Source organism: Podarcis muralis, chromosome 10, assembly GCF_964188315.1.
Source record: "Podarcis muralis chromosome 10, rPodMur119.hap1.1, whole genome shotgun sequence".
In the NCBI taxonomy this organism is placed as follows: domain Eukaryota; kingdom Metazoa; phylum Chordata; class Lepidosauria; order Squamata; family Lacertidae; genus Podarcis; species Podarcis muralis.
The window spans coordinates 68,283,720-68,344,667 of NC_135664.1; the positions used below are offsets into that span (position 1 = coordinate 68,283,720).

At 48.3% G+C, this 60,948-nt stretch overlaps 2 protein-coding genes across 2 annotated transcripts in view; both read right to left on the reverse strand.

The window, feature by feature from the left end:
• LOC114605815 (TRPM8 channel-associated factor homolog) overlaps positions 1-12,992 on the reverse strand; it is a 24,150-nt gene extending 11,158 nt beyond the window's left edge. The window contains exons 1-4 of the mRNA XM_028747413.2: positions 12,264-12,992; positions 8,456-9,106; positions 5,671-6,321; positions 789-1,879 (exon numbers count right to left, since the gene is read on the reverse strand). Of these exons, the coding sequence (XP_028603246.2) occupies positions 789-1,879; positions 5,671-6,321; positions 8,456-9,081 (2,368 nt within the window). The 5' untranslated portion in view covers positions 9,082-9,106; positions 12,264-12,992. The remainder of the gene's footprint in view (positions 1-788; positions 1,880-5,670; positions 6,322-8,455; positions 9,107-12,263) is intronic.
• Positions 12,993-31,532: 18,540 nt separating this feature from the next.
• On the reverse strand, positions 31,533-60,429 carry LOC144324865 (endonuclease domain-containing 1 protein-like). Its single transcript, XM_077935353.1, has 3 exons — positions 59,967-60,429; positions 33,662-33,985; positions 31,533-32,292 (listed from the first exon to the last, which is right to left on the reverse strand). Exons 2-3 carry the CDS (start codon positions 33,941-33,943, stop codon positions 31,768-31,770), a joined length of 807 nt encoding a protein of 268 aa, XP_077791479.1. The 5' UTR covers positions 33,944-33,985; positions 59,967-60,429; the 3' UTR covers positions 31,533-31,767.
• Between the last annotated feature and the right edge of the window lie 519 nt (positions 60,430-60,948).

Below are 60,948 nucleotides of genomic sequence, written 5' to 3' on the forward strand. Positions count from 1 at the left end.
TAGCTAATGGGGCTCTTGCTGCCGCAGCACAATTTCTGTTCTCATCCTGAAGCAAGTTCTTAACCCGAGGTAATATTTCTGGGTTAGCGGAGTCTGTAACCTGAAGCGTATGTAATAAAGTACCACTGTAGTTTCCAGATGTATGTTACTTTTCTAAGCTATGTCTGTCTTCTGGGACCCGATTGTAAAAAAAAATGTGAGTAAACTCTTTATATTCTTAGAGAAGACTGTGTCGTGTCTTATCTTTTATAAGGGAATAAGGGGAAACTACCAGGACGGTTATTATAGAGGGTTTAGCGAGCCTGAGCAAACACATCCGCTGTGCAAGTTTAAAAAGGAGAATGTTACTCTGCTAAATTGTGAACTTGTTTACACAAGTTGGAAAGGCTATAATCAGATAATATATCCTCCCTTTCATCCCTGAACATTCCCATACCTTGCCCCCTCTCCCCTCCCACCTGGCCAGTGGAAAAGCTACTGCTGGGAGATGAGGAGGAGCAAGGTCGCCCCCTCCTCACTGGCTGCTCCTGGGAATGGCAGGGCGGGGAGGCCAACGTGTGCAACCGTGCCAGGGGCTCCTATGACACTGCAAGAACTGTTAATAAATGAGAGAGATGCTTTGTACTGCAACTTGGAGCATGACTGGAACTGAGAGAAATGAGTTCTGAGCCAAGTTCACAAAACGACCCATTTTCAGATGAGGAAATCAGACAAGCTGAAAGGATCAGATTTACCTGAGGGAGAAATACTGTGGTAACAAACTGGTTTAAAGCAACAAAATCTCTCACCCTCATTTATTCCATTAATCTGAATGACTTGAGGAGGTGCTGTGGGATAGCTTGGAAGGTTTTGAATTAGATGGGGCACTAGGTCTTGGAAATGTGGTAAATTGTTGTAGAGCAGGAATGCCATTTGAATTAAAATGGCTTCATCCGAGTTGCTTTTAATTGGGTTGCTTGCCCTGACACCAGAAATGCCACAGAGAAGTGCTATTTTTCTAGAAGAGGAGGTGCTGGAGCTCAACATGGATGCCTCCATTATTCTCTGAGTTCTGGTGAATTCCGGCTGAAAAAACTCGAGCTTGATCAGCTGCAGCATATCCTCATGGACCGAGGAAAGAGATGGAGAGTCGGTAGCTGGGATGCTCAGGAATGTGGCACAGTCTTTCCCTAGCTTCTTGAGCCATGAGGAATATGGAGGTTGCAGAGCTTGCTTGCTCCGAATGTGCTCCTTGAATTGGAAGAGCGCTTTGCGGAAGTGATAGCTCGAAGCAACAGCGCTGGCCTGTCTCGCTGGGTAGCTTTCACCCGGTAGGTTGATACACTCCCCGGTGATCCCAATTCCAAATTTCTTCAGTATCTTGTTTCCTGGATATTGTGCAATGGCGCAGGCGGTGGGATTTTGATAAGTCCAGTACCAAGCTTGTCCACCGATGAGGAGACCACCTCCCTCAGAGACGAATTTGTGGATTCTTTCCTTCTCTTTGTCACTGTAGGCGTTGCAGCAGTAGACGCTCAAGCCCGGCTTAAGATCGGTTAGCTCACAAGGGATCCCACCCTGATTTAACATGGAGTAAAGTTCCTTCAATTGGTCTCCGACGCCAACTTTCCCTCCCTTTCCAGCAGTAACCCAGTTGATGGCGTTGAGGAGGAAAGTTTTCATGGATGCTCTGTTGAGCATTCCTTCATGGGAGAAGACCACAACACGTCCCCTGCCGTAGTATGCGGCTCCAGCAAAGCACTGGAAAGAATCAGTTATGCCCACTGGAAATGCCAGATTCCCGTGGATAAGCAGTTCAGAAGGGATCATGACCTTAAAACAGAAGGTTGTCACGCCATTCAGAAGAGTCTTTAAGTCACCCTCAATGTCTAATCCATGCCTATTTAAAAAAAGAATAGATAATCCTTTAAGCGAGGTTATAACTTCCTGTGGGATCATTTGAATCATTATTGCCTAACTCGGTCCCTTCCTAATGTTTTGGATTCTATCAAGGCCTCTTAGTTTAGCCAATGATCTTGGGGGTCCCAACACTTGGAGGCTCATTGTATTGAAACCAAAGCCATTGCTTTGGCAATTCCATGTGCGGCTAATAATAATACAGTGGTGCCTCGCAAGACGAAAAGAATCCGTTCCGCGATTGTCTTCATCTAGTGGTTTTTTCGTTTTGCGAAGCAACCCCATTAGCATCTAAGCGGATTAGCGCTAGTAGCGATTTAGCGGCTTAGTGGCTATTAAAGGCTTAGCGGCTAAGCTGTTAAAAGGCTATTAACGGCTTAGCGCCTTTGAAAAGGGGGGGAAGCGGGGGGGAAATGGCGAGACTCGCAAGACGTTTTCGTCTTGCGAAGCGCCTCTGCAACGGAAAACCCTTTCGTCTTGCGGGTTTTCCGTCTTGCGAGGCATTCGTCTTGCGGGGCACCACAGTATTTTATTATTTATACCCTGTCCATCTGGCTCGGTTGCCCCAACCACTCTGGGCGGCTTCCAACACATATAAAAACATAATAAAACATCAAACCTTGATAGCCACAATCTGATTCAATATAAAAAAAGTCACTCTAATAGTAAAACAGCAAAATTAAGCATCTGTTCAGTGGGCTTTTGTTTTACTACCCTTCTTGTCTGCTAAGTTTTCTGAAGCTTTTTTTCCTGTAATGATGTAGGGGAACAGTTAGGATCACCCCAAAAACACTAAAACTCTTCGTGATTCCCCCCCCCCCCCAGCCATGCCTCGCCTCAAGCATTAAAAACTGCATTTCCTCTAAGGCAAAAGCATTATTAGCTAAGCATATTCCGCTTGCGGACATAAAAAAGATTGCAACAAAGGTAGAGAACAGTCCATTGTTTCTCAGGCCTTTCTCAGGCTTTTGGCCTTGCTAAAAAAACCCACATTGCAACTTGCTTTCTGTCTGGGAACCATGCCAAAGCACAAGAATGAAACAACACACTGAAACCCTTCCACCCCCTTTCTGGGAAAAGTCCAAAAATGGTCCCAAGACAGCTTTCTGTTCATGCTCAGAGGAACTCATGGGGCAGGACTCTGGAAGGAGGAGGAGAAAGGGGGAGGGAACTGGAAAGGGGTATATATGCTTGTGCACATGACTGTGAACTCGTGCATGCTTTTTGTGAGTTATCACACTTGCTCCTTCTACCAGTTCATGGATGGTAGAAATAAAAACTTTTTCTCTGAAACTATTCCTTGAGTGTCTGTTGACTCCCCCTTCCCTTTCCCGGGCGCAATATTTTTCCCACCTGAGGGCAAAGCCTCATAAGGCTACAATGAAGCTGGAAATCCTTAGTAAAAAGTTCTCTTTGCTAATGAACTTTTGGCTCTGCCTGATACATTGGAACCAGACGTGCCAGCTCCCAATAGGCTCCTGCAACTCTGCGGTCTAACAGGACAATGGAGCGCCTTGGAATTTATGGCCAAATCATGACAAATGCAGTGTTAAGATTAAACACTTCATACTAAGTTTAAATAGGACGCGGGTGGCGCTGTGGGTAAAAGCCTCAGCGCCTAGGGCTTGCCGATCGAAAGGTCGGGGGTTCGAATCCCCGCGGCGGGGTGCGCTCCCGTTGTTCGGTCCCAGCACCTGCCAACCTAGCAGTTCGAAAGCACCCCCGGGTGCAAGTAGATAAATAGGGACCGCTTACTAGCGGGAAGGTAAACGGCGTTTCTGTGTGCGGCTCTGACTCGGCAGAGCAGCGATGTCACGCTGGCCACGTGACCCGGAAGTGTCTCCGGACAGCGCTGGCTCCTGGCCTATAGAGTGAGATGGGCACACAACCCCAGAGTCTGGCAAGACTGGCCCATACGGGCAGGGGTACCTTTACCTTTACCTTTACTAAGTTTAAATACTCAATGTCTTGGGGGTGGTATTCTGTTCCTGGATCATGACAGCCTGACCACACTGGTCCGTGCATTGGAAACGTCAAGGCTTGATTACTGTAACACACTTTACATGGGGCTGCCCTTGTATCTGGTTCAGAAGCTATAGCTAGTGCAGAATTTAGCACCCAGATTGCTCTCAAAATCAGACTACTGGCAACATGTCACCTGGCTATTGCGAGAGCTGCCCTGGGTGGTGATTTGCTACCAGGCTGGGTTCAATTTTCTTGTAATTCACCAAAGCTCTAAACAACTAGGGCCCAATGTGCCATCTGAGACACTACACTCTGCCTTGATCGCTCAGATCTTCCAGTGCTTTACTTCTGGCGATCCCACACACCTCTGAGGTCCACGCGACATTAAAGGGTCTGAGCCTTTAAAGTGGCAGGCCCTGCCCTGTGGAACTCCCTGCCAGTAGACGTTTAGGAAGCATCCTCCTCCTTTCAGACATCTTCGGAAAACTATCCTGTTTAGACAGGCTTCACAATACGAATTTCACGTTTTAACCAAGCACTATCAACTGATGTCTTACTGGTGTTTTCAGTTACGTTTTACAGATACAGTGGTGCCTCGCAAGACGAAAAGAAGAAGAAGAAGAAGAGTTTGGATTTGATATCCCGCCTTTCACTCCCTTTAAGGAGTCTCAAAGCGGCTAACATTCTCCTTTCCCTTCCTCCCCCACAACAAACACTCTGTGAGGTGAGGGGGGCTGAGAGACCTCAGAGAAGTGTGTCTGGCCCAAGGTCACCCAGAGGAGCGGAGACGCGAACCCGGTTCCCCAGATTAGGAGTCTACCGCTCTTAACCACTACACCACACTGGCTCTCTTCGTCTTGCGATTCTCTTCGTCTTGCGGTTTTTTTCGTCTTGCGAAGCAAGCCCATTAGCGGATTAGCGCTATTAGCGGCTTAGCGGGCTTAGCGGATCAGCTGATAAGAGGCTTAGTGGCTTAGCGGATCAGCTGTTAAGCGGCTTAGCGATCAGCTGTTAAGCGGCTTAGCGGATCAGCTGATAAGCGGCTTAGCGGCTTGGGAAAAAGGGGGGGGAGGAAAAAACCCCTGCAGGAACTCGCAATACATTTTCGTCTTGCGAAGCAAGCCCATAGGAAATTCGTTTTGCGAAGCACCTCCAAAACGGAAAACCCTTTCGTCTAGCGGGTTTTCCGTCTTGCGAGGCATTCGTCTTGCGGGGCACCACTGTATTTATAGATGTTATTTTCTTACAGTTGTCTGCTTCACACCGCCTTGATTACATCCTATGAAAGTAAACTGACGGGAAAGAGCAGAAACCAGGAAGATCAAGTATTCCTAAAAGACTGGAGTAAATTTTTAATGTATATTTAAAAGACCTCTGTAAACAGTTAAAATAATGGGCAGGGATATAAAGACACTTGTAATGTGGAATTAACTACAGTAACTATAGATATATAATGGATGGAGAAGGGTAAAAGATGCAGAATACATTATTTTAAATATGGAACCGATGTAGGGAGGGAAAGAGGTCCGAAGGTTTGAATAAACCTTTTATTTTAATAATAATAATAATAAAAATCCTTCCAGTAGTGCCTTAGAGAACCAACTAAGTTTGTTTTGGTATGATCTTTCGTGCTACTGGAAGCAATTTATTATTATTATTATTTTGTTTTGACTACGGCAGACCAACACGGTCTTTTGTTTTAATGTTTAAAATGGTTAAAGTTAAAATGTGTAAAATTATATAAAACCAAGGGGGGAAAGTATGCATTAGACATATGTAAATAAAACAGACAATAAATAGTGTACTTACTGGGTGATCAAGGGAACCTTTGGCATTTTCTCTTGCACCGGGAAGATCCCATTCTCTCCCACGTTGGCAGTGAAGTACACCCCAGAAACACTGGTCACCCAGTTGCCAGGAAATTCAGCCAGCACTTTCTCCTTTCCATGTTGATAGGACCAGTACCAGGCCTGTCCGCCAATGAGCAGACCCCCGCCTCTCTTTACAAACTGCACAAGGCCATCGGCTTGCGTGGCATCGTAAGCGTCAATGCAGTAGACCCCAAGAGAGTCTCCAGGCCTTGCATCTGGGTGCACCTTGACACGGTTACTGAGGAGCAACTTGGAGAGGGCATCTAAACTTTTGTGGACACCGATCTGCGCCGTTGATGATGGCTTAAGCCACTCTAGGCTATTTCTAATGAATGGCAGGAACTGGGGCATTTTCAGCATGGATTCGTGTGCCGTCACCACCATCCGGCCTGCCCCATACCAGGATGCGGCTATTAGTACTTGCCCGTTGGTACTTACAAGGACAGGGAAAGCTTGGTCTCCTGTGAGAAGTAGCTCACAAGGATTGAACTCCCCAGTGACAGCCAAAGACTCAATACCTTTCACCAAAGATTCATAAGATTTTCTGGACTCCCTCTGGACTGTTTGGAATGCTGGTCTACAGGTGTATCTGAGAGGACAAAAGAGCATGAGCTTTGCACCTGCAATATCTGTTAAGTTGTGGGTGAACATATCAGACGACACGGCGATTCTTCAAACAGCTCTTGTTTATTCACAGGCCAGAACAGAACTGGACTGAAGGGTTCAGCCAGCCTGCTTATATAGAGCTCCACTACAACGCAACAGTAACCATTTTCTGTAACTATCCAATCACTGAATGTCACTTTCAACCCCTTATTTGCATATTTGGACCTGAGTGAAAACTATCTGCTGGCCCAGGGTGAGAACTTCAGTACATAACAATATCTATCTGTAATTCCCCATGAAACCTTACTAAAAATGTACAATCTTACCAGACTTCAGTCCCTTTGACTCTTCCCTGTACTGTTGTACCTTGGAAGTAAAACTGAATCCGTTCCGGAAGTCTGTTCAACTGTCAAAGCGTTTGAAAACCTAACTGCAGCTTCTGATTGGCTGCCGGAAGCTGCTGCAGCCAATCGGAAGCCACAGAAACCCCATCAGATGTTTAGGTTCCAAAAGAACATTCACATACTGGAACAATCACTTCCATGTTTGCAGCGTTTGGGAGCCAAAATGTCTGAGTTCCAGGGCGTTCAGGATCCAAGGTGCAACTGTATATACTTGTAAAGCTCTGCTTTATTAATATTCAGGCAGCAGTTAGCTTGAGAAAAAAATCAGTGGGGTAAAATGTAGCTTGCCCAGCCTTTGGTCTTTGGACTATCCCTCCTGTCTCCCTGCTGCCGCCATAACAACTAATGGAGCTATTCCGTCCTATTTCGTGTGTCCTTAATAGATTAGTAAGCCCACTGAGTGACCTGATTGATTCGGACAAAACCAGCATTTAGAATTAGCCAGGAGGCTGAGGATTGTCAGAATGCAAAGGCTTCAAGAAGTCTTGTCGCCATGTATGGTGACTCAGACTTAAGAATAAAATTGGTGCTGAGAAATGCCTCCCTGCCCGACTCGATAGTAAGAAAGTGCCTCTTTTCTCATCGCAGCACGAGTCACCCTTGTAAGAAGGACAAAATGGCGGCTAGACATTCCAGGAGCCATGCGACAAATAGCTTTTCTACCCTATTTTTTAAACACTGGGCAAAACGCCTACTTTTTTTGAAGGGCAGTCACTGCAGAGGGAGCTCAGGTTGAAATAACTTGGGTGATTTCATAATTTATCCCAAGAGAGCATTGGGATGCTCGTCCTTCACTATTTCCCACAAAAACTTTGGAGTGAAACCTGTGTCTCTTAATAAGGGGTGCAAAAGCCTCAAAAACACCCTACTTACAGAGCTGGGATTTCTACTGGTGCTTAGAAGCCAATTTTATTTGGGGCATCGTCCTGAGGATCAGTGCTGTTTCTTTATGCAAAGAGGGGCCGGAACTCGCCATGAATGCCTCCGTTGTTCTCTTATAATGGCAACGGAGCCCACCTGAGAGCTGCTGGAACTGAGTTCCGGCTGGGAAAAAAAGCCCTGCCGAGGGCTATAACCTGTTTATGTGGTAGGTAGGTCACCCCCCCCCCCATTTATACTTAGGCTAGATTTATGCTGTAAAAGAATATCTATGCTCTCTATATGCATTCTATCCTCTCACACACAAAATGGGTGTGTATGTTGTCATTATTTTGGCATTGCTTAAGGGCCCAGAATGCATCTGACAACTAGGATAGGTTTTCGCTTTTCTGATTATTTGGGGCAGGCAGATTCATTATGGTTTTCTTCCTCTCCATATACACAAACGGGGGGGGGGGGATTTCCCCATAATGAATCTTGCTGGGTCTATCTGTTGGTCATCCCAAATTGGGACATGCTATCAGGAACAGAATACAAACAAATTTTCACTCAAACCTCGTTTGTCGAACGTAATCAGTTCTGGAAGACTGTTCGACTTCCGAAACGTTTGACAACTGAAAGTAGAAGCCTCAATACAATAGGGAAACTCAAAACGGAAGCCGTGTAGCATGTTTGGCTTTTGAAAATCGTTCGAAAACCGGAGCAGTTACTTCCGAGTTTTTTGCGTTCGGGAGCCGAAATGTTCGAAAATGGAGCCATTCGAGAACCAAAGTTTGGCTGTAGCATTGTTTCTTTTTCCAAGAAGAATAAATGGAGATAAAGAGGTATACTTACTCAGGGCTTGGGGGAACCTCTGGTATATCCTGCTGCACAGGAAAGACCCCATTGTCTCCCACATCAGCGGTAAAGTACACTCCAGCCATGCCAGTCACCCGATTGCCAGGAAATTCAGCCAGCACCTTCTCTCTTCCATGTTGATAGGACCAATGCCAGGCCTGCCCTCCAATGAGTAGACCCCCGCCTCTCTCTACAAACTGAGCAAGGCTGCCAGCTTGTGTGTCGTCATAGGCATTGATACAGTAGACCCCAAAGGAGTCTCCAAGCCGGGCGTTCGGATGCACCTGAACAGAATTCTTGAGGAGCAGATCAGAGAGAGTGGCCATGTTCTGGTGGACACCCACTTTTGCTGTTGGGGACGGCTTGAGCCACTCCAGGCTATTTCTAATGAACGGCAGGAACTGGGGCATTTGCAACATGGCTTCATGCGCCGTCACCACCATCCGGCCTGCCCCGTACCAGGATGCGGCTATTAGTACGTTGCCCTTCGTGCTCACCAGCACAGGGAAAGCTTGGTCTCCGGTGAGAAGGAGTTTGCAAGGGTTGAAGCCCCCGGTGACATCAAAATACTGAATACCTTTCACCAGTGACGAATAAGAATTTCTGGAGTGCATCTGGGACATTGAGACTGCTGGACCGATTACAGAACTGGAACATCAGGAAATACACACACACACACACATCCAAAGAAAACACATTAAAAATTTCCTGTCCACCTGCAAGGTCCATATATATTTCCCATGTGAAAGCTACATAAAGTACACAACCTAGCCATCTCGTGTGTGTGATCATTCTCCTAAATTTGTTGTAACACATTTATACAAGAAGCAACAGTGTGCAGTCGTACCTTGGATCCCGAACGCCTTGCAAGTTGAATGTTTGGGCTCTGGAACGCTGCAAACCCAGAAGTGATTGTTTTGGTTTCCGAACTATTTTTGGAAGCCGAACATCCAATGGGGCTTCTGCGGCTTCCAATTGGCTTTGGTTTCCGAATGTTTTGGAAGTCAGATGGACTTCCGGAATGGATTCCGTTCAACTTCCAAGGTATAACTGTATATTGAACCACATCCCACCCCACCCCACAAAAGCACATTTCTATTTAATTACCGTATTTTTCCGTGTATAAGACTATGGTTCTTTTAACAAAACAAAACAAAAAAAGGTTTAAAATTGGGGCTCGTCTTATACACGGATAGTGCTGAGGGGGTGTTTTCTTAATTTGGAGTTCCCCAAAATGGGCGTCATACATGGGGACGTTTTATACACGGAAAAATACGGTACATCTAACATTCCAGTCAAAAGTATCATTCCACAAGCTGCCATTGCATCGTCGGAGGCCTGTCCCCATATTAAAGGTAAAGGACCCCTGACAGTTAAGTCCAGTCGTGGATGATTCTGGGGTTGCAGTGCTCATCTCACTTTACTGGCTGAGGGAGCCGGTGTTTGTCTGCAGACAGTTTTTCCGGGTCATGTGGCCAGCATGACTAAGCCGCTTCTGGCGAAACCAGAGCAGTGCACAGAAACGCCGTGTACCTTCCTGTCGGAGCGGTACCTATTTATCTACTTGTACTTTGACGTGCTTTCAAACTGATAGGTTGGCAGGAGCTGGGACCGAACAACGGGAGGTCACCTCATTGCGGGGATTCGAACCGCTGACCTTCTGATCAGCAAACCCAAGGCTCAATGGTTTACACCACAGCGCCACCCGTGTCCCTGTCCCCATATTGCATTGATGTAATAAAGTGATGTCAGGTTGATTGTAAATTAGCGCTTTTCCTGTCTGCTCAACTCTCCTGGGCATAAGTTTGTCAGGGTTAATTCCCAGAGTTGCAAGACTCAGATCTCAAACAGGTTTGCATTTAGAGCCTTGCAATGTTTTGCAATGGTACTCCCTGTTTACTTGCTAGACTTCATGCTTTTAGCTTGCCCCAGGCAGCAAATGTTTGTGTGTGTGGGGGGGTGTGTGCCCTAGCAGTGCCGGATTTACGTATTAGGATAAACAAGCTATAGCTTAGGGCCCCACTCTCTTGGGGGGTCCCCAATTTTTTTAAAGAAAAACAACTGGATGTACATTTCCAAAATACAAGATAAAAACAAATAAGATAAACCCTACACACAGCAACAGTGTTTGTTTTGTGTAGCTTCCTATGATGCAAGTCAGACATTCCCAAACTCGGCCCTCCAGATGTTTTGGGACTACAATCCCCATCATCCCTGGCCACTGGTCCTGTTAGCTAGGGATGATGGGAGTTGTAGTCCCAAGTTTGGGGGTGCCTGGTGTAAGTAATGGGCCCCGCCTGCTAGCCTACTTCTTAATTGTATTTCAGTTCAACAATTACTTTGATAGAATACATATTTTGTTATGTGCAAATGGCTTTAGATACCTATGAGGCCCATAAATGACCATATAGCATATAAGCAACACACACAAAAACCCAGCAACACTTTGTTGTTGACCAAGGACAGCTGGACATATAAAGGGCCCCATTACCTTCAGTAGCGTAGGGCCTCGTCAAACCTAAATTCGGCTCTGCACCCTAGCACACCTCTTAGGCTTCTTCCTTAACTTTCACACTCTCAGTTGGGTTTGGGCCATGCCTTTGGACCCCTGGGTAAGGTGTCAGGGCCGTCTTCTGGCGCCATGGTGCAAAGATCCCTCCGCCCCCCCTTTCCCAGAGTTGCTGACCTTTTTACAGCACTTCCAGCAGCTTTGTGGGGCTGGAGGAGGCAGGCAGCGGCTGAGGGCGACCCCTCCAGCGGGGAAGAGGCGGAGAAGAGGAAGAAGAGCTTGGATTTGATATCCCGCTTTATCACTACCCGAAAGAGTCTCAAAGCGGCGCACATTCTCCTTTCCCTTCCTCCCCCACAACAAACACTCTGTGAGGTGAGTGGGGCTGAGAGACTTCAGAGAAGTGTGACTGGCCCAAGGTCACCCAGCAGCTGCATGTGGAGGAGCGGAGACTCGAACCCGGTTCCCCAGAATGCGAGTCCACCGCTCTTAACCACTACACCACACTGGCTCAGGGCGCAGCGCTGCTTCAGCAAGGGTGGCGAGCTGATGGCTGGGGGGTGCCACGCCACACCCAGCCTCCACCTCTTCCCTGGCCTCTTCCCTGGCCCCCATGCCGCGGTGGCCATGGCAGGCGGAGGCTCCGGGCGCGGCGCTGCTTCGGCATGGAATGGCAGAGGCAGGCGAGGGCAGAGAGCTGATGCCGGCAGGCCCCGAGCCAGCCTCCGCCTCTTCCCTGGCGCCCCATGCCACTTGCCTCTATGGGCAAGATGCCCTTGTAAGGTGTCCAATCACAGGGTGGTCAGATCAGATTTGCTTTGTGACACAGCAATGCTGTAGGGGGAGCTGGCTTCAGGCAGCAGGTTTGTTCAGCTTCGTATAAGAATCTGGATGTAAAGGGTAAAGGGACCCCTGACTGTCAGGTCCAGTCGTGGATGACTCTGGGGTTGCGGTGCTCATCTCTCTTCACTGTCCAAGGGAGCCGGCGTACAGCTTCCGGGTCGTGGCCAGCATGACTAAGCCGCTTCTGGCAAAACCAGAGCAGTGCATGGAAACACCGTTTACCTTCCCGCCGGAGTGGTACCTATTTATCTACTTGCACTTTGACGTGCTTTTGAACTGCTAGGTTGGCAGGAGCAGGGACCAAGCAACGGGAGCTCACCCCATCATGGGGATTCGAACCGCTGACCTTCTGATCAGCAAGTCCTAGGCTCTGTGATTTAACCCACAGTGCCACCTGCATCCCTTAATCTGGATCTACAAGGCTGTTTAAGGAGGAGTGGATTAATGGCTTACCGCTTCCAGAAGATTCCTCAAAATTTGCAACTGAAAAGCAGTGGCGACAGAGCTTTCCCTCTTCTGCTTTCGCGGAGAGCTGTGTCTGGTGCTGAGTCGCTCCTTCAAATGGGCAGGTTGCTCAGAACTGCTTTGAATTGTAAGGCTTTTGCAGGAATCTGAAATGCAGAGTGCGAGGAGCTAGTACGGTCTGTTTGCTTATATATGACCGTGAAAAGTGAAAGTGAAAGATTAAACTGGTCTAAATTTGTACTTTGCATGTCAACGACCTGGAATAAAAAGCATGACACACACAAAAAGTTACATTGATTACTTTCTCTTTTAATTAAAGACACTCCTTTTTCTTCTTTGTAGATGAAACTCATCCACAGTTTATTAGTCGCCTTCAGAATGTAAGAAATAGCTTAAAGCCGCCTTGTAATGAGCAAGTGTTGCCATATTTTCACAGGCAGTGGAAAGTTTTCTTGCTGAGCCTGTCCTTTGTAGCTGAAGAAAGACAATCTTCAGTCAGTTTGTTCAGAGGCAAGTCTCACTTATCACAATGGAAACTTACTCCCTTGCAAATGTGTTTATTATTGCAGCCTCAAATTGCCCTTGTCTTTTGCCGTGGTTGCTGATTGCTCTTTGCTATAAGAAAACAAACAAGGCAATTTGCATGCGCTAGTTGCTCCCTTTCTAATACAGTGGTACCTCAGGTTACATACGCTTCAGGTTACACACTCCGCTAACCCAGAAATAGTACCTCGGGTTAAGAACTTTGCTGCAGCATGAGAACAGAAATCGGGCTTCAGCAGCATGGCGGCAGCAGGAGGCCCCATTAGCTAAAGTGGTGCTTCAGGTTAAGAACAGTTTCAGGTTAAGCACAGACCTCCGGAACAAATTAAGTACTTAACCCGAGGTACCACTGTACTAGGATTCTGTACTAGCCAGCACTGTTGCACACCTGCTTCTCTGTTTCACATACCTGGCAAGAGGCACACAGGAAGTTTTCCTTTTGATGCCTTCCTCGGAACTGTCAGGTGAGTAGAACTGGCGTGTCACTTTACAGTGCAATTCTTTCTGCAATTTGGCTGTCTCAGTTTGGCCCTGTACCTTAAGGCAGAATTAAATGTCGTGTTCCAGAGTCGTGTTTTCTTGCCAGCGTGTCCGAGAAGTAGTTCCGGGAACTTCTGGGCAAGTGGCCAAAATAATCTCCAATAGTTTAATGTTATTTATTTAAGCAGATTTCTGCCGCAGCCGCGGTACTCAGGATGGCAGACTGCAAAAGCCCGTTCGTAAAACTAAGAAAACAATAGGAATAGGAAATGGGAACATGAACCCAGAGGTCTTGTGTTGCAAACTCATCTGCTTGGCAAGTCATATGTCAGCTGGAGTAAAAATAACTGCATTGGGCAGCAAGGAGCCAAGGGAGGGGCTACGAATTCCTTATTTGGATGTGGTCATAGAGATGATAATACAGTGGTACCTCAGGTTAAGTACTTAATTTGTTCTGGAGGTCCGTACTTAACCTGAAACTGTTCTTAACCTGAGGCTCCACTTTAGCTAATGGGGCCTCCTGCTGCCGCCGCGCCACTGGAGCACAATTTCTGTTCTCATCCTGAAGCAAAGTTCTTAACCTGAAGCACTATTTCTGGGTTAGTGGAGTCTGTAACCTGAAGCGTATGTAACCTGAAGTACCACTGTAGTAGTAGTAGTAGTAGTAGTAGTAATAATAATAATAATAATAATAATAATAATAATAATAATAATAAATTTATATGCCACCCATTGGACTGGGTTGCCCCAGCCGCTCTGGGCGGTTTCTAACAAATTGAAAACATTAAGCACAGTAAAACATCAAACATTAAAAACTTCCCTGTACAGAGCTGCATTTAGGTGTCTTCTAAAATTCAGATAGTTATCTGCTTGATATCTGACAGGAGGGTATCTCACAGGGCAGGCACCACTACTGAGAAGGCCCCCTACCTGATTCCCTGTAGCTTCACATCTTGCAGGGAGCGAACCGTCAGAAGACCCTCCAAGCTGGACCTCAGTGTCTGGGTGGAGATGTTCCTTCAGGTATACTGGGCGGAGGCTGTTTAGGGCTTTAAAGGTCAGAACAAGCACTTTTATTATTTAATTTTATTTATTTTTTTCATTTGCATTTTCAAAAACAGGAACAGAGAGCATACTTAACCCCCCCTCCCCCATCCCACTTACAACTTCATACCAAATTCAGCATGTGTATATATTGTTATAGGGGGATTTTTCACTGGTGGCAGATGAACAGAGACTGACTCCACGAGACCGGTGTAAAACCAAGTTACATAAGGACTTTATTTCAAAACAACAAACAGCAACGCTTTTGGGTGTTTCTCCTGCAGGCAGAGTTCAAACTGCAGCTTTTCTCCTTTTGGCCAGTTGCACCCAATCAGCCCAGAGCTTACAGAAACTGCTCTTAAGGTACAAACATGTTTCTGTACAGAATGATTCCCAATAACCCCTCTCATTCAAACAGAAACAGAAACAACAGTACTTTTTTGTTGTTTAGTCGTTTAGTTGTGTCTGACTCTTCATGACCCCATGGACCAGAGCATGCCAGGCACTCCTGTCTTCCACTGCCTCCTGCAGTTTGGTCAAACTCATGCTGGTAGCTTTGAGAACACTGTCCAATCATCTTGTCCTCTGTCGTCCCCTTCTCCTTGTGCCCTCCATCTTTCCCAACATCAGGGTCTTTTCCAGGGAGTCTTCTCTTCTCATGAGGTGGCCAAAGTATTGGAGCCTCAGCTTCAGGATCTGTCCTTCCAGTGAGCACTCAGGGCTGATTTCCTTCAGAATGGATAGGTTTGATCTTCTTGCGGTCCATGGGACTCTCAAGAGTCTCCTCCAGCACCAGAATTCAAAAGCATCAATCAGCCTTCTTGATGGTCCAGCTCTCACTTCCATACATCACCACTGGGAAAACCATAGCTTTTACTATACGGATCTTTGTTGGCAAGGTAATGTCTCTACTTTTTAAGATGCTGTCCAGGTTTGTAATTGCTTTTCTCCCAAGAAGCAGGCGTCTTTTAATTTTGTGACTGCTGTCACCATCTGCAGTGATCATGGAGCCCAAGAAAGTAAAATCTCTCACTGCCTCCATTTCTTCCCCTTCTATTTGCCAGGAGGTGATGGGCCCAGTGGCCATGATCTTCGTTTTTTTGATGTTGAGCTTCAGACCATATTTTGCGCTCTCCTCTTTCACCCGCAATGAAATGTTCTTTAATTCCTCCTCACTTTCTGCCATCAAGGTTGTGTCATCTGCATATCTGAGGTTGTTGATATTTCTTTCGGCAATCTTAATTCCGGCTTGGGATTCATCCAGCCCAGCCTTTCGCATGATGAATTCTGCATATAAGTTAAATAAGCAGGGAGACAATATACAGCCTTGTTGTACTCCTTTCCCAATTTTGAACCAATCAGTTGTTCCATATCCAATTCTAACTGTAGCTTCTTGTCCCATGTAGAGATTTCTCAGGAGACAGATGAGGTGATCAGGCACTCCCATTTCTTTAAGAACTTGCCATAGTTTGCTGTGGTCGACACAGCCAAAGGCTTTTGCATAGTCAATGAAGCAGAAGTAGATGTCTTTCTGGAACTCTCTAGCTTTCTCCATAATCCAGCGCATGTTTGCAATTTGGTCTCTGGTTCCTCTGCCTCTTCTGAATCCAGCTTGCATTTCTGGGAGTTCTCGGTCCACATACTGCTTGAGCCTTCCTTGTAGAATTTTAAGCATAACCTTGCTAGCGTGTGAAATGAGTGCAATTGTGCGGTAGTTGGAGCATTCTTTGGCACTGCCCTTCTTTGGAATTGGGATGTAGACTGATCATCTCCAATCCTCTGGCCACTGCTGAACTTTCCAAACTTGCTGGCATATTGAGTGTAGCACCTTAACAGCAGCATCTTTTAAAATTTTAAATAGTTCAGCTGGAATACCATCACTTCCACTGGCCTTGTTATTTGCAGTGCTTTCTAAGGCCCATTTGACTTCACTCTCCAGGATGTCTGGCTCAAGGTCAGCAACCACCCTACCTGGGGTGTACGAGGCATCCATTTCTTTCTGGTATAATTCCTCTGTGTATTCTTGCCACCTCTTCTAGATGTCTTCTGCTTCTGTTAGGTCCTTACCACTTTTGTCCTTTATTATGGTAATCATTGTACGAAATGTTCCTTTCATTTCTCCGATTTTCTTGAACAGATCTCTGGTTCTTCCCATTCTGTTGTTTTCCTCTATTTCTTTGTCTCTATTTCAAAAAATAGGAACAGTACTTTAAACATATACAAAACATATTTATACATCATGCACAACAATTCCTAATTTTGTCACCAGTTGTGCATGTTTCTCAAAAGTTAGTGCTTTTGTAAATATATCAGCCACATTTTGCATACTCTCACAGTATTTTAGCATTATCAGGTTTTGTTTCACATTTTCAGTTACATTTTGATATTTAATTTCTAAATGTTTGGATTTGTTTTTAAATTGTTCAGATCCAGCCAAAGTTATCACAGCTTGATTGTCTTCCCATATTTGAACTGGATAATCACATTGTATATCTAAATCCTTGAGGATTTGAACGTAAAATTTTACTTCATTACACAACTCTGATAAAGCACAGTATTCAGCCTTCCAGGCATTTTCTGTGGGACAGCTTACTAGTCTGCTCAGTATTCCAACTGCATAACTCAAATCTAGTCTGCTCCACAATGAAATGTATAATAAACTTCCAACTATTGAATGGTACGTTTCAGGATTTACAGGTTCTGTGCATTCTCCTTCATTCTTGAAAAAACCTACTTCCATTGGGGTTTTTACTCCCTTGCAGTTTTGCATATTGTTTATTTCAAGTAATTCCATTATTTTATCTTTTTGACTCAACAAAAAACTTCCATCGTTTGTCCTTTGAATTTCTAAACCGAGATAATTTTTTACTGGCCCCAAATCTCTTACTTTAAATTCCTTTCTTAGTTGTTCTGCAAATTTTTCCACTTGCTTGTCATTTTTTGTAGAAAAAAGCAAATAATCAACATAAGACAAACACAATTCTTGTTTACCACCCTTTCCTTGAGTGTACAAGCAATTATCAGCTAAGCTTCTTTTAAAGCCAAGATTTTTTAAAGCATTATCAAGACACTTGTTCCAATTTGTAGCTGATTGTTTGAGCCCATAAATTGCTTTGTGTAATCTATATACAGAATTCTGTTCTCCTGCCTCAAAACCAGGTGCTTGATTCATAAAAATTTCTTCATGCAGATTTGCGTTAAGACGCGGTTGGCGCTGTGGGTAAAAGCCTCAGCGCCTAGGGCTTGTCGATCGAAAGGTCGGCGGTTCCAATCCCCGCGGCGGGGTGCGCTCCCGCTGCTCGGTCCCAGCACCTGCCAACCTAGCAGTTCGAAAGCACCCTCGGGTGCAAGTAGATAAATAGGGACCACTTACCAGCGGGAAGGTAAACAGTGTTCCGTGTGCTGCGCTGGCTCGCCAGAGCAGCTTTGTCAAGCTGGCCACGTGACCCGGAAGTGTCTGCGGACAGCGCTGGCCCCCGGCCTCTTGAGTGAGATGGGCGCACAACCCCAGTGTCTGTCAAGACTGGCCCGTACGGGCAGGGGTACCTTTACCTTTACTTTTAAGCTGTTTCAAGATCAAAATGATTTACCTTAAACCCATGTTGTGCTGCAAGAGCTAGCAACAAACGTACACTTTCCCTCCTTGCAGTAGGAGAAAAGGTTTCATCAAAACTTTCTCCTTCTCCTTGCGGAAAGCCTCGTACTACCAGCCTTGCTTTGTATTTAACACTACCATCTGCCAAGTGTTTTATTTTATACACCCATCTTCAGTCCACTGCCTTTTTTCCTTCTGGCAATGGCTCAATAGTGAAAACATTATGTTCTGCCAAAGATTTCATTTCTGCTCTCATTGCATTTTTCCACATTACTATTTCCTGTTGTGGTAACTTTAAAACCTCCTCATAATCACAAGGTTCTTTCTTCACATCAACAGTTTTAACTTCTTGTATAGGAAACCTTTCTGGAGGTACCCCCTTACTGCTTCTTTGTGATCTTCTAACTTGAGTACTTTCCCCCTCTGAACTATCTTCCCCTTCTGATTCATCTTGCTCAGGAGAAATTGGTTCAGCTTTAGGAGATTGTGTACTGGGACTCTCATCCCCTGATTCCTCATCACTATCACTTTCAGAACTTTATTTAATTTGTGGCTTTTCTTCCTCAGATTTCACAAATTTATCTGTATCATCTGAAGATAAAACAACTTCTGAATTTCCATGTAAACGAACCCAACCATCTTGCTCACAAAACTCTGCATGTCTTGATATCACAACTCTGCCACGCCCTAGTGCAAAACGATACCCCTTTGACCAACTTTGATAGCCAACAAACCTAAGTCTCTTTGCCCTGGGTTCTCCTTTCCTTCTCTGTCCTTTTGGGATGTGAACCCAAGCCCAACAACCAAAAGTTTTAACATGGTCCAAAAAAGGTTTTTTCCATAAAGCAAAAAATGAGGGGTATTGTTTATGGTAGAATGAAACAATCTGTTCTGTATGTAATTAGCACAGAGAATTCCTTCCCCCCAAAACTTCCTGGATAAGCCAGAATCACATAGCATAGAATCTAGCATTGTTTGTACAGACCTTATCTTGCGTTCTGCAACTGAATTTTCTTCAGGCGAAAAAGGACACGATTTATGGTGACTAATACCACGCTTTTTCAACCATACCTGGAGGGCTTCAGACATGAACTCGCCTCCACAGTCACTCTGCAATTGGGTAACTTTGTAGGGAAACTGCCTTTCTATATAGTTGGCCCAATTTTTAATGAGTTGACCAGTTTCACTTTTGTGTTTTAACAAGTATACCCAAGTATACAGGCTATAATCATCCACAAGAACCAGAAAAAACTTTGCTTCTCCTTCAGACTCTGCAAATGGTCCACAAAGGTCTGAGATGCCTGTAGGCTAAGCTCACGGTCAGAAAACTCAAGAGAATCTAACCTCCCCTCGGGTGCCTGTGACTTTAAATCATCAAACAGATTATCAGATTCAACAGGCTTTTTGTCTTCTTCCATTAATTCAGAAACACCATTTCCTGCTGCTGCTGCTGCTGCTGCTGCTTCCGCTTCTTCCTCTTCTTCCTCAGTATTATCTATACCGTTAGTATCTTGGAAAACAGCAACGCCATTCCAATTTACAGTTTGTATCATGCTTCTGGTAATATGAAATTTGCCAGTTGCTGGTATGTAAATTCTGTACGCCCCCTGCTGGTAGCCCATTAATTTCCCCTGAAGTTCACCCAATTTCTGCTTAGCGGGATAGTGCATAATTGCATATGAACCCCAAATGCGTAGGTGTTTCAGATTAGGGCATTTTTTAAACAGCTTCTCATAGGGGGTGACATCTAAACCAGAATGATAACTACGATTTTTAACATAGCGGTTAAAGTCCTCCCAACTGTTGCAGATAATCCTGCTGCTCCCAGAGTCCAGCAACCATGTTCCTCGAGGTATCTTCCTCTCCTCCCGAGAAAATGCAGACACAAACTGAGCAGAACGCGTGTTCTTCTTCCCTGAAGAGAACCCCTTCTGCTTACGTTTCTGTGTCGATTGCTGTCTTTGCTCCACATCGTCTCCTGGAAGTCTTACGCTGCATTGACGTTGGAGATGCCCGGGTTGGTTGCATATATGGCACCTCCTCACAGCCATGACCAAGTCTAAACCTTGGCGTTGCTCCATTGGCAGATTCTGCTGCTGCCCCCCTCGGCTGCAACTCCTCTGCTTTTGGAGGTCAGCCTGTCTATCTGACCTTCTTTCTGCTTCTTCGGTCAATCTTCCAACCACATACTCAAGGGTCAGATCTCGGGGACGCATACTCTCCATGCTGTTAATCACGGGCAACCAGCTTTCAGGCAAACTTGAAAGGATAATGTATGTTTGGTCAGTCTCATTGTAACGCTTACCTCTCTGCTGTAGTTGAAGATGCAAAGATTTCAGCATTTGAAGATGAGTTGCCAAACGCTCACCTTCTTTCATAACAGTCCTGAAGAACCTTCTGGTCAGAGAAATTATAGTTCCAGCAGCTTCTCTGATATGCATTGCCCTTAATAAATTCCAGCACTCAGACGCTGGCATTTGTTACAGGCAATAACTGAGAGTTGCTCAAACACAGCATGATTTGGGCATGAGCCCTTTCATCCAGCCATTTTTTCTCAGCAGAGTCAGTTACGAAAACCTCAGTCTCAACGTAGTCCCACAGTCCATCTCTCCTTAGCAACTGCTGCATTTTTATTGACCAACTCAGCCAGTTGTTTTCTGAGAGAAGTTCAAAAGGGATGCCTACCCCAATACTTACGACTTGGGAAGAATGGAAATCTGCCATCTCTGCTGGTGATTGCTGAGCCCCTTCTGTGGGGCCTCCAGCAATCTCTCCTGACTCTTTAGAGTCCAACTGGACGGTCCTGGCTGGCACTCACCGGCTTCTAGTTGCTGCCTCTGTTGACCCTCAGGTCCCGCCTGGCTCTGCAACTGGTGTAGCCACTCTGTGAGTCGCCTACTGTGGTCCTCTAGCAGTTCAAACTGTTCCAGTAGTCGACGCTGGGTGCTTTCCTGATCCTCAGATCCTAGCCGCTCCAGCTTGCCACCAACTGCTTCAACACACAGCCACTGGCTCCATACACCACCAGGACTCGTCAGCTCCCTGCTGAGATGCTGTCAGTCATTTTGCACTCTGCACACTCTCAGAAACACTGGGCCCATAACCTGTCAGTGTTTGAAAAAGATAAGGTTCTGACCTCCTTTTTACTCCTTTGCCTAGTCCTCAGACCTTAGTTGGCACAAGAGTCTTTGAGGAAGAGTATTCTTCCCTAGGGAAGCTCGATACCACCGCTGCCACCATGTAGTAATGCTCCGGCCACTCACCCCTCCCTCACCTGTCCTTACCATCCAGCTAGAACAGGTTTAGAGAAACAACGGCCGGCAGCATATACTTTTTACAGGACAAAACGCATCAAAAAAGGGTAGTTGCTGCCACCACTCCCCTGTACCAGGGCACCAGAAGTTATAACCCAAGGGAGAAGGTTATACTTCCTAGTTACCGGCTGCCCCACCCTGCAAGTTGAATCCACAAAATGCAGGCAGAAACTCACAGGTGCAGTGCGTGACTGATTGGTCAGGCGCTGGATTAGGCTTTCCCTCAGAATGGCACACAAGACAGGAGAAGGTTCTCTCTTTAAAATTTATTTAAAAAACAAGATTAAACATACTTGCAAAAGCAGGCACATCTCTTATACGTTTCAAACAGGTAAAACAAAAACATTGTAGAATATGGCTAGCTAGATTACTTGCACTATAAGAACAAAGACAAAGTTAGAATGGTTTCAAAGTCCTTGGATAGATCTGCATCTCAAAGGCAGTAAGAATCTTCATCACAAAGACTCGCATGTGAATGCAACAGGATGGCTGTCAGCAAGGTGGCAAACTGGCAGAAGGGCAGATTGCAGAGCGCGCGCTTTCTCAGCCCTTTCCTAGGATCTTTATTTCTAAACCACGTAGAAACGGTGCCCAGATCCAATCAAAATTCTTGATTATATTTAAATTCACCAAGAGTCAGCTAGTTGACTAATAATTTTAACTTGTGACAGCTGAGCTCGTTAGTTCCCAGGACCTTGGATCAAAGAGTTCCTCCCCTCCCCAGATACACATTCCCAGAGTGATTAGGGCTGATAACTACGCTGTCTGGGTGTGAATGAGTAGGTACCAAGTGCAAGAAGGCCACTAATCAACCTGTAGAAGTTCCTTCCTGAGATAAGCAACTTCACACATTTGGAGACTGCAGTTTTAAAGTAGCAAAACACATTCCCCATAAATCCTAATGGCTTTTGGTCTTCCCATAATACTTTGCTCCTTACTTGACCAAAGTTTTGTCTATTGAAATTTTCTAACTTCACTACACACGGACAATCCAGAGAGCCTCCTGAACTCCTCCGGCCAGATGCTGAGTGCAGTGGTCAAGTTAGCAGCCATCCCTCCCCCTTTTCTCCTGACCAGAAAGGATAGTGGAAGATGTCCAAATCTCTGCTGGTAAGTACAAACTTGTTCATATATGTATGGATGCAAACAGTAAAATACTGGTGATATACGCACCACCACCATTTTTACAACCCTCCTGTCTTTAAGCAATCACTGAGTTCTGTAAAAGATACGTATCTTGAGGTGTATCTGAGCTGCAGGCTCGTACAGTGGTACCTCGGGTTAAGTACTTAGGTAATTCGTTCCGGAGGTCCATTCTTAACCTGAAACTGTTCTTAACCTGAAGCACCCCTTAGCTAATGGGGCCTCCCGCTGCCACCGCTGTTCTCATCCTGAAGCAAAGTTCTTAACACGAGGTACTATTTCTGGGTTAGTGGAGTCTGTAACCTGAAGCGTATGTAACCTGAAGCGTATGTAACCCGAGGTACCACTGTATTGGCACCTGGCTACTTCAGCTGTCATGGCTTCTGCAAAGACTATCTGGAATATGTGGCTTGGCTGAAAAGACAGCTAGATATCACCCCTCAACTACCATTCCCATGTTTTGTGGGCATGAAGGGATAACAAATCACTTGGAAGCCTGCCGTAGCAGAAGTGCTTCAGCGCAGAATTTACTCTTGTTATTTTCAGTGCGGAACAAAGAGCGTACAATCCATTTCAGGGTCCCATTTGTAAGCTCTGCATCCCATAGACGTTGCCAACAGGGAAACATGGAAATGAGCTGGAAAATACATTTTCTAAGTAACGGTGCCATTTTGGTTTTACTTTATTTGTCTCATTGTAGAGCATGAGATTCCTGCATTGCAGGGGGTTTGGGCTAGATGGAGAGAAGGTCTTATAACTCTCCCCTGACCCAACTCTCACTGCAGGTTCGATGCACACTGGTTACCCAGTCATTGCTAATGTGACGGCAGCAGCAGGGACCACGGACGTGCAACATATGGCCACGAAAGGCTCTTGGGGCATGATCCACGAGGTGGGTCACAACCAGCAGAAGCATAAATGGAGCTTCCTGCCCCATACCGACAAAGCTACCTGCAATCTCTGGGCTGTTTACGTCAATGAGATGGTGCTGAACATCCCGAGAGAAAGATCCCATCCAGAATTAAACCCAAGTGAAAGAAGAAGTTGAAGAAATAAATTCGAGGTGGCGCTCAGCTGAAGGACTTTACAAGGTGGACAGCACTGGAGCCTTATTTACAGGTGGATAAGGAAGCCGCCCTATACAGAGTCAGACCACTGGGCTATTTAGACCAGTGTTCTCTTCACTGAAAAGTGGCAGAAATGAACGTTCAAGAAATACCTACAAAATCAATATGGCTAACCTGGTTCAAAAACAACCACCCACCCCACTCACACACGAAAACAAAGTTCACCACAGCCAATCACAAACAAGCAACCACAGCCTAGGCTAACCATGACTTCTCTCACCACCAAAGGAACACAAGCGAATAGCAAAGAGAACCAACACAAACAACGGTGACGCAAAACCTCACACATTAAGCAAAATAGAAACATCGCCTCCCGACCCCATCCTCACCCCCCCCCCCTTTTCTTCCTAATGTAACCCTAATGTCTCAACAAATGAAACTGACCTATGGAAAATGTAACTTCAGAAAAGAGACATTGCACATACCTTTGTAAACCAAGAAAACTTTAATTAAAAAAAAAATTAAAAATATATAACGATGACATAACATCTATGGCAGCGTTTGAATGACCCTTGCGTAAATTAAATACTATTAAATAAGGGGAAATGGTACGATACGTTATAAGAAAGTACTAGAAATTAGAGTAAGAAGTATAAGTACATTCAATGTCATAAATGTAACTTGCATCGGGAAATGACGGGAAGTCTGTTTTGCTATAATTTAGTTTATTGGATTTTCACCTTGGCTTATTTTTGTTTAGCTAGAAAGTATAAGAAAAGAGCATGTACAAGTATAAGTTTAAATCAATATTTAACGGTATAATTATTTAAGGTTGTTATTACTATCATTATCAGTTTTACCTATACCTCAGGCCTCTCAGGGGCGCCCTAGCGAGTGGGGGAGCTGCGCAGCTTTGCCGCCAGCCTCCCCTTTCCCTGCACGCCTGCCAGCTGCGCCCCGCCAACTATATGGCTGGCGGGCATGCAGCTTACCTCCCAAGCCTCTGCATCTGCTAAAGACTGCCCCGGTCCCGGTCTTCCTCCTCCCAGTCCTGCTCCTGGTCATTGCCCTCCTGCTTCCTGGCGGAAGGTGGTGCATAGCCTTCTCGGACTGCCTTCTCAGGCATCCTGACGCTGGATAGCAGGTCTGCCAGCACGTTTTCCTGCTTGATCGCCGCCACCACGCCAGGGATCGGGGCAGTGGGGGAGGCAGAGGACATTTTCCACCACCCCTCCCTTGTTTGGGAGTTGCCGGGGGGCGCCGGAGGGATCTTTGCACTGGATATGCTTAAGATGGCCCTGTATCAGTCTCCTGAAATAAAGAGATTTACTTCAAGCAGTATTGTGTCATTGGTGTCCTTACAGTATTTTGTTGTTGTTTAGTCATTTAGTCGTGTCCAACTCTTCATAACCCCATGGACCAGAGCACGCCAGGCACTCCTGTCTTCCACTGCCTCCCACAGTTTGGTCAAACTCATGCTGGTAGCTTCGAGAACACTGTCCAACCATCTCGTCCCCTTCTCCTTGTGCCCTCCATCTTTCCCAACATCAGGGTCTTTTCCAGGGAGTCTTCTCTTCTCATGAGGCAGCCAAAGTATTGGCGCCTCAGCTTCAGGATCTGTCCTTCAGGGCTGATTTCCTTCAGAATGGATCGGTTTGATCTTCTTGCAGTCCATGGGACTCTCAAGAGTCTCCTCCAGCACCATAATTCAAAAGCATCAATTCTTCGGCGATCATTCCATACATCACCACTGGGAAAACCATAGCTTTTACTATACGGACCTTTGTTGGCAAGGTGATGTCTCTACTTTTTAAGATGCTGTCTAGGTTTGTCATTGCTTTTCTCCCAAGATTACAGTATTTAAGTGCACATTTTACAAGGGTGCCTTGCAAGAAAACCCTCTCAGGCTTCAAACTAAGGAATTAAAAAGCATACAGCGTCTAGCACAGTGCATTATGATCGCTGCACCAGGTAGAAAAATCATTATGTGGTCTGCCATGTTTTGGAACTCCATGGATTAAGAAACTTGAGAGTTTATGGCATGTTGGTTAAAGGTAAAGGTACCCCTGCCCGTACGGGCCAGTCGTGACCGACTCTAGGGTTGTGCGCTCATCTCGCTCAAGAGGCCGGGAGCCAGCGCCATCCGAACACACTTCCGGGTCACGTGGCCAGCATGACGAAGCTGCAACTGGCGAGCCAGCACCAGTGCCGCACACGGAAACGCCATTTACCTTCCCGTTTACCTTCACTTTATTGGCTGAGGGAGCCGGCGTACAGCTTCCAGGTCATGTGGCCAGCATGACTAAGCCGCTTCTGGCGAACCAGAGCAGTGCTTTCGAACAGCTAGGTGGGCAGGAGATGGGACCGAACGACGGGAGCTCACCCCGCCGCAGGGATTCGAACTGCCGACCTTACGATCAGCAAGTCCTAGGCACTGAGGTTTTACCCACAGCGCCACCCGCGTCCCCGGCATGTTGGTTATGATTGCTATTAATGATAATGGGCGAGTTGATTCTTCAGAAATGTTTTGAATTGTTGGGATGGTTTCGCAATAACCTGAAATTCCTCACCCAGTGAACTGGTCTGTTTGCCTAAGTGACCGCAAGAAAGGAGAAAAAAGGAAGTGAAATATTAAACTTGAATGAATTTGCACTTTGTTCGTTGACTACTTGCAACTATGAGCAAGAAGAGAGACCTCCTTTCTGCGGTCGCTTAGGTAAACAGACCAGTTCACTGAGTGAAGAATTTCAGGTTCTTGTGAAACCCTTCCAATAATCCAAAACATTTCCGAAGAATCAACTCACCCACTACCATAAATAGGATAGGAATCATAACAAATATGCCAATAATCCAGGGATTCTGCAACTTGGAGGACCGCATAATGATTTTTCTGCATGATGCAGTAATCATAATGCACTCTGCCAGATGATGCATTCTTATTTATTCCCTAACTTTGAAGCCTGAGTGGTTTCCTCAAGGTGACCCAATCATGGATTTCTTTATTGAAATATTTTATTTTGATTCAATGGGTAGGCATCTTTTTTTAAAAAGGGGGGGGGATAGACATAATGGAAAGAGAAAGACAGCATAAATATAAATATTAGAGTATATAATAGCAAAATTTCACAGGGTGGGGGAAAAGAGAGACAGAAATGGACAGGTGGGCTAGCCCCCCATATTTGGCTTTTATCTGCCCCATCCAATGTAGCACTTTCGGGTACAAGGGACTGTTTTCTCTACAAAGTTTTTAGCAAGTTTAAGTTTATAGAAATATATGTTTATAGAAAAACTAACGAATGGATGTTAAAATATAATTATAAGCAAAATAATAAGGGGAGAACAGGTGAGCTGACGTGGTTGGATTCCTGGGGAAGGGGGGAGAGGGTGCCTGTAGGATATATATACTGCATGAAATTTCTCATTTCTTTGGACTTGCTGTGGACTGACCACGCAAGTGCCTTCTGCTATCCGGAGAGCAGAATAAACGCTTTCTCTGAATCAACCTCGGTGTCATTTGACTTCCTCCCTCCCGGGAGCAATGCAGACCCCACCAGTCGGTAAAGTCTAATAAGGCTACACTTAAAGGCTGGACTACTGCAATGTGCTCCACATGGGGGTTCCCTGGATCCAGAAGCCTATTAGTGCAGAATGCTACAGCACGATTGCTTACAGGATTGAGGCCTTATCAGCACATGCTCAGAGATCTGCACTAGTTGCTGATCTGCTACCGGGCTAAATTCAAGACGTTGCTATTAGTATACAGTGTCAGGCTTTGGAGAATCGGCTTCCTCCCCTGTGGCAATAGACAAAAAGATCAAATGAAGGGAAGTCTTACCAGTTAGAACAGCAAGAGAACAAATAACACATCTCCTAGAAATGGCGGTGCTCCCAATTAAGGGTCATTCCCTCCCCCTCCGCCCCTATTCATCTACGTCACTCCTACGTTTTGTAATCTGAATTTGTAACCTCTGAGCTTTATGTTCTGACACTTTCTGAGCTCTCTGTGACTTTGGAGACGGGGGTGAATGCTGTCCAGAGACTGTGAATCTGTTACTTCTCTCTCCCCCAGTGTTTCTTCTTCTTCTAGCTGTTCCCCATCCAGTATTTCCCAGCTTCTGCCTTCTGAACTGTGCCCCTCTGCAAACCACTGTTCTAAATCTATACTGTCCTCCTGCTCCTGGGAAGATTCAGGATTGGGGGAGGGGGTGGCTCCCACCATTCCTCCTCAGTGCAGTCCTCCTCAGCACGGTCCCTGACACAAAGTGTAGAACCTTACATTTGTGGCTACTGAAATTCATTCTGTTCTCCAATCTGTTAAGATCATCTTGAATCCCAATTCTGTATTCTACAGCATTAGCTCCCCCTCCCAGTTTGGTGTCATCTTCAGATTGGACGAGCAACCCCTCAATTCCTTCATCCAAGTTGTTTATTAAGACATTGAACAACAAGAAGCCCTGGAAATAACCCTGTGCCATCCCACTTGTCACTTTTTTTCCTGGATGATAAGGAACCGTTAATGAGTACTCTTGGAGTTATGTACTGAAGTTCTCACCCTGGGCCAGCAGGGGGATACTGTAGATAGTTTTCACTCAGGTCCACATATGCAAATAAGGGATTGACAGTGACGTTCAGTGATTGGATAGTGACAGAAAGTGGTTACTGTTGCGTTGTAGTGGAGCTCTATATAAGCAGGCTGGCTGAACCTGCTGTGGGTTTGGTGTTTTTTTTTTTTTTTGTAGGGAAGGGAGGAATACCGGAAAAAGAGTGGGAATGCAGTTGGGTGTTTGGGATCCCAAAGAACTGCACATCATACCATAGGTGCAGCCAAGGGGGGGGGGGCAGCTGCCCTCCTAACAAAGGGCCTGACCCCCCCCCCCCCAGAAATCCTGCTCTCTGTCTTCATCCTGAGCCCTTTTTTTGCTGGTCTCATTTGTTCTCAACAGTAGGAGTGGGGAGAAGCCATGGGAATTAGCTAAATAATAATAATAATAATAATAATGGGACGTGGGTGGCGCTGTGGGTAAAAGCCTCAGCGCCTAGGACTTGCTGATCGAAAGGTCGGCGGTTCGAATCCCCGCGGCGGGGTGCGCTCCCGTTGTTCGGTCCCAGCACCTGCCAGCCTAGCAGTTCGAAAGCACCTTCGGGTGCAAGTAGATAAATAGGGACCGCTTACCAGCGGGAAGGTAAACAGCGTTCCTTGAGCTGCGCTGGCTCACCAGAGCAGCGATGTCACGCTGGCCACATGACCCGGAAGTGTCTCCGGACAGCGCTGGCTCCCGGCCTATAGAGTGAGATGAGCGCACAACCCTAGAGTCTGGCAAGACTGGCCCGTACGGGCAGGGGTACCTTTACCTTTACAACAACAACAACAATAATAATAATTTATTTATATCCCGCCCTCCCCAGCCAAAGCCGGGCTCAGAGCAGCTAACAACAGTAAAAGTAACACAGTTTACATAAAATCACAATCAATTAATTTAAATACATTCTAAGATCAATTCATTCTAAAATCAATTCAGAATCAAATTAATGGCAACCATTGGGCTAGAGTTCTGTGAAGATTGCCAGAGGAGGGGGTCAGGCTGCGCCTTGGCCAAAGGCCTGGTGGAACAGCTCCGTCTTGCAGGCCCTGCGGGAAGATGTCAAGTCCTGCAGTGCCCTAGTTTCTTGTGACAGAGCGTTCCACCAGATCGGAGCCACAGCTGAAAAAGCCCTGGCTCTGGTGAAATGGTGAAGACTGCTACTCTTTTTGGTAGCATAATTATAAGTCTGCAGAGAGACAGGGAATGCAGCACGGAAATTGTTCTTAAGTCCTTAGGAAAGGAACTGAATATACATACACACACACACAGAGAGAGAGAGAGAGAGAGAGAGAGAGGTACTTTGGGTTAAGGACTTAATTCGTCCTAGAGGTCCGTTCTTAACCTGAAACGGTTCTTAACCTGAAGCACCACTTTAGCTAATGGGGCCTCCCACTGCTGCCATGCCGCCGGAGCATGATTTCTGTTCTCATCCTGAGAGGTCCTATTTCTGGGTTAGCGGAGTCTGTAACCTGAAGCGTATGTAACCTGAAGCGTCTGTAACCCGAGCTACCACTGTGTGTGTGTGTGTGTATTCTTCACCACTTCCCCAGTGGTAATTCTGTATTGATTGTTTTGGATGTTGTATGTGATGCCAATAAAAGGTTTGATGAAGATATTTCTTCAGTTGCAGGAGGCCTTTGGCTGGGACCCCTACATCCGCATCTTTGCAGAGTACCAAAAGATAACCTTCATCCCAATTGACAACACCTTCAAGATGAATCAGTGGGCAATACGCTTCTCTACAGAAGTGAAGAAGGACCTGGGCCCTTTCTTTAAAGCCTGGGGGTGGCCGATTACGGATGAGCTCATTCAGGAGCTGGCCAGATCCTTCGGTCCCTGGGCAGGAGATCCAATGAAGGAGTATGAATAGTCCTGAGGAAGCCAAGTGAAGCTAACAGAAGTCGACACTGGCTAAACACAGTGAGCTTGCACAAAATCGACGCCTCGCAACACAAATTCCTTTGTAGTGATTCGCTTGCCAGCTACTGAGGATACGGAGCAGTTTATTTGGCTGCTGCTACTGCCTTTAAAAAAATAAGCATCTCTTCTTGAGTTGCCATTTAGTGCTGTACCCGAAGGAGCCTGGTTTATGGGCCTCTCCAGACTCGTATTTTACCACTGTTGTATTCTGCAGCTGTGATGCAGCACATTTAGCAAAGCTAAGCAGGGTCTGGTGTGGTTTCAAATTGGATGGGGGACTTGCGTGTTGAGATTTATGCATTGCGGGGGGGTTGGACTTGATGAGAGCCTTGGGGTCCCTTACAACTCCACAATTCTATGATTCTATGACACAATAATAGTGCATTGGTGGTGGGTTTACCCCCCTACTTTATTGTTTTACTTTTTGATTCCCTCCCCCTCTTTTTTTCTTTTTCCTTTCTCCTCCTGTGATGAGGCTGCATTTTAATATTTTAATGTTTCAATATTTTAATGTTGTATTTTAATATTGTTTTTAAGTTGTATTCATTCAACTCGTTTTTATTATTGCTTGTTAGCCGCCCTGAGCCCGGCTTTGGCTGGGGAGGGTAGGGTATAAATAAAAATTATTATTATTATATTATTATTTTGAATATTTTAAATTGGATTTTAAATGTGTTAATACAAACCCAAGGGGGAGAAAATCATGTTAACAAAAGAAGATTTGGGGCACATAAGACAGACATATCCGCCTCATTAAATGAAGAGATTTACATCAAAAAAGTTTTGTCATTGGTGTCCTTAGAGTATTTAAGAGCACATTTTACCAGGGAAAATTAAAGGGGTGAAACCTGCATATAACCTCTCTATAAAGCCACCAGGGTCACATATATATCGAAGCCCCTTTCCTATTTAGGTATAACAGGAAAGTCTCCCTTATACTTTCAAATTGCTTTCTTAGCAGTTCCCCTAAGCACACAGTACTGACAAACTAAAGGTAAAGGTACCCCTGCCCGTACGGGCCAGTCTTGACAGACTCTGGGGTTGTGCGCTCATCTCACCCTATAGGCCGGGAGCCAGCGCTGTCTGCAGACACTTCCGGGTCACGTGGCCAGCGTGACAAAGCTGCATCTGGCGAGCCAGCGCAGCACACGGAAAGCCATTTACCTTCCCGCTGGTAAGCGGTCCCTATTTATCTACTTGCACCCGAAGGTGCTTTCGAACTGCTAGGTTGGCAGGTGCTGGGACCGAGCAACGGGAGCGCACCCCGCCGCGGGGATTCGAACCGCCGACCTTTTGGTCGGCAAGTCCTAGGCGCTGAGGCTTTAACCCACAGCGCCACCCGCGTCCCCACTGACAAACTAAATGTTCAAAAAAGGCATGTCCCATATTTTTTTGTCTAACCCACCATTCTTGCTGAATACTGATGTTTTCCAATGGCTGGACAAGTAAATCCCATCAAATACAACAGCAGTTTCTTCTGAGTAACCAAACATAGGATTGTGTTGCAAGATGGGCAGAATTTATAGAGCGCAATGTTGATAACAACAATAAAACTGCTACCACCTAGAAATGTGTCACATGTTTCATTTTATTTAAGTTTTGTGTACAGCTTTTTAAAAAAATAGATCTGGAAAAAATAGAACATCTTCTCAATTCACCACCAATTTCTTTTAAGAACTTCACAACCTGTGAACAGAATTGGCAGTGAGAGGACTTTGTGAGCATCTCTGGTTGGGAGACGATTTTATACATCCTTCCTCTATCTTGGGGATAAAACTAGCTCTCTCCGCAATCAGCTGCACACTAGTTACAGGAACCATTGAAAAGATCCACTTTCTTCTTCCCATAAAGTTCAGCTAGGATTTTCTGGAGGGTCTCCAAGCTGTATTCCTTGACTTCATTCTCACTGTTTTTCGCTAGGGCCGCCCAGGATTTTCTGTGCTGGTTATCAAGCACACAGCAAGCTGCCGACCAGATGTGGCTGGGCTTATTGACCCTGAGGTCCGAGATATACTCATCCCCGGGCACAGCTCCCACGAGGACGTACATATCATGGCAAGCCTGGGCTTCTTTCTTGAGGAGACTCTCGTGCTCGGCCCAGGCACCTTCGTTGAGCTTGCTATACTGGGGCACGATATTGGTCAAAGTGGAAGTGGCCGCTCTGCTGTCTTCGTCCGGTTGGTGGCTCACTGGGTTCAAGTGCCCCTTTTCAATGCTTAAGGCCTGCGCATAATCGTCGAAAGTGGCCTGGCACTTCTTAATCCCTGTGGCGGCGATGTTGGTTTCACGCTCGTCTTCCATGCCCTTCCCCAAAGTCGGGTCTACGAGCTGAAAAACAACAAGGAAAACATGTCAACTGCTCCCTGCTCAGACATGCAGTGGAACCAGGCAGAGGGCCTTGTCGGTAGTGGCGCCCACCCTCCCTTCAGATGTGAAGGAAATAAGTAGCTATCCTGTCTTTAAAAGGATAGCCCTGTTCAGGGAAGTTTTTAACATTCAATGCTGTATTGTTTTTAATACTTGATTGGGAGCCGTCCAGAGTGGCTGGGGAAACTCAGCCAGATGGGCGGGTTATAAATAAATTATTATTATTATTATTAACCAAACCTTTGAGACTGAGGCTACATCCACGCCATACAGCACTATCGTGTCACTTTGACACGTCTTGATTTCCTGCAAAGATTTCTGGGAACTTTAGTTTGTTAAAGGTGGTGAGAGTCATTAGGAGACCCCCCCTATACCCCCCTCCCAAAGCTACAATTCCCAGAGCCCACTGGGAAGAGGGATTGGTTGCTAAGCCACTCTGAGAATTGTGCAGAAAGCAGTGATGATAGGCTGCACATTAACTTTTACTCAGAGTAGACCTATTGAAATCAATGACCATTAATAATAATAATAATTTTATTATTTATGCCCAGCCATCTGACTGGGTTGCTCCTGCCACTCTGGGAAGCTTAAAGCATATATAAAACATAGTAAAATATCAAACTTCCTGATACAGGGCTGCCTTCAGATGTCTTCTAAAAGTCAGATAGTTGTTTATTTCCCTGACATCTGATAGGAGGGCATTCCACAGGGAGGGTGCCACTTCCGAGAAGGCCCTCTGCCTGGTTCCCTGTAACTCTGCTTCTTGCAATGATTAAGGAAGGTTTGTTCATTTTAATGGGTCTACTCTTTGTGTAAAAGCTAGTTGGGCACAACCTAATAAGCACAAATGCATTTGTTTATAAAAACAGTTGTATACCACAATTTCATAAAGTGTATCAAATAAGTTTATAGCAATTATATACGTACATAATAAAATCAGGTAAAGAACTGGAACAGATTCCCATCTAATTATCGCAGAAAATGTTTATCTTCATTGGCCACTTAAGCCTGGTGGCAAAGAAACATATTTAAGCAGATGTTTAATCTATAGAAGACACCTGCTGAATTTGCAGGAGCAGTGAACCTGGGAGGGGGGCTACCTGGTGTTAGTGAACTACAACTCCCATCGACCCTAGCGAGCAAGAATGATGGGAGTTGTAGTTCAGCCACCAGTGACACCGGTTCCCTGAACCTGCTCTGCTGGGTAGCATTCCACAGGGATGGGACGATGACACTGAATTGTCAGCTGAGCCTCACCAAATATGGTGCAGAAAAACAGGTGGCAAACCGGAAGGTCCTTTCGGATTGGGCAGGTGAGAAGTCCCCTTACCTGCGGCTCTATCATCCATCCTTGATATCTGTGTCCCTTCCCAGGTTTGCATTTGTAAGCGGAGTAGATGGGAATCCGCTTCTCCCGGTCGTACATTGTGGCAAAGCGATAGGCGTTCCTATAGAACTGGCAGATCTTGGCTTCTCTGGGCGGCGTCAGAGATTCTCCAGGCGGCATCTTGTCCAAGAAGAACTCGAGGCAGTTCTTAAAATCCTGGACCACCTCTCCCTTTGCGGCTGCGAGAAAATGTGCAGCCCCATAGAGGAGGAAAGGCAGCAACATTGCTAAGCTGTTTTTTACCGTCCTATAGGTACCGTCTGAAACCTAGAGGTATCAGAAGCAAATGGTCACTGTCGGGATCTTATAAAGAAGAGGTCAGCAAGAATTTGTCCCCGGGGTTTTTGTGTGTGTGAAAATGTCAGATGTGGCGGAGAAACGGGGGTGGGTTGGTGCAGGGTTATCAAAAAAGCAAAGGCAGCCATGAGTCTGATAAGGAACATCAGAGCCACTCCCTCTCTGAGCTTACCCACAATTTGCAATTCAAGCCGGAGGAACGTGGGAATACAAATCCCTGTTTGAATTTGCACACCAGAGGTATTGATAAGGCACAGGAAGGGGGGGGGGATATGTAATGTGTTTGTTGTTAACGTGGTCTGCTTCCACTGAATTTTGAAGTCATTATAGCAGGCACCAGAAAGAACTTCATATGTTTAGTTGGAATCTCCTGTCTTGTAAATTGAATTTATTGGCTTCAGTCCTCCTCTCTGGAGCAGCAGAAAACCAGCTTGCTCCATTCTCCATGTGGCAGTCCTTCAGCTATCATATCACCTGTCTTCTTTTCTCCAGGCTAAACATGCCCAATAAAATTAGTCTGAGTTTCTTTAGCTTACCTACCAATAAGACTTTCCCAGTCATGATGTATGGAAGTGAGAGCTGGACCATAAAGAAGGCTGATCACCAAAGAATGGATGCTTTTGAATTATGGTGCTGGAGGAGACTCTTGAGAGTCCCATGGACTGCAAGAAGATCAAACCTCTCCATTCTGAAGGAAATCAGCCCTGACTGCTCACTGAAAGGACAGATCCTGAATCTGAGGCTCCAATACTTTGGCCACCTCATGAGAAGAGAAGACTCCCTGGAAAAGACCCTGATGTTGGGAAAGATGGAGGGCACAAGGAGAAGGGGACGACAGAGGACGAGATGGTTGGACAGTGTTCTTGAAGCTCCCAGCATGAGTTTGACCAAACTGCGGGAGGCAGTGGAAGACAGGAGTGCCTGGCGTGCTCTGGTCCAGGGGGTCACGAAGAGTCGGACACGACTAAACGAGTAAACAACAACAAACTGATAAGACATCTCCTTCAGTAGACAGGTGTTCAGACTGCTGTTAACAGCTGCAGTTCTTTGACACAGAGCAGCAGCTGATCCTGATTTTGATGTTGTATCTGTCACGTCAACCGAGTGGTTTTTCATTTTGCTTGTGGTGAATTTCAAAACAGTGGGAGGGTGGGATGCCTCTGGGGTAGAGATGTCTGCCTCTAGCATGCCCCCAAGCAGAAAGGAAGGGACTTGGCTCAGCGGAGGTACATTTGTTTTGCATGAAGTTCCAGCTAGATCAGTTGCTGCCTCTGAGGTTCACTGGAGGAGATTTTCTGGCTGCCATCTGTTTGCCCTCCCATTGCATCCAGTCCTATTTCCAGCCGTTTTTAAAAATTGAGAATAGTTTAATTCAGGCATAGCCAAACTTGGCTCTCCAGCTGTTTTGGGACTACAACTCCCATCATCCCTGACCACTGGTCCTGTTAGCTAGGGATGATGGGAGTTGTAGTCTCAAAACAGCTGGAGGGCCAACTTTGGCCATGCTTGGTTTAATTGAACAAAATAAAGTAGAAATAAAAAGCGGATGAAAAAGAAAATATATATATCATTATATATGCAAACAACTACAATACCATTGCCTAGGACATAAGCATATAAATGTTATTATTAACCAAATACATATATGTTTATAACCTACTATATTTTTTATAAACACGTTCCAAATGTCATTATACTTGTCCAGAAAAAGTCTACACTTTTAAGCGATCTGTCCATAAGTTGCGAATCTTGTCATATTTCAAAATCCATTGACCAAAAAGGAGCCATAGATTTATCTTTCCAATGCATCAATCTCTGTCTTTGGGCTGTAAGTAAGGGCATGAAAAATCAATTTACGCTGCCCAGTTGTACAATACAATAGGTTTGTAATTCCAAATAATATTTTCCTCTGGCCTATTTCCAGTCTTGTGAATGTTAAAAACTTTGGGGAGATTTGTAGGAGAGAATCTGGAGACTCAACAATTCTCCCCTGTATATGCATCCTTTTGTTCCCACATTCATATTACAAGAAAAACGTGAGAGTCAAGAGCCGGGCATTTTGTCTTCTAATATGCATTGAGTTTATTTGACCCATTATTGTTTTTCTCCAGGTGAAACCAGACCTTTCTGGTTCTCTCATGCAGTATCTAATTCAGCGATGGAGAATCAGTGGTCCTCCTAATGTTCTTGAACTCCCATCATCCCATCATGGCCGTTTGTAGTCCAACAGCTGAAGAACCACTGGTTCCTTATCCCTGAGCTAATAAAAGGTAAAAAAGAAAAGAAAAAAGGCAAAGGACTCCTGGATGGTTAAGTCCAGTCAAAGGCGACTATGGGGTTGTGGCGCTCATCTCGCTTTCAGGCTGAGGGAGCTGGTGTTGTCCACAGACAGTTTTCCGGGTCATGTGGCCAGCATGACCAAGACACTTCTGGCACATGGAGGACCATGATGGAAACCAGTCCCATCCAGTATGGAAACCAGAGTGCACGGAAACACCATTTATCTTCCTGCCACAGGGGTACCTATTTATCTACTTGCACTGGTGTGCTTTCGAACCGCTAGGTTGGCAGGAGCTGGGACAGAGCAACGGGAGCTCACCTCATCGAGGGGATTCAGACTGCCAACCTTCAGATTGGCAAGCCCAAGAGGCTCAGTGGTTTAGACCACAGTGCCACCCGCTCCCATGCCCCTGAACTAATGCATCAATTCAGCCTGGAAAGGCAACGTTGATCAGCTTTGAAATGGACTCATTGACTTTTGCCATGTGCAAAGGAGAAAAGAACCTTTCTCCTTGGCTTGGGATCCTCCTCCCTGCATTTTCGTCTTTTCATAGACTGAAGGTGTACATTGAGTTTGCATGGCCTCCGGGAATTCTGCTTATTTGGCTACAAAAATAAAAAATAAATAAATTCCGACTTACTTGAAAATGGAGAACTTTACTAGCACACGTTCCACACTTTTAACATTCTCATAACAAAGAGGTCAGATAATAATAATAATAATAATAATAATAATAATAATAATAATAATTGTATTTATATCCCGCCCTCCCCAGCCGAAGCCGGGATCAGAGCGGCTAACAAGAGTAAAAGTAACACAGCATTCTAAAATCAATTCAAAATCGAATTAATGGCAACCATTGGGGTAGAGTTTTGTGAGGATTACCAAAGGAGGGGGTCAGACTGCTTGGTGGAACAGCTCTGTCTTGCAGGCCCTGCGGAAAGATGTCAAGTCCCACAGAGCCCTAGTCTCTTGTGACAGAGCGTTCCACCAGATCGGAGCCACAGCCGAAAAAGCCCTGGCTCTGGTTGAGGCCAGCCTAACCTCCCTGTGGCCTGGGACCTCCAAGATGTTTTTATTTGAAGACCGTAAGGTCCTCTGTGGGACATACCAGGAGAGGCGGTCCCGTAGGTACGAGGGTCCTAGGCCATAGAGGGCTTTAAAGGTTAAAACCAGCACCTCAAACCTCATCCTGTACTCCACCGGGGGCCAGTGGAGCTACAGATAGCGCTACAGATATGTGCTTTTGTATCATTTTAGTGTGGGCATGTGTATTCTGTGACAGGAGATTTTGTAAGCTGTTTTTCAGCCATCCCCAGCTTGATTGCTTCCAGTCCCATCCAGTATGAGCATACTGGGTGCAGCTGATGGGAACCGGAGATCCAAAACACTTGGGAGATATTTGGGAAGGTTGCTTGGGATGCCTCTAACCCCCCTTACAATGGCAGCAACCTTTTGTAGCATAAAGGGACCCCTGACCATTAGGTCCAGTAGTGGCCGACTCTGGCGTTGCAGCGCTCATCTCGCTTTATTGGCCGAGGGAGCCAGCATACAGCTTCCGGGTCATGTGGCCAGCATGACTAAGCTGCTTCTGGCGAACCAGAGCAGCGCACAGAAACGCCGTTTACCTTCCCACTGGCGCGGTACCTATTTATCTACTTGCACTTGACATGCTTTCGAACTGCTAGGTTGGCAGGAGCAGGGACCGAGCAACGGGAGCTCACCCCGTGGCGGGGATTCGAACCACCGACCTTCTGATCGGCAAGTTCTAGGCTCTGTGGTTTAACCCACAGCGCCACCCACGTCCTTTTAAAAGATTTTCCAGGCTGCAATATCCTTGACCACCTTGCCTTGCAGTAAGGCCCATTTAACTCAATGGGGTGTCTCCTGAATAGGCAGGCATGAAAAGGTCTGTGCCAAGTTCTTGTGCTGAAGACTGCCCTGGGACCCTGGTTCCTTGCTTAGCCTCAGTGCCAATGATTTAGCATTTTGAAAGACTCTGTAATCCTGAGCCAGATCACTATTCCTGCTACCTCAGGGCCAAATGTGATTCTGATGTCCCTTTGCATTTACAACACAGGCTTTTTTTCTTTTTAAATGCAAAGTGTATCAGCTGCAGGGCTGATAATTAACAAGATTTACTCTCTCTGTAGTTCCCTTTTCCCTTGCCTGCCTTCTTCCTTTATTGCATTTATATCCCAACTTTTTCTTCCCAGGATCTCAGGTTCTCCCTCTCTTGTTTTGTTTTGCTTTGAATTTATGTAGTTAAGCCTAGAATGGTGATTCCGTCTCCCCGCCTCCAATACTGAATTTATTCTGTGTTTGTCAAATTTCTGATTTTTGAATGTAGCGGCCTGCTGTGCGTTTTGTATATTTGTATTTGGACATCTTGAAATTTTGCAGTAAGCTGCTTTGGGTACAGCTCATTGCGGGAAAGCGGCATATAAGTAAACTCAGTAAGTCAAGCAATCTCCACAACAGCCCTCATGTGAGGTACGTTTGGCTGAGAGGTCAGCCAGTAGGCTTCATGGATGAGGATTCGAACCCAGGTTCCCAAGTCCTAGTTCAGCAATCCAGCCACTGCATTATTAGCTCTCATTGCTATTCTTCTTCTTTAGCGATCACTCATAAGATTGTCTTTCATGAACATGGTCTTAACAGTGGGTCTGTAAGTAACTGTGGAGGCCAATTCTGGATCCACACATCCTTCCACAGTATTGATCACAGTGTGGATTTGCCAAGCATGCCTTCCTCTTAGCACGTTTCTCCCTTTTGTCCTGAGTTTGAGTGTCTTCAAAGCCCGTGACACCTTTGGTAAAGGCTGTTCTCCAACTGGAGCACTCGCAGGCAGGTGTTTCCCAGTTGCCAGTGCTTATACTACATATAGTAGTAGTATCCCAGTAGATCCCAGGGTGGGCTCGGCAACTTAAAATTCAGTTTTTAAAACAGTTAAAACAAATTAGGAATAGGATATTATTACAACAGCATTTGCCTTCAAAAAAATCTGCATATTAAAAATCAAAGGTGCATTTAATGGGACATCTGGGGTGGTCATCATCTAAGCTATTAATGGACACACACCCCTCCCTCTTCCCCTCACAGAGTTACAATTCCCAGAGAGGCAACTCTGGGAATTGTAGCTCTCTGAAGCACCCTAACAACCCCCAGCGCCCTTAACAAACTACATCTCCCAGGATTCCTTGCAGGAACCCACGACTGCTTAAAGTGGTATCCTAGTGATGTGAATGTATGGGATGAATGCAACCAGAATTATATTTTCCTGGGAAGAAGGAATATTTATTTAACTCAGTTTAAACCTGACACACCACACAGACATACATGGACTGAGGCGGACAGAGCAATAGCAGGCAAGCAGCCTATTTATGAATCACTCAAAAATAGCAGTAATATCTGCTCCCAGCATTCACTCACAAGGGCACTTGGCTTTTGCTTTGTCGGGTGGAGGAGGATTAAGGCAAAAGCACCAAAAATAAATCCTTAGCTTGTTCAAACAGTATAATTCCAAATCTCTTTCATGGAGCTTGGGCGCCCTCTTGTGCTCAAAGGCTGTCGCTTACCCACACCACCAACAACACAGCAACTGACAGAATGTCAGGTTGCTGCTTTTAAATGGGGGAAAAAACACCACTGTTGCTATTTTGTGCAAGGTACATTTTGTCTGTTTTGCTTTCTGTGCTTTTTGAAACAGTCGGTTCCTCTGCCAGAAGCAACAGAGCCTAACGGAGGACGCATGTGTTTGTAGGAGGAATGTGCCGAGACAGAAGATGCGCTCTGCGTTTAATGAGCTGAGGGCCAGACAGGGAGAGCTGGGGACCACATACCTAAAGGAGCCTCTCCACCCCCATCGTTCAGCCCGGACACTGAGGTCCAGCTCCGAGGGCCTTCTGGCGCTTCCCTCCCTGCGAGAAGTGAGGTTACAGGGAACCAGGCAGAGGACCTTCTCGGTAGTGGCGCCCGCCCTGTGGAACGCCCTCCCATCAGATGTCAAGGAAATAAAACAACTTTCTGACTTTTAGAAGACATCTGTTTTCTAAAAGGCAGCCCTGTTTAGGGAAGCTTTTAATGTTTGATGTTTTGTCGCTTTTTAAATATTAATATCATCATTAATTATGTTGGGAGCTGCCCAGAGTGGCTGGGGAAACCCAGTCAGATGGGTGGGGTATAAATAATATTGTTGTTGTTGTTTGCAAACCTGAGATTTCCCTTGGGAGGTTTCCCTCCTTCATTGCAAGTTTTTAAGCAGAAGTTTGATAGCCATCAGACACAGATGCCTTAGCTGAGATTCCTGCATCACAGGGGTTTGGCTTAGAGGACTCTTGGGTCCCTTCTAAATCTACAATTCCATGTCTACCTAAAACCCTGAAGACCCACAGACAGTACAGATCAATATCTATCTTTCTGTTGCACTTATATCCCACCTTTTTGTCCAAGGTACCCAAGGTGAGGGAGGTGAGACTTAAGAGGCAGTAACTGGCCCAAGGTCACACTCAGTGGGCTCCATGGCTGAGTGGGAATTCGAACCCTTGTCTCCCCCCCCCCCAAGTCCCAATCAAGCACTCTAACCACGACACCATGCTGGCTTCGTATTGAAAACAAATCAAATGTGGTAAGAAAAACTGATGAGTTATGCAGAGTTGGCTAAACTGACATATAAATTGCGGGATAAGGAAACTGTGGCATTAAGGAAGAATGGGAGCTTTTTACACATCACCGTATTTTTCGCCCTATAGGACGCACTTTCCCCCCTCCAAAAATGAAGGGAAATCTGTATGCGTCCTATGGGGCGAATGCAGGCTTTCGCTGAAGCTTGGAGAGCGAGAGGGGTCGGTGCGCACCGATCCCTCTCGCTCTCCAGGCTTCAGGAAGCTATCCGCAAGCCTGGGGAGCCCGCGGGAGTTCCCGCAGGGCTCCCTAGGCTGCGGATAGCGGCCTGCCACCCGGCGCACCCTGAAGCAGAGCACCCCTCGCTTCAGGCAGACATCGGCCAGCCCCACAAGCTCGGGGGACAGCAGGGAGGCGGAGCGCCGCCATCCCGCTGTTCCCCGACCTGGTTTGGTTTCCCCGACCTGGTTTTGGGGGGGAAATAAAGGGGGGGAAATTTCCCTTTATTTCCCCCCCAAAAAACTAGGTGCATCCTATGGGACGGAGCGTCCTATGGGACGAAAAATACGGTATTTAAGAAAAACAACAAAACGAACTGGACTCCTTGGCAGGTTTTGAATAAACATACACAAATTTATTGGTTGATAACATGTTAAAGATAGATAATGTAAGGATATGTAACATTTTATAACATGCAGAGAATCATAGCTGTCAGCTTTCCCTTTTTCTTGCGAGGAATCCTATTGGGAATAAGGGAATTTCCCTTAAAAAATGGGAAACGTTGACAGCTATGCAGAGAATAATATGTGCTGAGAAATCAGAGAGAGGAGCTGAAGGAAGTCTTTGGTGGGGGAAGGGAAAAAATAACGCATGTGTCAGAGACTGCCTCCAGGTCTCAGCTCACAGAAGACCAACGCTAGCCAGCAGAACTGTACAAAAGTCTTTATTGAAGTTTAGTTCCCATTTTCAGACTCTAGCGTGCGTCTCTACGTCTAGACCCTAGACCAGCGAAGCCTCGTCTGAGTCTCCGCCCCCTGTACACCAGCTTAAGACTCTAGCCTTACTCCACCTTCTACGTTTCTCCTTCCTCCTCTGGGTCCTACTACCCCCCTGGGTGCCTTCCTTCCTGGATGCCTCGGAAGCGGACCCTTCGGACTCCTCCCCTTCTCTCCGGCGGGCTTTGGGACCCGGCTCTCTCTCCGGACTGCCCATTGCGCCCCCCTCTTGTACATTTGAACTTGGCGCGCGCGCGCTGCCCCTAACCTTCCTTTTGACCGTTACCTCGCTCTCTGATGCAGGCGTGGCTAACCCTGACTCCTGTCCTTCCGCTGACGGAAGGCTGCCTGCTGCCGATGTTTGGGACTCCTCCCCCTTACTGCTCTCTGGTGGAGAAGCTGGTCCCGATTTCCAGCTGCTGCTCTCTGAGTCCCCTCTGGCCCCTCCTTCCTGGGGTGTTCCCTCTGGCAACCCCCTGGCTCTGACCACTGGAGCCCCTTTCTGTGAATCCTCTGATTCACTGGAGAGACTTAGAGACCTCGGATGGCTATCATCGCTGACATCCCCCTCAGAATCCTCTCCCTCGGTCTCTAATTCCTCCCTTTCCTGTCCCTCTGCTCCTGAACCCCTGACATCCATCCCCCCCTCGAAGCCCCCCCTTCCCCCCTCCCCTCCTTCCGGTGCGGGTACTGGGTGCTCCGTCGTAGCGGGGGTGCTTGCAGGATACAGTTCGTCCCCCATGTACTCTTCAACGTCGCTCTCCTCTGCTTCCATCTCTCTGTCTTCGTGCTCGAACCCCACGTTGTCCCCCAACACGTCCATGTCCGTCTCGCCCCTCTCCCCCTCTTCGGGTGGTCCCATCCAAGGACCCCTCAGCCACTTCCTGCGCCACTGCTCCTCTGGTTGATCGTCCCACCAATACGAGTGGTCTGAGGCAGACCCCGGTGGCGAACCCACCTGGGAGCTGGGGACTGGTGCCTGTTCCTCGTCTGAGTCGAACCCCAGGAATGTGCTGGCTGAAAGAGTGGGTGTGAAAAGCCAGTCGTCGAAATACTCTGCTGGCATGGGCCTGTGCGGGAAGAGGGCATGAAACTCCTCTTTGAGCAGCGGTTCCTCCAAGGCATAGTCCGGTACCCAGCTGTTGGCACTGGCCGGGGTACCCTCTCTGGCTAGGAAATATTCTACTCCCTCCTCCCCCCATCTGGAGTCCAAAATCTCTGTGACCTCATTGATGTGTCCCCTCCTAGGCGACCCCCTCTCTCTGGGCCCTTCTCTGCGCTGGTCTGGTGCTGTGTCTGGCTCCTGAAACCTATGAGGTGCTTTGTAGGGCGTGAGCACCGATCTATGGAACACCGGATGCATTCTGGAACCCTCCGGAAGAGCCAACCGGAAAGCCACTGGATTGACCTGCGCCTGGACTTGGTAAGGTCCTAGCTGCTTATGTCCTAACTTCTTCTTAGCTAATGATCTGGTCGGCACTGCTTGCGCTGCTAACCAGACCCAGTCTCCCACCTGTATGTCTTCCCCAACTCTTCTGTGTCTGTCGGCCTGCACCTTGTATGCGTGCTTTGCTAGTTCTAACTGCCTCCTGAGCTGTTCGTGGACCTCCTGCAACTCCGACGCTAAGGCTTCCGCTGCCTGTGGCTCCCCCTCCCCCACTCTCTCTAACCCCGGGAAGGTTCTGGGATGCCTCCCGTTGTTGGCGAAGAATGGCGTCACCCCCGTCGACACGTGCTTCGTATTGTTGTAAGCGAACTCGGCGAGCGGCAGGTAGTCCACCCATGTCGTGGGCTGCTGGTTGGCGTAGCATCTTAGGTACTGCTGCATGATGGCGTTGACCCTCTCCGCTTGTCCGTTGGTCTGTGGGTGTCTCGCCGACGCCAAATTGACTTTGACGTTCAGAATGCCCATCAGCTTCCGCCAAACGTTCGAGATGAACTGCCGCCCCCGGTCGGAGAGAATAGACCGTGGCAGCCCGTGGACTTTGAACACGTGGTCTATGAACAGTTTGGCGGTCTGCTCAGCCGTGGCTACCTTCGCACACGGAATGAAGTGTGCCATCTTGGTGAACATGTCTACCACCACTAGCACTGCTGTCTTTCCCCTCGAACTGGGCAGATCCGTGACGAAGTCCAGGGCCACCCTCTCCCACGGTTCAGACGGTGTCTGCAGCGGTTCCAGCAGCCCCTCCGGCGGTCTGTGAACTGACTTGGCCCTTTGGCAGGTGTCACATCTCGAGACGTAATCCGCTACCTCCCCCCGCATCTTGGGCCACCAAAAGTCTCTGGCGACTAGTTCGACAGTCTTTTCCTTGCCGAAGTGCCCGGCGGTGGGAGCGTCGTGTAGCTGCTGCAGGACCTTTGCTCGGAGGTTGTCTCCCGGCACGTAGAGTGCTCCCTTGTGGAGGAGTAACCCATCGCGTATCTGGAACTCGTCGGCCCTCGCTGTGCCCCTCTGCACCTCCTCCATCTTGGCCTGTGCGAAGGGGTCGTCCCGCAGCGCACGACGTACGGCGTCCAGATCCACAGTTGCCGACGCGCATGCCCACGCCTCTGGTGCGAAAATGTGCTTGGCCGCCGCCGGTGCCGCCTCCTCAAGGTATTGCGGCTTTCTGGACAATGCGTCTGCCATCACGTTGTTGTCGCCTGGAATGTACTCAATCCTGAAGTCGAAGTCCGCGAAGAACTCCGCCCATCTGATGTGTCTCTGGTTGAGGAACCTAGCCGTGCGCCAGTACTCCAGATTCTTGTGGTCCGTGTGGACCTGCACTGTATGTCGGGCTCCGATGAGGAAGTGCCTCCACGCTTTGAATGCTGCATGTATGGCAAGCAACTCCCTGTCCCAGATCGTGTAATTCTGCTCCGACTTGCTGAGCTTCCTCGAGTAGAAAGCGCACGGCCTCCAGTTCCCCTGCTGGTCTTGTTGCAACAGGACCGCTCCCACGGCCCTGTCTGAGGCGTCTGTCTCTGTTATGTAGTGTAGTTTCACCCTGGGCCAACAGGGGGATACTGTATATAGTTTTCACTCAGGTCTGTAGATAGTTTTCACTCAGGTCCGCGGCAGTTATTTTAGGCGGGAACTCTGGGCTGTTGTGGTTACAATGTGACAGCCGGCTGCCTATAAAAACAGGCCGGCTGAGCTGTTCACAGTCAGTTCTATTCCAGCTTACCATAATAAAGAGCTACTTGAAGAGATCGCTGTGCCGGCTGCTATGTCAACCCACGACTTAACACTGGCGACGAGGATGGGATGGATGGACATCAGAGCACAGCCAGATGCGGCCAGCCTCTGAACTGAGCTGAATCACTGAGCTGAATCACAGAGCGAAATCACTGAGCGAAATCACTGGGCAGAACCAGTTCAGAGCTGACTGTTCTGGCTAGAGCACTGTGTTCCATCCATCGCCCTTCACGCCGGCATCGGAATCATGGCTTCACTTGTGCCTCTACCGCCGTTTGCGCCAGCCTCTGAATCATGGGACTCCTACCTCGCTCGGTTCGACTGCTACCTCCAAGCCAACGAACTGACAGCAGTATCACAGGATCGGAAGCGGGGCCTATTCCTCAGCCTCTGTGGGCCTGAGGTGTTTGAGACGGCCCGAGCGTTGGTTGCGCCTGAAGCAGTCCAGGCATCACCATGGGACACGATCCAAGAGAAGCTCCGCAACCACTACGCACCAAAGCCGTCCAAGATTGCTGCCCGCCATGCGTTCTACCACAGGAACCAGGCAGAGGGGGAGTCAATCAACAACTACACCACCGCCCTGCGACAGGCTGCAATGCACTGTGAGTTCCGAGACTTAGACGATGCCCTGATGGATCGAATCGTCTGCGGGGTCCGGGACATCCATCTGCAACGGCGTCTCCTAGCCAAGCCAGACCTCACGCTACAGAAAGCCATTGAGGAGGCTGTGGCCTCAGAAGCTGCTGAACGCTCCGCTCAGGAGATCCGCAAGTCCAGCAGCCTGCGTCTTGCTAGGGAGCCCGTTCCGGTGCATCATGAAGAGGCCAGCAGTGAGGAGGCATCCTCCAGTGAAGACGATGATGTGCACCAGACAAAGCGGGAGCGCAGGAAGTTCCAACAGAAGTCCAAGGGCCAACCGGAATGTGCTGGCTGCGGAGGCAACCATTCCCGTGCCAAGTGTCGATTCAGAGACGCCATCTGTAGGAGGTGTTCCAGAAGGGGCCACATCGCTAAGGTCTGCCGATCGGCTCCGTCTGACACCCCCCCTTCATCGACTCGCAAGTCCAAGTCTTCACTCCAGTCTGCCAAGGAAAGTTGTTTCGCTCTCACCAACTGCCGCTGCCCGTCTGGAACCACGATTGGCCAAACCGACTCGCCTACGAGACACAAGCTGAACGTCACGGTGCTCATTGAAGGAGCTCCATGTGACATGGAGATCGACACCGGGTCTGCCCTGTCCATCGTGTCATGGAGCACCATCAAAAGACTGGTACCCAGAGTGTCCAAAAGGCAACTCGACTCTCACCGCGTACACCTGAGAGACTACCAGGGAAACGACGTTCCCGTGGTAGGCGTTGGCCGGTTCCGGATCGCCTTCAAGGATTTTTCGGGCCTGCTCCGGTTGGTGGTGGTCGAAGGTCAGCGGCCAAGCCTCCTAGGGCTAGACTGGTTTGATGCCCTCGGCCTGGAAGTCACCGGCATCAACTGCATCTCTAACGCAGAGACTGAGGGTCTGGTCAAAGACTTTGCCGAGGTTTTTGACGGCACCTTGGGCCAATATACAGGTACGCCCATCTCCTTTAGCCTGGATCCACAAGTCGCCCCCATCAAGCTAAAGCCACGCCGGGTTCCCTTTGCTCTCAAGGCTAAGGTGGACGAACAACTGGACAAACTGATCGCCCAAGGAGTTTTGGAGCCGGTTGACCACGCAAAGTGGGAAACCCCCATCGTCACGCCTGTCAAGCCAGATGGGTCGGTGAGAATCTGCGCTGACTACAAGTGCACGATCAACAAGGCACTTCAGCAGCACGCTTATCCGGTTCCTGTTGTCCAACACCTGCTGCATTCCCTGGGTGAGGGTAAGGTCTTCGCTAAGCTGGACCTTGCCCAAGCCTATCAACAACTGCCAGTCGATGATGCCACTGCTGAAGCCCAGACGATCGTCACCCACCGGGGGGCATTCCGTTGCCGCCGGTTGCAGTTCGGGGTGAGTGTGGCTCCTGGCATCTTCCAAGGCCTTATGGAGCGTCTCCTGCAAGGGCTTCCGGGCGTGGTACCATATTTTGATGACGTCTTGGTGTCTGCAGACTCACACCAGCAGCTGTTCGAGCGCCTCCGTGCCGTGCTGACCAGGTTCCAGGAGGCCGGGCTCAAGGTAAAAAGGGAGAAGTGCCAGATCGCCGTTCCACAGGTAGATTTCCTGGGCTATCTTATCGATGCCTCCGGTCTTCATCCAACCACATCCAAGATCCGCGCTATCCAGCAGGCCCCCACTCCAAAGAACAAAACGGAGTTGCAGGCGTTCCTGGGGCTGCTGAACTTTTATAACATGTTCCTGCCCCACAAAGCCACAGTGGCTGAGCCTCTTCACCGACTCCTTAGCACTAAGACGCCTTGGGCCTGGGGTCATCGGGAGACGGCGGCTTTCAACGCGGTCAAGGCTCTCCTTTCTTCGGACAGTGTGCTGGTACAGTACAGTGAATCCAGGCCGCTGGTCCTTGCCTGCGACGCCTCACCTTTTGGCATCGGGGCTGTCCTTAGTCACCGTTTTCCAGATGGAAGAGAAGCACCGCTCGCCTACTTTTCCAGGACACTATCTCCGACGGAACGGAATTACAGCCAGCTCGACAAGGAGGCATTGGCACTTGTGGCTGGAGTGAAGAGGTTTCATGAATACCTCTATGGCAGGACTTTTGACCTCATCACTGACCACAAGCCACTCCTGGGCCTCCTCGCCGGTGATCGTCCAACTCCACCGGTCCTCTCACCACGCATGCTGCGATGGACTGTTTTCCTGGCTGCCTACCACTACCGGCTCATCCACCGCCCGGGGAAATCGATGGGCCATGCCGACGCCCTCAGCCGTTGCCCTCTTCCAGCATTTGTGGAAGACCCGGCTCCAGCTTCATCGCTCCTTCTGATTGAGGATCTTCCGGCAGCGCCTGTGTCGGCTGCCACTGTGGCCTCCGCATCTGCCCAGGATCGCACCATCAGCCGGGTGCTCAACTGGGTGTGGAGGGGGTGGCCACAAGGGCCCTTTGCATCGGAGTTCCAGCCCTTCGCAACCAGACAACATGAACTCTCAGCTCATCGCGGCTGTCTGCTGTGGGGAGACCGCGTCGTGATTCCCCAGGGACTCCGTCAGCGCGTCCTGGAGGCTCTGCACGTTGGCCACCCGGGAATTGTCAAAATGAAGGCGTTGGCTCGGTGTTACGTCTGGTGGCCTAATATGGACGATGCCATCACTGCCTGGGTGTCCGCCTGTCAAGCGTGCCAGGAGTCGAGGCCTGCACCACCGGCAGCTAAGGGATACACGTGGGAGACGCCAAAGACACCCTGGTCGAGGGTGCACATCGATCTGGCTGGCCCCTTTCACGGCCGGACCTTTATGGTAGTGGTGGACGCCTATTCCAAATGGCTGGAGGTCGCCCTGATGCCCTCCACCACTACCGAAGCTGTCATCCGGGTGCTGCGAGGCCTGTTTGCAACGCATGGGTGTCCTGATGTCCTTGTCTCTGACAACGGACCGCAGTTCACATCAGGCACGTTTGAGCGGTATCTTTTGGGACTGGGCATCCGCCATGCCCTAACGGCACCCTTTCATCCATCCAGCAACGGGCAAGCGGAAAGAATGGTGCGCTCGACAAAAGAGGCACTGGCGCGCCTGGACCGGGGAGACTGGCATGAGCGGGTCGCCGAATACTTGTTCGCGCAACACATCACCCCTCATGCGGCCACAGGGAGGAGTCCTGCGGAACTGCTTATGGGCCGCCGCCTCAGGTCACCGCTCGACCGGCTACACCCAGACTTTGCCGTGGCTGAACCCCCAGGCTGTGCCAACGCACCACGGTCATTTGTCCCAGGAAACCAGGTCTTTGCCCGGAACTATGTGGGGGACATCCCTTGGGTGCCAGCCACAGTAGTGGGAGTCACTGGACCTCGCTCGTACCAGGTGGCACTCGAAGACGGGCGCTTGTGGCGACGGCACATAGACCAACTTAGGCGCAGGGTTGGGGACTTGGACACTACCGAGGTGCCCCCAACTGCGCTTGCGGCTCCAGAAGAGACACGTACAGATGGCGAGGCTCCACCTACACCTCCCTCGCAAACTGCCAGCGTGGAGCCGAACCAAGCCGTCTCAGAACAGACTCAGACCACTCCACTTGCGGAGGCTCCACTCACAGCAGCGGATCCAGGGGAGTTGGTTCCAACGCCACCTAGGGTCGCACCACAGCCTCAGCGAGAACTGTGTGGCCCTCCGGACTTGGCTACCAGTCCCCGGCGGTCTGGCAGAGTTTCCAAGCGCCCAACTCATTTAAAGGACTATGTTGTTGGACAGGTATCACTGTTGGTCTAAGTATGGGAAATGTAACCGATATGCTTTTGTGCCTAATTGAACCATTACGCGTAGTGCTGTATATAAGGAAACCATTACGATTGTAACTAACGCCTTATCTCGGTGGGGAGGGGTGTTATGTAGTGTAGTTTCACCCTGGGCCAACAGGGGGATACTGTATATAGTTTTCACTCAGGTCTGTAGATAGTTTTCACTCAGGTCCGCGGCAGTTATTTTAGGCGGGAACTCTGGGCTGTTGTGGTTACAATGTGACAGCCGGCTGCCTATAAATACAGGCCGGCTGAGCTGTTCACAGTCAGTTCTATTCCAGCTTACCATAATAAAGAGCTACTTGAAGAGATCGCTGTGCCGGCTGCTATGTCAACCCACGACTTAACAGTCTCCACCCTCATGGGCCTGCTAGGATTCACATGCAGCAGCTGCTCTTCTGACGCGAAGAGACGCTTGAGTTTCTGAAAGGACTGCTCCGCTTGCTCCGTCCAGATGAATTTCTTCTTCTTGGAGCTGAGCGTATCGGTGATGGCCGCTGTCTGCATGGCAAATCCCTTGATGAACTTGCGGTAAAAGTTGGCAAAGCCGACAAACCGTTGGACTTCCTTCCGATTGCGTGGGCTTTTCCAGTCCAAAACTGCGCGAACCTTGGCGCTGTCCATGGCGAGCCCCTTGTCCGACAACTTGTAGCCCAGGAAATCCACCTCCGTCACGTCGAACTGGCACTTCTCCAGCTTGGCGTACAGCCTGTGCTCCTTCAGTCTCTGCAGTACTTCCCTGACATCCCTCTCGTGCTCTTCTCGCGATTCTGAAAAAACCAGGATGTCGTCCAGGAAGCATACGCACTTCTTGTAAAGGAGCCCCGCCAGCACATGATGCATAAAGGCTTGGAAGGTGTGAGAGCCATTTTGTAATCCAAAAGGCATAACTCTGTATTCGTAGGTGCCCAGTGGCGTGAACATGGCCGTCTTCCACTCGTCGCCTTCGCGCATGCGAATCAGGTTGTACGCCCCACGTAGATCCAACTTGGTGAAAACGCGTCCTTTCCGCACCGTCGCTAGCAGGTCGTCTATCTTGGGCATGGGGAAGGCTGAGGGCTTGGTCTTCGAGTTTAAGATTCTAAAATCCACCACCAGCCTCCTTTGGGGCGTGTCCCGCTTCTTCACAAAGAAAACCGGACTGCCTCCCACCGCTTTTGACTCCCGGATGAACCCACGCTTCAAATTGTGGTCTATAAACTCCCTGAGTTCCTGCAGTTCATCCTCCGACATGGAGTACAGTCTCCCGGTTGGCAGCGTCGCTCCCGGCAGGAGGTCAATCTTGCAGTCATAGGGTCTGTGCGGAGGTAGCTTGTCCGCCTCCTTCTCGCAGAACACCTCTAAAAATTCCGCATACTTGTGGGGTACCGCTTGCAGCGTGCCCAACTGTAACTGCGGGTCTTCCTCTTCCCCTTCCAAGCTGGGTATAATGCAGTGTTCCGCACAGTAGGAAGATCCAAAGGTCAGTTGGCGCTGGTACCAAGCCAATGCTGGGCTGTGCCTGTGCAGCCAACTCATGCCTAATACTATAGGCGTGTCGGACAGTTGGGTGACATTGAAACTGATGACTTCCCGGTGATTCCCAATTTGCATCACCATAGGCGGCGTCTGCTGCACCACCTGCCCCCCTAGCAGTTCCCTGCCATCCACCGTGACAACCTTCAGGGGCAGTGTGGCTGGCAGTAATGCTACGTTGTGTTGTTGAATGAACTCCAATCCTATAAAGTCTGCGTTACTGCCAGAGTCAATTGTAATAGGCACTTCTAAGGTGAGTCCATTGGGCAGCTGAAGCGATGCGGTTAGCTGCACCACTGGCTTGGGCGGGAGGGGGTCTGTGGGCTGCAAAATCTCTGGGGACTTCCTCACTGACTCGTCTGGCCGGGCCCCAGTGCCTCCTATTCCAGCCAGACTTCGTCGTTTCCCTGCTGTGGGTCTCTCTGCTGAGTTGTTTCCAATACTGTCACTGAAGCTGCAGTGTGCTTGAGGATCCTCTGGGGACACTCTTTCGCCATGTGCTCTGCACTCTCACATATATAACACTTCCTGTTCCTTCTAGGCAGCTTCGATTTTACTGCTCCCGGTGTTAAGGCTCTGGTAGCGGAGTGAGCCCTAGCACCGCCAATCTCCATCTGCTCCTCGCCCCCTCCCTGTGGAGGCGTGGACTGCGCACGCGCTGCCTCTCTGGGCAAGAGGGAGGGCACTCTCGCTGGTGAGCGTCCCCAACGCCCTTCTTCTTTGCTCCACGGGCGTTCTTCCTGCCTCACCCCAATAGACAACGCTCTTTCAACCACTTGTTGAGTGGTTGTGGGTCTCTCTCCCCTTGCCATCTCATCCTTGATCTGTGCATTCAGACCCTCCCAAAAAAGGTCTCTAACTGGCGGAGAATCCTTATCCCAATTCAGCGCGTTGACCAATGCAAAAAACCGGGAATGATACTGCCTTACGCTGGCTTTCCCTTGTCTTAGCCCAAATATGTCTCTCCGAGCAATGTCAAGGTCTATGTTAGATAAGAAACAGGAGTCCATCGCCTTAATGAATGCATCTGCACTTTGGAGCGCTGGATCCTTATCCCTCCACAGATTGCGCAGCCATGCTTTCGCGTCCCCATGCAGATGAGACAAAATAAACCCCACTTTCTCCCGCTCATCTCTAAAGTCTCTTTCCAGCAGCTGCAGCGCAAACAGCACATCTGCTCGGAAATTGGGGTACTGCTGCAAATTCCCATCAAAATGAGATACAATGCTGCCTCCTCTCTTACCCAAACCAATCCCCTCGGATCTGGGTACTGGTATCCCCTGCTTTACAAGCCCTTCCAACCTGGCTTGAAGATCTCTGCAGGCAGCTGCCGCTTCTTCCTCTCTCTTCCTGGATGCGATTATTTCAGCGTTGAGTAGTGTCACCGCTTCTTGCAGGGAAGCTATTTTCTGTTCTGTAGTCATCTTGCCTGACTCTTGTGAGCTCGCAAGGCACCAGTCTTCTACCCTCCCTGCCTCGCTTCCTTAGCGATGCTTGAGGCGAAGAAAACCGATGAAACGTGAGACGAGGCTTACTGTCAGAGACTGCCTCCAGGTCTCAGCTCACAGAAGACCAACGCTAGCCAGCAGAACTGTACAAAAGTCTTTATTGAAGTTTAGTTCCCATTTTCAGACTCTAGCGTGCGTCTCTACGTCTAGACCCTAGACCAGCGAAGCCTCGTCTGAGTCTCCGCCCCCTGTACACCAGCTTAAGACTCTAGCCTTACTCCACCTTCTACGCTTTCCGGCGGGCTTTGGGACCCGGCTCTCTCTCCGGACTGCCCATTGCGCCCCCCTCTTGTACATTTGAACTTGGCGCGCGCGCGCTGCCCCTGACCTTCCTTTTGACCGTTACCTCGCTCTCTGATGCAGGCGTGGCTAACCCTGACTCCTGTCCTTCCGCTGACGGAAGGCTGCCTGCTGCTGATGTTTGGGACTCCTCCCCCTTACTGCTCTCCGGTGGAGAAGCTGGTCCCGATTTCCAGCTGCTGCTCTCTGAGTCCCCTCTGGCCCCTCCTTCCTGGGGTGTTCCCTCTGGCAACCCCCTGGCTCTGACCACTGGAGCCCCTTTCTGTGAATCCTCTGATTCACTGGAGAGACTTAGAGACCTCGGATGGCTATCATCGCTGACATCCCCCTCAGAATCCTCTCCCTCGGTCTCTAATTCCTCCCTTTCCTGTCCCTCTGCTCCTGAACCCCTGACAGCATGTGATTATATGGTTTGATAATTTGTTATGTTGAAATTGCTAATAAAAATAATTAAAAAAAGAGAAAGAAATCAAACGTTTCACATGAATGTGACAGTGGTTTTAGGGTGGCGTTTAGGAGCATAAAGCAACAGCGAGTCAGCTGGTTGGGAACTGTAGATGGTTGCCCAAAACTGGCGTGGGTGTTTGGATCCGTGCTTATGTATACAGAAGTTTTGCTGGAACGATTGGGGTGGAGACCCTGGCGGAATATGGAGCCTTCTTAAAGACTTGGCTGCTGCATGAAAAAGCAACACCAGAGGGCAGCACATCCTCAAAGATTTTAGCTGCATGTGCACATGTTGGGGTGAGAACATAGCTCAGCGTCGGAGCACATTTTTTGCAAATCAATTCCTTGGTAGCACCAGATCAAAGGATCTTCTAGCAGCAGGGCCGGCGGTCCAAAATCCTCTGGGACGTGTGCAGAGGACAACCGAGGTGATCCAGGGCCTGGGAACCAAGCCTTATGAGGAACAGTTGAAGGAGCTGGGCATGTTTAGCCTGGAGACGGAGAGGAGAGACGATAGCCATCTTCAGATATCTCGAGTCACATGGAACAAGCTTGTTTCTTCCTGCTCCTGGAGGGTAGGACTCGAACCCACGGCTTCAAGTTACAAGAAAGCAGATTGTGACCAAACATCAGGAAGAACTTCCTGGCAGCCAGAGCTGTTGGAGAGTAGAATAGACTCCTGTGGAAGCTGGGGGACGCTCCTTCCTTGCAGGTTTTTAAGCAGAGGTTGGATTCTCTAGGCTAACAGATTGAGGTTGAATCCTGACAGGACAGAAGTACTGTCCTTGGGGAATAGGGAGTGGGCTGGTGTGGAGGATTCCCTGGTCCTGAATGGGTTAACTGTGCCCCTGAAGGACCAGGTGCGCAGCCTGCGAGTCATTCTGGACTCACAGCTGTCCATGGAGGCGCAGGTCAATTCTGTGTCCAGGGCAGCTGTCTGCCAGCTCCATCTGGTACGCAGGATGAGACCCTATCTGCCCACAGACTGTCTCGCCAGAGTGGTGCATGCTCTAGTTATCTCCCGCTTGGACTACTGCAATGCTCTCTACATGGGGCTACCTTTGAAGGTGACCCGGAAACTACAACTAATCCAGAATGCGGTAGCTAGACTGGTGACTGGGAGCGGCTGCCGAGACCATATAACACTGGTCTTGAAAGACCTACACTGGTTCCCAGTATGTTTCTGAGCACAATTCAAAATGTTGGTGCTGACCTTTAAAACCCTAAACGGCCTCGGTCCACTATACCTGAAGGAGCGTCTCCACCCCGGACACTGAGGTCCAGCTCCGAGGGCCTTCTGGTGGTTCCCTCACTGTGAGAAGTGAGGTTACAGGGAACCAGGCAGAGGGCCTTCTCGGTGGTGGCGCCCGCCCTGGGGAACGCCCTCCCATCAGCAAAGAGAAGACCCAACTACCAAACCTTTAGAAGACAGCTGAAGGCAGCCCTGTTTAGGGAAGCTTTTAATGTTTGATGTATTATGGTATTTTAATATTTTGTTGGAAGCTGTCCAGAGTGGCTGGGTAAGCCCAGCCAGATGGGCGGGGTATAAATAATAAATTATTATTATTATTAGTTGAGATTATTAGTTGGACTAATGACCTTTGGTGTCCCCTGCAACTCTACGATTCAATTATTCTAGGCAGGTTCTTGCAAAGGATGGGGCCAGTGCTGGGAAACACTTTGTGAGGTGGGAAAGTGCCTTCCAGTAATCCGCATCTCACACAATCTTTTGATTGTCCGCAGATCGCAAGTCAACGTTCTTCCTTGACATTATGATGGATTCCTTTCATGTAACAAGATGATTTTGCACATGCTTGCAACTTTCAAAAGGGAAAATAACGGCAGGTACAATTGATGCTGCGGTTGACTTGCAAACTGCGCTGCAATCTTTATTGCACTGGTCCCCAACAACAGCCTTGTGAGGTAGGCTGCTCCTACCCCCCCCCCCACCTTACAGATGAGAACTGACATATCCCAGTTTCAGACACTGTCTCTTCACCTTGAAGCAGACCTTCAAACCCAGGTTTTTGCAGTTCCAGCTCTCCAAGCAACCGAAGCACACCATTTATTTGAAATACAGTTGCAACTTTGGATCGGCTTATGCACGGTGCTCTCCCCCAATCACTATAACCGATTTCAAATGGTGCTAGAAAGAGAAATAGACTCTGAACACCAGAAGAAATCAGTCATCCTCTAAAGGGGTTACTGGAATCTGTAGATGCTGATGCTAATGTAATATGTGCTGGGAATATTGAAAGTATATATATATGTTAAAACAACAACAACACAGCATACGTTCAGTTCAGATGCTGAACGAGCGAAGATTCCATTGTGTAAGTCTAATTAAACACCTTCACATCTTAATAGGATATTGGATGTGACTGACAAAGCTATGGCAGGTGTCCTTTACACCAGCCAATTCAGTTTCCTTTGAATCGTTGCAGCATATCCTGCGTTATCTGTAGCCATTCTGAAAACTACCTCTCTTGCTTATTACACATGCTTTGTTGAATCGTCGTTCCAATTCATCTCTGGCTGTGTGCTTTTACTTGCAAACCAAAAAAAAATTAAGACTCTTACTAATGTGCATAAGATCTGCCTTGTTTTTACTCTTTTTGCAAACCGCTTTAAGGTTTCTGCTTTTGCAATCAGGCGGTATATGAATTTTGTTAAATAAATCAAGAGAACGTCCCGGAGAAAAGGCCCACACAGAAATGGGATTCTAAATGGGCTCTAAACTCTGAGTGTCTGACAACCCACTTAATTCTTCACCAAGCAAACCGTGCTCTGTTCTCCCGCCTCCCCTCAAAACTTTACTAAACACAGCTTTCCGATAATCTGAGCATCTCAATCTCTCTTTTTAACCAGTTCCCTAGGAGGACACCATTTTGATGGGTTATGCTAAAAAAGCAAACCATGGTTAGATGGTCATCTGTCCTTCAGCCGTGATTTCTGCATTGCAGGGAGCTAGACTAGAAAACTCTTGGGACCCCCAACTCTACGGCCTTTGCTCAACATTGCTACCGTGCTGTGTGAGTCTGTGCAGGCGATAAATCCTTTTCTGACGAGGTTTGTCCCAGAAGGATTTTTCGGGAGGCCTTGCACTTCCTTTGCCTCCAAACCAGAGTCGCTTCCCGTCCGGCGAATGTGCAGCCAGCCTTCCCCCAAAAACACTGATTTCAAATGGTGCTAGACATCGTGTAGTTAAATCTAAACCACCATATGAAACCAGCTTCCTGAGGGAGCTCCAGACAGACTTCCTCCGACGGCAGAAGAGGCCGCAGCCTGACCTAGAAAGAAGAGATGTGAGTGCACGGGCTGGGCATTTTCTTTTATCTAAAAAATAATAATTAAATAGGCCCCGCTGGCAATCAGGAACAGGGAACTATGTGCCAATGATGTGATGTTAGCCATCAGCTTATCCACCATTAGTGGGAAGAGAAACACGATTCACTTTGCATTCAAAGGCAAAACCACCCAAACCAGACTTACGGAAACAAAGATGTGAACATTTGGAATGTCAGAACTTCCCCGAGCTTTGAAATACAGTTCTCCCGGCCAATTAACATGTACAAAAATGCACACATTTGGGCAAAGTATGTATATATATCAGTGAAAACAGCGTATGTGCGTGCACACACACAAATGCATTGTATTGTGCGAAACCGCATTTTCAAAAGGTGCGTATTATAAATTGGGTGGCACATTTTCACGAGGTTGGCTGACGTAGAAGGGCGGAGAGCTAAACCGAAGGATGGGAAAATGAGAAAGGGAGAGACCGATTTGCCCATTCCGACAACTGTATGTGACAAAGTTCACACCGGAAAACCCTTCTTGGGTGTGAAAGCTACGACAGCTGACCTTTGGGAAAGAAGGAAGTCAAATCTGCAAGCTCCAGGATAGGCTAATAGCCCTTAGCTACCAAGGGACGTGGGTGGCGTTGTGGGTTAAACCACGGAGCCTAGGACTTGCCAATCAGAAGGTTGGCGGTTCGAATCCCCATGACGGGGTGAGCTCCCGTTGCTCGGTCCCAGCTCCTGCCCACCTAGAAGTTCAAAAGCACGTTAAAGTGCAAGTAGATAAATAGGTACCACTCCGGCGGGAAGGTAAACGGCGTTTCCGTGCACTGTTCTGGTTCGCCAGAAGCGGCTTAGTCATGCTCGCCATATGACCCGGAAGCTGTACGCCGGCTCCCTCGGCCAATAAAGCGAGATGAGCGCCACAACCCCAGAGTCGGCCACGACTGGACCTAATGGTCAGGGGTCCCTATACCCTTTACCAAGCTGGAAAGCTTTCAGCTCTTGTGTTTTCTTGTCAACAGGTGAAGGGAAGGCATCACCTCGACCCAGGCCAAAATTCCTTCCAGCATCAAAACAACCCAGCTTTGACATCTTCTGGGTATTGGTTTGCACGTGTCGCCACGGCTCTTAACTCCCATTTTGGCTCCTTTATCTCCCAACACGTAAAGGGCAGCAGAGGAAATTCAAAGCCTCCTCTCCACAGCTGGGCACTTCTCCTTCCTCCCTGAGAAAACCAAATTCCTGCGGTTGGAAGTTCTAAACGAGAAGCAATCCATCATCTCACTCTGGCTGGTGAAAAGGACAACTGTGTGCGCTTTCTGGAAGCGTGACTCCGGGATTAATCACAAAGGCTCCGAACTGGCAGCCTCTCGGAGAGGTTTCTCGAAGGGGAAGAAGTGCTTCTGGAGGGAGGTGTTCCAAAAATATGAGCGTAGTTCCTCCCCCCCCCCCCGCTTCCCCCCCCCCCTGGGCTGGTGCATGTGCAAATGTGGTCTGCAGATTGCAGGGCGGTCTCCTGCAACCTCTGTGCTACACTGGGAAAGGGAGAAGCCTTTGACCCTCCAGATGTTGACGGACTTATTAGCATCCATCTGTCTTGAGAGGCAATGGAGTTAAGCTCTGGGGGTGAAGCCAACCACTGCGTTAGCAGCGCCAAAGTGACCTTCCTGGGGAGCCAACCTGGGCAGCGTGTGTGGAGGTCCTGGGCTGCCCAGTCAAAAAGATGCTCCTCTCTCAGCCTCGCTGATGTGGAAAGCAGAGCAAGACGTTTAGCACCAGCTTGGTTGCAGAAATTGCCGGAAGGAGGCGTACAGGGCGCCATCTGACCGTCTTAGGGATTCCACACTGGATTTGTGAAGGGTTTTCCCTCCCCCTTAGCCTTGTCTTCTCCCAAAGATACCCCACAAGGCAACAAAGGTTTAGGGTCAGAGTTTTCCTTCTCCTAGATGGGCTACTTTCCCAGGCCGACGAGACACAATTGCCCCTTGATGGACTACAATGCCTGTGATCTCCAGCTTTTTAAGTGGAGGTTCTTACCTCAGTCTGTTTCTATACAGTGGTACCTCGGGTTACAGACGCTTCAGGTTACAGACTCTGCTAACCCAGACCTCGGGTTAAGAACTTTGCTTCAGGATGAGAACAGAAATCGTGTGGCGGCAGCGGAAGGCCCCATTAGCTAAAGTGGTACCTCAGGTTAAGAACAGTTTCAGGTTAAGAACAGGCCTCCAGAACAAATTAAGTTCTTAACCCGAGGTACCACTGTACTGGCTCTGAAACTGTTTTCAAATACGTTCCGTATTGTTAAAATTCCTTTGGGATGGTTCAACCGAAGCGATTCCTACATCAAAACAAAAGAACGGATCAGATTTTTAAACAGAGGTTTTGAATGGCTACCTTTCAGGAATTACAGTGGTACCTCAGGTTACATATGCTTCAGGTTAAAGACTCCGCTAACCCAGAAATAGTGCTTCAGGTTAAGAACTTTGCTTCAGGATGAGAAAAGAAATTGTGGTCTGGCGGTGCGGCGGCAGCAGGAGACCCCATTATCTAAAGTAGTGCTTCAGGTTAAGAACAGTTTCAGGTTAAGAACGGACCTCCGGAACGAATTAAGTACTTAACCCGAGGTACCACTGTATTTAGTTGTGATTCCTGCATTGCGGGGGAGGGTTAGACTAGATGACTCTTGGGGTCCCATCCAACTCTACAGTTCTGAGTCCATGAAGTCATCCAACCAAGTCACTTTCTCGCCTCAAGAGAAGCCTCCAAGTTAAGTTCGCATTCTTCTTCCTGCGTTGCAGGTCCGAGGCCAAATCCTTGGGGTATCAGCCTGCCGTTTCCTAGTCCTCAGCCAAGTTTCTCCCTGAACCACAGTCTACATCCTCTCTCTCTCCCCCTGTTGTTTAGTCGGGTCCAACTCTTCGTGACCCCATGGACCAGAGCATGCCAGGCACTCCTGTCTTCCACTGCCTCCCGCAGTTTGATCAAACTCATGCTGGTAGCTTCAAGAACACCATCCAACCATCTCGTCCTCTGTCGTCCCCTTCTCCTTGTCCCCTCCATCTTTCCCAATCAGAGTCTTTTCCAGGGAGTCTTCTCTTCTCATGAGGTGGCCAAAGTCTTGGAGCCTCAGCTTCAGGATCTGTTCTTCCAGTGAGCACTCAGGGCTGATTTCCTTAAGAATGGATGCGTTTGATCTTCTTGCAGTCCATGGGACTCTCAAGAATCTCCTCCAGCACCATAATTCAAAAGCATCAATTCTTCGGCAATCAGCCTTCTTTATGGTCCGGCTCTCACTTCCATACATTACTACTGGGAAAACCATGGCTTTAACTATATGGACCTACTCCCTCTCCCCCTACTCACACCCAAATTCAGGGTCTCTTCAACACCCTAATCACACAGCTTTTGCCAACCTGCCTTCCCGGCTGGGGCTGACGTGAACTGGAGTCCAAACATCTGGAGCGCGTCCGCTTGGCAAGGGCTGCTGTGACCAGTGAACCACCGCTGCCTCCTGAAACGAATCCCACGCAGAAGATCCCCAAGAAGGGAGGGAAACCCCCCCCCCAAAATCTTTCTCGGTAGCAGCTGGCTTCTTCGCAGCGTTGCTTCTTTTGGCACACGGCATCCGCACGAGGCGAACATCTGCACCTTAAAATAAAAAGGGATTACTGTTAGTATTAAAACGATGCCAGTAACATTCCAGCCCTCAGCGTTCATTGCTTTTAATTCACCCTCGTTTTTTAATTCAAGCGAGGAAGAGGGAGGGAAGGAACAGCAGGGGAAAGAAAGGAATCAGCCTCTTTAAGAAGTGGATTGGACAAAGGAGAGGGAGATCGATGGCTCCTGGCCACAAGGACTGCGCTATTGCTTCCACGTTCAGAGGCAGAAATGCCAGTTGCTGGAAACAGCAGGAGGGGAGAGGGCTCTTGTGTTCGAATCCTGCCTGCGGGCCTGATCCTGCAGGCTCCTCTTGTTTCCTTATGACGGCTGGCAATTCTGTTTCCAAAGGCCAAAGCAGTTTCCTTCCTTTGGGCTTCTGGACGCCCTTGCATAATTCCCAAAGCAGCAGGAATGTCTCGGCTGAGACCGTCTCCAGCCGATCTCTTTCCCTATATGCGGCTTTCCAAAAGGGAAAGGAGGAAATGCAAGCATTCTCTGGGGATCCATCATGCCCTCGTATCGTAGATTTGGAAGGGATCCCAAGGGGCATCTAGTCCCGCCCTCTGCAATGCCGGAATCTCAGCTAGATCATACATGACAAATGGCCACAAGGTAAAGGTAAAGGGACCCCTGACCATTAGGTCCAGTCGCGGCCGACTCTGGGATTGCGGAGCTCATCTCGCTTTACTGGCCGAGGGAGCTGGCGTACAGCTTCCGGGTCATGTGGCCAGCAAG

Bases quoted from the DNA above. Each gene is read 5' to 3' on its own strand.
- LOC144324865 (XM_077935353.1), bottom strand. From the start codon at position 33,943: ATGTTGCTGCCTTTCCTCCTCTATGGGGCTGCACATTTTCTCGCAGCC. The intron at 32,293-33,661 runs GTAAGGGGACTT...GTTGTTTTTCAG, and splicing joins GATGGATGATAGAGCCGCAG to CTCGTAGACCCGACTTTGGG.